Genomic DNA, 72,089 nt, shown 5'->3' on the forward strand with positions numbered 1-72,089 from the left:
GAATTTGGCATCAGAACTCTTTTTGTGCTGGATGAGAAAGGTTGAATGCCTAAGGATGAGCACAAGGAATAGTGAGATGTATAAGCGTAGCAAGAGGAAGTGTCAAAAAGGGAAAAATATGATATTTTATCTATAATGTGAGATTTAGATTGTACTCTGAATAAGCACACTTTTTGCTGCCTCCTTCCTGGTTTAATAAGCATTTGTGTTAATTTTGCTCTGAAAGAATTTGAGGAACAAGTTCACTTTCACTTTAACATCCCAGACCACTGACTGAAGCCATGACCTTCTGGTGAAGAACGTTGCTGACTGTAGGTGTCATATAACTGCACTTTCGCAAGCCATCTGGATTGTTTTGATTGGCACCAGAAAAAAAAAGGACACTTTTGTGGCACCCTTCATCTTCAGTAGATGACAAAAGTGTCTACTTATCATCTTTGTTAACTGCAGGAGCCTAACACAGACATCTTCATTTAAGCAATCAGAAGCTGCGTGAGGTGAAACCCACCCAGCATAAGTCTTTGGCCATAAGGCCCCTACCAGTGAAGTCATCCAGCACTGGTGGGGGAGTCCCTGGTTTATCAGAAGGAACTTTGCTGTCTGACACTTGCAGAAGTGTTGTTTTAATAGTCCTGCTGTATATTTCACTGCTGTTGCATGCTATCAACAACTGTGTTTAATTCCACTCTCCTTTATCACAAATTGGAGACAGACATAATGCTAAATTATACACAGTAAAAAAAATAGTCTTTAAAAAAATCCCAACAGAATAGTCTACTGACTTATTTAATGATGGGTTAATGTTTACTTTCAGGAAGTTCTTAAAGGCACTTTTCCCATATGTGCATTATAAAAAAAAAAAAATAACATGACTGGGAGACTAAATTAAATGTTTGATCTTCTCCACTTCTGTTTCTTAAGAAGTTTGACCCACATGGTTAGTTGGTGTCCCCAGGAACTAGAAATCATCATCTCTTTGGGATTTTTACCAGACTGCAGAGGAGCCAGTGCCTCCCCCACTTCTTTCTCCAGATCCTCTAGCAACAAAAAGTAGTTGCATTTAACATCAGATGTTGCTTGAGGGTTTGATGGAAAAGAGAAAGCTCCCAAAATGCTTTTCTTCTGTATTGTCCTCACTATTAGTCGGCATCTTTGCACTGTCTCTCTCAGGGCCCATCTTTATGTCTTCAGACCAGGTAGATGAGTGTGGGCTGTGATGGAAAGCTCTCTGGTCTGCTGAGCTGTGATTCTGCAAAACTAGCTTGGCTCAGTCTAGGCTTCAATGACAGTTCCCCAGTTGAGGCAATGGAGAACAGTACAGATATCATCTTAATATGACAAGGGGTAACGGATTTAAATGGAAAGAGGGTAGATTTAGATTGGACATAAGAAATAAATTATTTACGATGGGGGTGGTGAGGCAATGGAACAGGTTGCCCAGAGAAGTTGCGGATGTCCCATAACAGGGAAGTGTTCAAGGTCAGGTTGGACAGGGCTTTGAGCAACATGATCTAGTAAAACATGTCCCTGCTTATGGCAGGGGTGTGGACTAGAAGATCTTTAAATGTTCCTTCCAATATTCTATGATTCTCTTTCATTTTAAAATTCCCATCCTCCAGTCAAATGGAGTCATTGAATGCATACGCTCTTTTCACAATGATGGCGCCAGCCTTTCACAAAATATTTGAACTTTTTCCTAAAAAAGTCATAGGAAAGCAATAGGAACTCATAATTCACTTTACTCAATTCTTACCTCAAAATGTTTGCTATTTTATATTTCCACTTATAATTTATTTTTTTCCAGGCTCAACACAAGTGCGGCTCCATGTTCTTCTTGTGGACAAATGTTTCTGCACAGTCTATACCAAATGAGACCTCACCAGAGCCTTTGCAATGATGTCAGTGCATTGCTGTGGATTGGTTTGTAGGCCTGTTGGAAATTCAACTGAATTTACAGATTCCATTTAAGTATAAAGGGCTACCCACAAAAAACATCTTAGTGAACCCATCAGAGTTCAACTGCCTCTCTAAAATGCACAAAATGCTCTATGTTCCAAGTACAGAAAGTATAAGAAACTGATAAATGTTTTCTCTCTCCTTTTTCTGAGATAACAAGCCAAGTCATTATCTGAAGGACTGCAACAGGTGCCCTATCAGCCAGGACTGTCATGTTGTAACCAACATGTCATTTTACTCATCTTTGAGCAACGAGAGCACATGTCTGCTGCAGGTAAGAGAAAACAAAATCTCCCACCTTTCTCCTCCAGCACAGGCTGCTCAGTTTAGAGTTCCATGTCCAACATAGATCGAAACTCAAAGTCAATTGCTTCTCCCCAAAAGCAAATGCATAAGCAGGGTGTACATGGACTAACCCTTTCAAGTCTTTCTTACACATCCAGGGCAAGGGGGGGAATTGTCATGCAACAAGATCCAGGGATTTCTTGGTAATCCTCCTGTACCAGTGTAAGAAGCATAGTTTAACTAAAACCATTATTATAACTATTCACCTCAGTTATTTTTAAAGGAGTGTGTCTGGGGACTAGTATTTTCTATTGAGAACCAAACTCAGTTCAAATGTAAGCAATTTTCTGCCATAAAATCAGGTGAGTGGTTTTGTTCATTTATTTGTTTGCTTGTTTTTAATTGTTAACAGCAGTGTGATTTAGATGTTCTGTTTCTCTTTCAGCGTGAGACTGGCTGCATTTAACCATAACTTTTGCAAGCAGAGAACAGCCAGCAAGTATACTGCTGCTGGAGACCACTGTTAGCAGAAATGCAGACTCAGAGTGTGATTTGTTTTAGGAAACATAAAGGCCTATTATTCTACAGAAGTGGCAAATTCTCTCTCTTACATCAAGTTATTCCTTTTAGGAATAACTTTAGGAGCCTATAGTTCATGAAAATCCTGGAGGAATGTAAAAAGTTAACACAAAAACACAGTACCATCACTATGAAGTGGTAAAAAAGGGTATTAAAAACTGCCTGACAACGTAGCGGTTTAAAGTATATTCACAGAACACATGAAGCAAGAATATTCAGTGCAAAAGCAGAGTCTTTGTTCTCAACAAGTACATCTCTGTGGCTTTTCTGCTGCACACTATCACTTCTGTTAGCTGTGTAGCTATATAAAGGCTATATAAAGTTCCAGCTGCGTATGGAACTTAACATAACAGTTTCAGGAATTCTGAAGTTTAGCAGCATTTTAAGAAAGGAAAGCAGCCTCAGAACAGAGGGTCATAAATTACTTTCTTTCCATAGGTTCAGAATAGTTCTTTAATATTTCCTCTGACTAACTCCTGCAGAGCAAATTGCTTAACCCCTTTTGCAGTGATGGTATTCTGCAATGACAGAATGGAACTAAAGCAAGAAAGTTTGTAGGGAAAAGAAACAGCTGATATAAGACCAATAGACATCACTGGAAAAAAAAAATACACACACGGGTTTGGCCACACAATCTTTCTTCAAGTCTGAAAACAGAAAGAATTTCAGTTCTTCAAACTTTTCTTTCCGAATATATTGTAAAAAGAAATAAAGTAGATTAAAACAGGTGGGAAAAGAGAAAACATAGGTCCCACCTTGAGATTCAGATAAAAGCACTATGTACCAAGTTCTGTTGATTATATGTAAAGTCTGATATGCTACTTACTGTAGTGTAAGTAATATACTTAGGAGCATCTAAGTATACTACCTAGATATGTATGAGCATCTGTACATTAAAATTAGTTACTAGCTTATTAAGTTACTAATTAAAAAGTTATTTTAGCTTATTAAATATTTGTTATTGATTTATTTTTCCTTCTCCAATACAGTGTGGCTAGAAGTCTGTAACATAAGTTACTCTACTGAAACTTTATTTCTCCAGAAGTAAACTGGAAACAAATATTATCCTCAGATTCATACAGACAACCCAAAACTCTTGATTCAACAAAGACCAGAAAGAATTTCAGCATGTTAACAAACTCAATACTACAAGTTTCATTTGAAAACGTTTTTGTAGAAAACATCAAAGGCAAATTAAAGCACTAAACAGGCACAAATGAGAAAAGATAGGAAAACTGCCAAAACAAGAGAAAGGTAATCAAGCCTGTTATTATGGTTGATTTTCAGGGATCAACCTGGTTGACTTTCAAGGATGATCTCCTCCAAGCTCCAAAGTGGTCGTTCCCACTTTCAGGAAGTCAAGCAGATGTGGCAGGAGGTCTGCATGGATGAGCAAGGAGCTCCTGACAATACTCAGACATAACAAGAAAACACAAGAGGTGGACACCCAGGAGGAACATAGAAACACTGTCCAAGTGTGCAGTAATGGGGTCAGGAAAGCTAAAGTCCTGGAGGTGAACCTGGCAAGAGATGTGCAGTGCAACAAGAAGGGCTGCTTCAGATGTATCAGCAGCAAGAGGAAGGCTAGGGAAAATGTGGGCCTGCTGCTGAACGGGAGAAGGGAACTGATGACAAAGGACATGGAAAAGGCTGAGACACTCAGTGCCTTCTCCACATCAGTCTTTACTGGTAAAACCTGCCTTCAGAAATCCCAGGCTCCAGAGACTAGGAGGAAAGTCTGAAGCAAGAAAGACTTAACCTTGGTGGAGGAGGCTGATGTTAGGGAACATTTAAACATACTGGATATATACATGGTCTTTGGGACCTGAGGGAGGCTTCCATGAGTTCTGAGGAAGGTGGCAGACATCACTGAAAGGCCATTGATCATCTTTGAAAGGCCATGGTGGCTGGCAGAGTTTCCAGAGGACTGGAAGAAAGTAAACACCACTGTTCTCTTTGAGAAGGGAAAGAAGGAGAATATGGGGAACTCCAGGCTGGCCAGCCTCACCTCAATCACTGGAAAGGTAATGGAGCAAATCATTCCGAAAGCCATTTCCAAACACATGAAGGACAAGAAGGTGGTTGGGAGAAGTCAGCATGGATTTACAAAGGGAGAATAATGATTGATCAATTTGATAGCTTCTGGGATGAGAAAACAAGCTTGGTGTATATGGGAAAGCACTAGATGTTGTTTACCTTTACTTTAGTAAGGCTTTTGATGCTGTTTCCCATAACATCCTCATAGAAAAGCTAATGAAGTGGAAGTAAGTGGACAGTGAGCTGGGCTGAAATTTGGCTGAACTGCTGAGCTCAGAGGGTTGTGATCAGCTGCACAAAGTCCAGCTGGAGGTCAGTCACTAAAGGAGGATCCCAAAGGTTGATACTAGGTCCAATACAGTTTAACAAATTCGTTAATGACCTGGAATGATGGGACAAAAGGCACCCGCAGCAAGTTTGCAAAAGATACAAAACTGAGAGGAGTGGCTGATACACCAGAGGAGTGTGCTGCCCTTCAGAGGGACCTCGATAGTCTGGAGAAATGGGCCAACAGGAATCTCATCAAGTTCAGCAAAAAGAAATGCCCAGGTCCTGCCCCTGCATGGGGAGGAATAGCCCCATGCACCAGTACATGCTGGCTACTGAGCAGCTGGAGAGCAGCTTTTCAGAAAAGGATTTGGGTCTCCTTCTGGACAAAAATGCCATGCTTCATTGCAGGAAAGGCCGACAGCCTCCCAGGCTGCATTAGGAAGAGCATTGCCAGCAAGTCAAGGGAGGTGATCCCTTTCCTGTAATCATGTCACAGTTTAAAGCTGGGCTGGCTATTAAACCTGCAGCAGATGCCCTCTGTTATCCCCCCCCCTCCCCCCAGAGGGAAAGGGAAAGGGAAAAGGGAGAGAGACTTCCGGGTTGGAAAGTTATAACAGTTTTAATAAACTATAATAAAGGAAAAGAGTATAATAATAATAATAGAAATAATCAAATATATACAAATATACATACAAAACCAAGATTGAGCTCCCCTGAAGTCAGCCACGTCACCACCGGCACTGCAGGGCAGGCTCCGGGAAGGCCCAGCCTGGGCCTAGCGATGGTCGAGAGCTGGATTCAGGAACGCACGGATCGGGATCAGGGGCAGCAGGAAAACAAACGGAGTCCTCCCTGGACACCGGCCATAGCAGAAAGAGAGCGAGACCCTCGTGATCCCCCCGCTTTATACTGAGAATGACGTGTATGGGATGGAATACCCTTGTTGGTCAATTTTGGGTCACCTGCCCTGTCCGCTCCCCCCTGCAGCTGCGACCCCCCTTCGGCTCTTCACTCGTAAGCAGTGAGGAATTCAGCAGTGACCTTGGTTTCTCTCAAGAACAAGTACAGCAAGAGCCTTTCTGCACAACATCCCTACCGGTGCCTCAGTGATAACTACAAACTTCGAGCGTTATCAGTCCTGGAAGCAGACACTGTCTGCGAAAACATGCAGTTAGTTTCAGAAAGTGCAGTTACTTAGAGGAGACTTAGCTGAAAGTAAAAATCACTGAAAGGAAAATCGGCCTGGTTTAGGCCAAACCAGGACAAATCAGCACTGGTGAAGCCACATCTGCAGTGCTGGGTCCAATTCTGGGCTCCACAGAACAAGAGAGAGATGTAGTTACTGGAGGGGGTCCAGTGAAGGGCCACTAAGATCATTAAGGAACTGGAGCATCTGACATACAAAGAGAGGCTGAGAGCTGGCACAGTTCAGCCTGGAGAAAAGAAGGTAAAAGGGGATTTTATCAATGTATATAAATGCCTGAAAGGAGGGAATTAAGAAGATGCAGCCAGACACTACCCAGTGACGCCAGTAAAGGGACAAGAAGCAATGGCACAAATTGAAATACAGGCAATTCAGTTTTAACATAAGGAAAAACAAGTCACTGTGGGAGTGATTGAACACTGGAAGAGGTTGCCCAGACAGGTTGTGGAGTCTCTGTCCATGCAGATATTCAAAAGCCAACCAGAGACAGTCCTGGTCAACCTGCTGTAGCTGACCCTGCTCTGAGCAGCAGGGTTGGACGAGATGATCTCCAGAGGTCTCTGCCAACCTCTGCGATTCTGTGAAATACAAGAATATATAGCTGTGGTCAGTAGTTAAACATTTATACTTTTGGTAGCTCAGAATAAAGCTTTTTAAAGATAAATAATCTTCAGGGAACTTTGACACCCCTTTCATGATAGTAATCATTCCATTTATTCTACTCTCGATAGCAAAATAATAAGTGCACAAAATCAACTTTTCACAGAAACAGTTTAAATATTTTACATTTATAGTTCATGCTTTGTTTGCAGAGAGCCTAAGATATGTTTTAGCTGTGATAATTGTTATTAACTGAAAGGAAAAGAGATTAGAAGAGAGTATAGACATTCCCTGCTTCTTCCTCCCCACTGCTGGGTAAAGGGAACATTGCATTTTAGGTTTGATGTCTTTTTCAACTTTCAGTTAATAGGCCCAGCTATGGGTGAGGATTTTCATTTTCCCTACATATGTCACCTTGTGTCCAGGTTGCAGTCGAAACCCTACAGAAAAAAACATCTAAATGAAGTATGTAGTACTAGTTGTTCATATCATGAAATGCTATGTACTCCTTTTTGAATCAAGACAGTTTAGGCTTTGTATCTGAAACCTGAGGACACATATACTTTTCCAGCTTCTGGAAATATCACTGTCACAGGTCATAATCTAGAAATCCATAAAGCCCTTTGGCTTCTTGTTGAAGAAGTGAATAGTAATCTGATGTTCAGTGGATTTGTTCAAGTGCTCAGGAGAGGCATATGTTTACTTACACACTGAATCAAGTCTTCTGGTGGTGACAGACTGGATGGAATAGCTCTTTGAACCCATCAGCTACAACCCTACAGATGGGAATATTAACTATGCAAAATGTCTCCATCTCCCTTCCCATCTCATCTAGAGTCACACCATACAGTCTACCCACTGCTTCTGTCCCTTCCCTGTTCTTCCTTTGCTTCATGTTGTAATTGTTTGCCTGCTATCGTTCTTTAATACCATTAGAATTATGCAGTATAATGCAGTTGCAGAATATTGATGGTGCTCTGAGTCGACCCAGGAATTACTGTGGAAAGGCCCAGAAAGGCTACAGTACATTATAAAAGCATTAAAGTGTGAGCACTATGTGATAATGATGGAAATATCCTTATTCACTTCCTGCTGCATTCTGAATATCACACACAAATTGAATACTAGATAATCATATTCCTACCTGGTCATTTTCCACCTTTAGTCTCTATATCATGTCAGAGACAATTGTATCCTTTTACTGCAGTAGTTGCATGGGCTTGACTAAAAAAAGCTTGCATAAAGAATTAAACATGTTAATACAGCAGAATACTTTTCCTGTTTTCTTTTTTTCTTCACTTTTTGATGAACTACATTTTTATTCAAGCTCTAGTTTGTGAATTGGAAGAGAATTCAGATTCCCACTCAGCGTGATCATTGTTAGACAAGACTCTTTTTTTCTTTCTTTTTGATCATTTGTAATGAAGTAGTTGAAGTCAACAGAATATGAATTGCCCAGCACATAGCTGTATTCATGGCAGAGTGAAGATAAGAACATAAGAACAGAATAAATGACTGTCTGGGTCAGACTAGGGGTCCATCCAGCTCACTATTCTGTCTCTCTATTGACAACAGGAGATGCTGTTTCAGCAGGGCACACATGCCCCACCATTTTCTGCTGTCTCTTCTCCTTGTACTCCCCACAACCCCAGCTGGTGCATCAGGGATGTTAGAAAGTACATGTCTTTCTTCTCCCTTTTGCATCTGTTTATGGACCTATTGTGCATGAGTTGTCTAATGCTTTTTTGAACCTGCTGATATGATCTGCATCCACAAACTCTTATGGCTGTAAATTGCAGAAGTTCACTACCCACCAGAGAGAAGTACTTTCTTTTATATGTTTTAAAACAAGCTCCTTACTTGTTTAAAAACTGTCTGTGATTCAAAGATTACACAGTCTGGTGAATAACAGTTCTACATTATCTTATCCACTGTTTTCATGGCTTTACAAACCTTAGTCATATCCCATCCAGCTTTCTCCTCTCCAAAGACTGAGACTAAGAATCTCTTCCTGGCCTTTTTAATCTCTTCTTGTAAGTCCTGGCCTTTTTGGTCTCTTCTCATAAAAGAGCTGCTCTATCCTTTAATCTTTTAGTGGCTTCTACTATAATTTTCTTGATTTGAACACTAGAATTATACATACTTTCACTTATTTCTCAAGACATGGCTGTAACAGTTTTTTTCATAGCAGTGAGGTGTTGTCATCTGTTTTGTTCTCAATACTCTTCTTGATGAAGCCTAATATTTTGTTGGCCTTCTGGCTGCTGCTGCACACTGAGCTACTGTTTGGATGCAAGCCTGTGCTCAGACCATGCTTTAGACATTTCAACTGAGACCCATTCCCAGAAGAAAGACTTGGTCCTCTATTACCCTTCAGTGTCGTACCACCTACCTCCAGTGCAGATGAACAGTCAAACAATGTCCTGCATATCCATCACATGGTCCCATCCACACTTGTAGTGCCATCACATGGCTGATGTTGGATTTATGTCATTCATAGGAGCTTTCTTAGATGGGATCCATCACAGACTGCTGCAAAGACATCCCAGATTTGTAAATGTTTTGTGCCCAAGCTGGCCTTGCACGTGATGCATATGTGGATGCAAAGCTATATGTGCTGTCCAGGCCATGGAGACAGCTCAGGGAGTGTATTGAGGTTTAGCTCAAACTTCACTCCCTGATTCAACTTCCTAAGTTAGAGACCAGAAGTAGCCCTTCTTGCAGTGGAGGGTGCTGTCAACTTGAAGTGCAGATAAAGAGCTATTAAGAAGAAAAAATTGACTGAGATCCGTTCCCTTGAAAGCAGTGTATGTGTTGCACTCCCCTCTTAGGTCAAAGCTGAATACAGCCCAGTAGTTTAGGTTGACTGACCTCAAGGACGTAGCACAAATAAGAGAGGTATTGACTGGAGAACTGTAAATCCTGAATTCCTGAAATCAGAAAATATGTTGACCATCTTTTTATTTGTGCAGGTGTCACTGCAAGAACTTTTGAAACCAGAGCAATCCTCTTGCCAATCTCTAGCCTTCAAAAGGAGAACAGTTGGGTGAATATGCGCACGGGGTGTTATTACCTTGTACCACAAGAGCTGAGCATCAATAGTTTCATTTGGTGTGTTTATGAACTGCTAGTATTTACCTCCTTTGCTTGTGTTTGAATAGACTGTCTGAGTATTTTGGCAATGATTTATCTTTTCAGGCAGCTGCTTCTTTTGTGCTGAGGTTTTTAGGGATGTTTTTCTCCCTGGCTATGGTATTGTGGGTTGGATGCAGACCTGCCAACCTTGTACTATTCCCACCAAGAGAAAAATAACTGATGGCTTGAGGGAGAAATTGAGGTAATTTCAACAGACCTCAAGAACATTATTGTTTCTGCATTTTATAGCTGTTACCATTTCCTTTAGTCTACTTGTTATTCCAGCTGATGATGTTTGTTCTGCCTCTTTATTTTTATTCGTAAAACTCTGTCAACTTTCAAGGATAACAGCAACATAGTTCTTTATAATTTTTCACTCCTTAATTATTTGTTAATGAATTTGTTCTCAGGGATTTCTTTATAATGTTCTTTACAGATCTGTAAATAGGATAATATGAGCTGTTCTTTGAACAGCTTACTGGGATATATGTTTCCTGATATGCATTGTTGAAAATGGGTGCATATAGCTATTTTTACATCTCATTCCTCTGGAACAGGTATGATGGGATGGCTGAAGAGGTCATGACATGCTGAACGCTACCAGAATTAGCTGATTTGTAGTTCACATTAGTTTTATAATCTGGGTTGCTGTTGCTTTCCAGTTACTGCTGGTGTGAACCTTGCTAAAGCACAGCAAACTGAGGACTAATGAAAAAAGAGCTGGCCTTGGCATCGCTGTTTATATATGGGTTGGCAAACGCTCTCCTTCTTGTCTGGCAGAAACCTCTTGATTATAATTACTGCCAAGAACTAGCTAGAGAGAGGGATATAGTTTAAAGAGATCAAACAAAGGTTTGCTCCTTAGATTTAGCAGACATTTACAGCTAAAGTATCTGTTCTGGCTTTGCCTCACAGAATCACAGAATCACAGAATCACAGAACGTTAGGGATTGGAAGGGACCTCCTCAATTAGAAAGCGAAGAGCAGATCTAAGTGACAGTTAGATGTAGAAAGTGATCATTTTTGTAGTAAAGGAGAAAGAAAACCAAGATAAATATATGTTAGCCAGAAAGTTCTACTAAGAGAATCCCTTCATATTTAAAGAATAAAAATCACTGTTCAGGTGGCAGTTGGCTCAGTATTGCATATCCAGCATTGGCAGGGTGAGGGACGTGATGATTTTCTGAGATCACTTCCTACGTTATTTTCTATGATTTGCAAACCAAAGTCTTTCACTTGAATGTTTAGAGAATACAATTAAACTGCAATTCTCTAAAATTTTCCTGCCTCAAATCAAATGCTCTCACTTTTCTAGCAGAACCTAGCCTTTCCCTCCCAAGAGCTTAAAGATTCAAACAACATCTAAGCATATGGACGGGATGTGCTCTTTCTCTGGAAGAAGAAATTATTAGAGTTTTTTCACATGGAATTGTAAAAAAAGCCTGAGATTATCTAATTCAGTCTGAATTCTGAAGGTGCAGGAAATGTTTATTTTCTTATCCAGAGATGAGAGTAATGTTCAGGTGATGGTGCAGAGAGTTCTTGTAACACAAATCTAATCATGAGCCTGAAGGGACTGGCTCGTTTGCAAACACAGTGTCCTGGTTTGGCCTAAACCAGGCCAATTTTCCTTTCAGTGATTTTTACTTTCAGCTAAGTCTCTTCTAAGTAACTCCACTTTCTGAAACTAACTGCATGTTTTGCAGACAGTGTCTGCTTCTAGGACTGATAATGCTCAAAGTTTGTAGTTATCACTGAGGCACCTGTAGGGATATTATGCAGAAAGGCTCTTGCTGTACTTAGTCTTAGAGAAACCAAGGTCACTGCTAAATTCCTCACTGCTTACAAGCGAAGAGCCGAAGGGGGGTCGCACCTGCAGGGAGAAGCGGACAGGGCAGGTGACCCAAAATTGACCAGCAAAGGTATTCCATCCCATACTCGTCATTCTCAGTATAAAGTGGGGGGATCACAAGGGTCTCGGCCTGTTTTTTGGGGGCCTCTGCCTGCTTGGGCTGCTTCTGCTGATTCAGGCTGCTTCTGCGGCTTGAGTCTTTGGCCAGTGCCCAAGGAGGACTCTGTCCATTTTCCTGTTGCCCCCGATCCCGATCCGTGCATCCCTGAATCCAGTTCTTGACTGTCGCTGGGCCCAGCCTGGGCCTTCCTGGAGCCTGCCCTGCAGTGCCGGTGGTGACATGGCTGACATCGGGGGAGCTCGGTCTTGGTTTTGTATATATTTGTATATATTTGATTATTCCAATATTATTATTATTATTATTATTATTATTATAACTTTTTTTCATTATTATAGTTTCTTAAACCTGTTTTAACTTTCCAGCCTGTAAGTCTCTCTCTTTTTCCCTTTCCCTTTCCCTTCTGGTGGGGGGGGAGGGTTAACAGAGAGTGTCTGCCACAGGTTTAATAGCTGGCCCAGCTTTAAACCGTGACACACAGAAAACAAACTGTAGCATTCAGCCTTCATACAAAGCCCCCTGGAATTTATGTGATTTCTAAAGCCATTGTTTTGAGGAAGTGAAATAAAAACAGAGTATACAGACTGGATAAAGTCCATGGGAATAGAATTATCTATACAATCTGTAATCTATATGCTGAGATGTGCAACACTTCCATGTGTTCCTGACCCAGTTCTGCAGTTCCACATAACCAGGGTTCAGGGCAATGGTAGTTAGATTAGATGTAGCCCCTGTACTAATAAATCTTACTCTTTAAACTTGCATTTACTCTTGCATCATATAATATCAGGCCCTTTTAAAAAAGAGCCCAGAAGTAATTTGCTCTCTAGAGAGCAGCTATGTGATGGGACCGTAAGGGCAGGTGTTTGTTATAGTTGGGTCAGACCTGGTGTGTCCAGCCATTGAAAGGAACACATGAATTGATGGCCATTACATGGTAATACACATTCTTCCATATTCTGTAAGTGTAACACGGTTTAGGGCTCAAAAGTATGCTTGCAGCCTGGGTTTTTCATAGAGTATAGATGCATCAAGTATCATATCTTCTTTATTAGGCAGTACTAGGTGATGAATGGAAGGACCTATTTTGTGCTATCAAATGTTTAATGGCTTCTAAGTCTATTATCATCAACTGTAGCTGTCAAATCAGTCATGCAAACTCTCATGGTGTCACAAGCATAGTAACTATTAACCAGTTTTTCAAAGCAATTTTAGTATGTTGCACTCTTCAGCAAAAGAACCTTTCTTGTTATAGTCAGTAATGCATGAGCATAATGGGTAGAAATGTTGTGGTACTCGATAAGGATTAATGTGTTTGTTTATTGTGCTGGAAATTGTGTCCTCCTGAGCCCCTTTAACACTCTTGTCCTGAAAAATAACTTTTCAAGGCTCATCTCTAATGATGTAAAAGTTAGATCTCTGAATCTGGGCATGTCACCCTAGATTTCCCTTATACAAAGAAACAGGCATTCAAGAGGGTGATCTTTAAGACATACCCTCTAGGACAGCTTTGCACCGCCTCTGTCACCACGCTAGGGAAAGAACCCCAAACCAGGTGTTGCTGACTATCTGATGTCCACATCGCTGTCACCCTTCCATGAAAACTGCCCACATCCATGTTTGGCCAGATCTTCTCTAGGCCTTTTGTGGTGTCCCATAAAATAATGTTCCGAGGGGTGGGATTCAGCTCCAAGTGACCAAAATAGTTATGGGTCTTGTTTCATCATGTGAAACTTCCTGAATGTGCTGTGTGCAAAGCAGTATGGTGTAGGATGGCTGGGACAAAAAGGGTGCAAGGGCTGCTAAGGTGTTTGTATGGGACTACCTCAGGCGCAGCATGCCATACTACCTGTCTAGGCAGGATGACCCTACCTAAAGCACACAGTGCTCACCTCTGAGGGAGCTGGCTGGCCCTCAAAGGAAGGCATGCGGTCTGGACAGTCTGGATTTCAGGATCTGGGAGTGAAATGGGAGCTGACAGTGTAGATACCAATCCTGGGATGAGTTGTGTCTCCCCCAGAGGTGTCTATTTCTCCACTGATTGTAAAAACAGCCTATGAAAAGTACATAGACTTTGACTTGTGTTTTCCTAAGCTAAAGCAGATGAATTTCTCCATAGACACCAGAGACACTGTTTGGCTTGTGTCCCCTTAGGCTCATTGTGTAATGCTAAATAGGAGGGGGACAGGCGGAGAGGCCTGTGGTGTGTACTGGCTTATGTCCATGCTGCTGAAGACAAGACATTTTACAGCAGATCTCTCATGGAGAGAGCTGGCTGAAGCAGTTAAATCAGAGACAGGAATTAAGCAGGGTGGATGGTCAGTGTTTGAGCTCACACATATGGCCCTCTTTTACACAGCAGTGTAGGCCTTCCTATAACAACTTAATCCAGGCAGAATGCTGGAGCATGCAAGATTGTGACCCTTGCAAGACACAGTGGTGGAAATTGCTTAATTTGGAAATCCTTAGGGAGGAGGAGGTGATGCTTTCCTCCCAGAAGAGCCAGCTGGTTAGAGTGCTCTGACATACAGTGGAGGATACTTCTACATCTGAAAGGGATCCAAATTCATGTCTGCTGGGAGTGTACCCTAGCCATCAGTCTGTAGACTGGTCACAGGTGAAACTTGTACAAAGGACTTTTCAACTTACTCTTGCAGGCTAGATCTTTCCTGAAGCAAAATGGGCAAATTAACTCAGTCTCTCACATACTTTCAAGCTGTTTTATAAAAATGTTCTCTCCAGCTGTTGTTGTCTGTTGTTAGTTGATGTGCAGTGTTGGCATTATAATCTTGGTGGCAGCTTACCAGCTATCTGGAACTCCAGCGCTAATCTTGTCTCATAAAATATAGCTGTAGGTTCAGTTTGGTAGCAAAGTCATAGCCTGGTGTTCTGTCACCAAGGCATAGCCGAGACAAAAATACTTTGTCCAGCAAGGTGTTAGCACATCTATGCCCATGACAAAGCTTAACCATGTCTCCATGTCCAAAACCTAAGTTGCATTGTTTCTGACTCCCCCGATATGTTGATCAGAGCAACATTTCAGACTGCTCGTACCTCCCGGTACGGATGTTCATGTTTCACCTTGATTCACCCTCTGTTCAGTGAATACACTTTTGTTGCAGGACCGTGCATATTGTTCCACCATTCCAACTGACTTAGCACAATCTTGAATAGACAACTTGCCTATCAATCACAGCTGTCTCTGAGGACTGCTTTGAGCGGTGTTTCAGTGAAGCTGTTAGATGAATATGCATACTGATCAGTCCTCCAGCAAGGCCTGTCCATTATCTCCTCTGCCTGAAGAGTGATCTATATTTCATTTTAGAGGAAAGGAAAAGCTGGGATATGTGTTTTCAAGAGAGACTCCTGGGTTGCTAAAACCTGGTGGAATAAACCACGTTCTCAGGGTGCTGAGTGAGATCCACCCTTTTCTCACTGCCCCCCCCCCTCCCGCCATGATCTTAAGCAATTCTACCGGCAGTCCTGGTTAACTGGAGAAGTTCCAGCTGACTGGAAATTAGCAAACGTAACGCCCATCTACAAGAAGGGTCGGAAGGACGATCCAGGGAACTATAAGCCTATCAGCCTGACCTCGGTGCCAGGCAAGGTGATGGAACAGATCATCCTGAGTGCCATTACACGGCACATGCAGGACAATCAGGGCATCTGGGCCAGCCAACATGGATTCATGAAAGGCAGGTCCTGCTCGACCAACCTGGTCTCCTTCTATGACAAAGTGACCCGCTTAGTAGATGTGGGCAGGGCTGTGGATGTAGTCTATCTAGACTTCAGTAAGGCATTCGACACTGTCTCCCACAGCATCCTCCTAGACAAACTGACTGCCCGGGGCTTGGATGGGTGGACTCTTCAATGGGTTAAAAACTGGCTGGATGGCCGAGCCCAGAGAGTGTGGTGAATGGGGCAAAATCCAACTGGCGGCCGGTCACTAGCGGTGTTCCCCAGGGCTCAGTTCTGGGGCCAGTGCTGTTCAATATCTTTATAGATGATCTAGACATAGGGATTGAGTGCACCCTCAGTAAATTTGCAGATGACACCAAGCTGGGTGGCAGTGTCGATCTGCTGGAGGGTAGGAAGGCCCTACAGAGGGATTTGGACAGGTTAGATAGATGGGCCGAGACCAACGGCATGAGGTTCAACAAGAACAAGTGCTGGGTCTTACACTTTGGCCACAACAACCCGTTGTTGGCACTGGTGAGGCCGCATCTTGAGTACTGTGTTCAGTTCTGGGCCCCGCACTTCAAGAAAGATGTTGAGGTGTTGGAGCGAGTCCAGAGGAGGGCGACCAAGCTGGTGAAGGGTCTGGAGGGTCTGACCTACGAGGAACAGCTGAGGGAGCTGGGGTTGTTTAACCTGGAGAAGTGGAGGCTCAGAGGTGACCTTATTGCAGTCTACAACTACCTGAAGGGAGGTTGTAGTGAAGTGGGAGTTGGCCTCTTCTCCCGGGCAACTAGCGATAGGACAAGAGGACATAGCCTCAAGCTTCGCCAGGGGAGGTTCAGGTTGGACATTAGGAAGAATTTCTTTACAGAAAGGGTTATTAGACATTGGAATGGGCTGCCCAGGGAGGTGGTGGGGTCACCATCTCTGGATGTGTTTAAGAAAAGACTGGCCATGGCACTTAGTGCCATGGTCTAGTTGACAGGGTGGTGTCAGGGCAACGGTTGGACTCGATGATCCCTGAGGTCTCTTCCAACCTGGTTGATTCTGTGATTCTGTGATTCTGTGATTCTGTGATTCTGTAATTCAGTGTGACTGATTTTGGGAGTCCCAGTCTGAGTCACTGATTCCTTTCTGTCATTATAAGAGCAATCCATTTACCTAAAGCAGGACTTTAGACTTCGCAGTAGAAACCAGGTGCTTAAAAGTTAAATCTTACAGTGCCCCATACTGCAACACTAAAATCCTTTCCTTTTGCTCAGGGCTTAAGTAGTATTTGTTCCTAGCAATTTCATTCACATTGTGACCACTTTTGAATCCACCAGTGTCAAACAATAGAAACTTTCTGTATAAACCATGTGTGATATGACCATGTATGAAATACCATTGCTGGCTGTTGCCTTCTTACACGATACCTTGGGGTCCTGGCTATCCAGCACCAAAATAATTTGCATAGTTTCTTCCAGCTCATCTGATACCTTCAGAAGTGAGTACACTACTGTGCATCAGTCTCATCTTTCTATGGAGATGTAAGGGAGCTGGGATGTACATGCAGGTTAGGGAACTGGGAAGTACCTCTGGTGGTAGTAGTGTGGCTGAATTGGCATGCAATATTTCCCTCAAATGTTTCAAGTGAACATACAAATACTGTAAATACAACTTCTGAATGCTTTATAGTCTTGAACACATTAGTCCATGCAATGTCTTGAGGAGCAGAGAATTGTTGTTAAATATAATTGGAACAAGAGCTTTTCTAAGCGTTTAGTGATTTTCAAGTTTAGAATTAGAGAAATATAGTATATTCTAACTTAAGAAAATTTAAAAAGCAAGTTAGGTGAAAATAGAAATACCACCAAAGAATAATTTGGGAAATAGTAAATCCAGTCCACAGTGCCTACTCCTTTTTTAGCACAACTGTCAATCATTAAAGCAGACAACTAAGGACCAGAACCTCTCTGTACTGATGGATATGTTCAGACAGCATACCTCAAATTTTTCTTACATATGGCTAACTGTATCAAGCCCCTTTTACAAATGTCATATTATACTGTTTGTATAGATTTGGATTCCATAAGCAAGACTCAGATTTATCCCAGTATTACCTTCTTTTGCTGAGGCAAGCGAATTTTATGGAGCCACACAAAGGCAATTCACCTGAAGGCAGCAAGGTGTGTATGGTTGCCCTGGCCTACTTCACTTGTCCCTTTTGTCAGCTTCAGGAATACTAATGATTTAAACAAAGATGGTTTGGCACAAATGATGAAAGATATCCTTTTCTTCACATACAGATTATTATCAGTGAATAGTGTGAATGTTGTTAAGCCCATCATTTAGCACTTCCCTTTGCCAGGTTACATGAGTCAAGTGACAGCACAGGACCTGGCCAGTCTTTAAATACAGCATCAATGCATCCTGTCCTCAGTTACACAAAGTAAACCAGATCCTAATCTCGGTTACACTGATGCACCTTTGGAATTTCTCCGTTGACAGCATCGCGTTCTGGGTGAACAGCGATGATTCTGTAAGGGCTAAATCTGGTCTCTCACAGATTTTTTTAAAAAAAATAATAGCTCACCTGCTTAACCATATAACTAATTATCTGAAGACACTATATTTGTAATCAAGGATACACTATATTACAGTCCAAGAAAGAGGTAAGTAACAATTCCAAAGGTCAATGATTGGCCAATACATGTTTCCAGAGATAATGCATACCAGGATATACCAAGTGGTGAATGGAATTAAATCCAGTTGGTGTCTGGTCACAAGTGGTTTTCCCCAGGGCTCAGTATTGGGGCTAGTTCTCTTTAATATCTTTATCAATGATCTGGACAAGGGGATCGAGCGCACCCTCAGTAAGTTCCCAGACAACACCGAGTTAGGTGGGAGTGTTGATCTGCTTAAGGGTAGGAAGGCTCTGCAGAGGGATCTCAACAGGCTGGATCAATGGGCTGAGGCCAACTGTATGAGGTTCAACAAGGCTAAGCAGCAGGTCCTACACTTGGGTCACAACAACCCCATGCAATGCCACAGGCTTGTGGAAGAGTGACTGGAAAGCTGCCTGACAGAAAAGGACCTGGGAGTGTTGGACAATAGCCAGCTGAACATGAGCCAGCAGTGTGCCCGGGTGGCCAAGAAGTCCAGTAGCATCCTGGCTTGTATCAGAAAGAGTGTGGCCAGCAGGACTAGGGAAGTCATCCCCCTGTACTCAGCACTGGTGAGGCTGCACCTTGAATACCGTGTTCAGTTTTGGGCCCCTCACTACAAGAAAGACATTGAGGTGCTGGAGAGAGTCCAAAGAAGGGCAATGAAACTGGTGAAGGGTCTAGAGCACAAGTCTTATGAGGAGTGACTGAGGGAACTGGAGTTGTTTAGTCTGGAGTAAAGGAGGCTGCAGGGAGACCTTATCGCTCTCTACAAGTACCTGAAAGGAGGTTGTAGCGAGCCAGGTGTTAGTCTCTTCTCCCAGGTAACAAGCAATAGGACAAGAGGAAATGACCTCAAGTTGTGCCAGGGGAGGTTTAGATTGGGTGTCAGGAAAAATTTCTTCACTGAAAGGGTTATCAAGCATTGGAACAGGCTGCCCAGGGAAGTGGTTTTGTCACCATCCCTGGAGGTATTTAAAAGATGTGTAGATGTGGTGCTTAGGGCCATGGTTTAGTGGTGGACTTGGTAGTGCTAGGTTATTGGTTGGACTTGATCTTAAAGGTCTTTTCCAACCTAAATGATTATATGATTCTAAAGCTTTATTGTCTCCCAGGTGAAGAGAATTAACCTAGTAACCTCTAGATGACTGACTTTTTAAAGCAAGCCTCGCTGGTCTGTCACAAAACTACTTATGTGAAAGACTGGAAAACTTTCTGCACAGAAGGTCCTGAAAAGTTGATTGTTCACTTTCTCTTCACAGAAAATGACTGCTCAGTATCTCTGGGATTTCTAAATAGTTTAACAAATCTGTGAATTTGTAGTTGCAGATATTGGTAAAGTATGAATCTCAGCATTTTCCCTCTATTTACTTCAAAAGGGTGTCTATACTTCAGGAAGGGAATGAAAGGGTTTATTCAATCTAGGCTGGATAGACCAGCTCCTCTAACTCTGGTGAACAGGATGCATCTGCAGAAGAAAAAAATATCTAAACAAATAAAAATCAGGAAAATATAAAAGGAAGGAAAAAAAATTTAAAAAATAAATATCTTCATGGTTTTGTGCACCCTGAATAAAAAAAAATCATGAAGGACCATCTTTAAATTACCATAAATTAAAACAGCTTTTAAGTTTATCTCTAATTTGCTGGAACAATGAGGGCTTTTAAGACTCTGCCAGTACTATGCTGCGTAAAGACACAGAACAATCACAATCATCTCCTGTGCTGGTCAGAGCCAAGCTCTGCTCTAATAAACATAAAGCTCAAATCCTTTACACCTCTTTTCCTGAGGTTACACTCCCAATGAAACTGTATTTGGTACCATTTTTCCCTAGATAAATTAACTCATATTTCTTCCAAGCTCAATGTTATTTTGATATTTTCAGCCTTATTTTCGAATCTTAAGTCTCTGTGTCTTACATCACTATCCTTACTTGTATTAAGATACAATTGATATAATTCCTTTGAACAGGAGATTGGCAGTAAAAAGAAATGCTGGATATCTTTACGGTCTCCTGTGATGTACAGGAATCATATAACATGCAAGAAAAAGGGAAAAACTCAACGAAGATCTTCAGAAGATTATATTTCCTCTTCTCCTACGTAATGTATTTGTTTTTTAACCCATGGAGATCGTGATTCAGGAATAATTTTTAAGGTAGCTTCCTGTCTCAAAAAGTGCTTTATTCTGCTCTCCTATGAAAGCTTTCGGATGGGGAACCAGAAATAGCACCCCCAAATGGGAATCTCTTAGGTGCTGTGATTAAGGGCTGAATGATTGAGGCAATGGGGTCTCTGTTCAGTGTGTGTTTGTATACGGGAGGTCTAAGCACCAGCAAGTGGAGAAGGGCATTTCCCTAGGGAACTTCAGTCCTCTGTGTGTGTATGTGAGTATAAGTACACATAACTCACACATGAACTTGAAGTCAGACCGGCAGCAAGAAGGATAAGAGCTCTGGGGGGACGGCTACCAGGCAAACACGGGCCTGGGGCTTGGATATTGGAGTGCTGAGGGGTCTGAAGGCCGACCACTGAGGAGACATTTGGTCTGGACCAGCCTGCGTGTGGTAGTAAGAGGAGGCCTGAGTACCAGCAAAGGGAGTGAAGCAGTGACCCTTGGTGTTTGGCATGGCCAGAGGCCAGCACCTGAAGGGGAACCCAGGGACCTGAGGTCTATGAGGAGACTTCCCTCCTGATCAGCAGAAGAGAAGGAACAGGATGAGGCTGTTTATGTGTGTGTGTTTCCTGTCTGTGTTGATCAGTGTGGCCAGCCATGTACTTGTGTATGTGTGCGGGTGTGCCTAACGGAACACATGTCCAGCTTCGCTACTGAGTGGACCTGAGGACAATAGTAGCTCACATCTATCAGTGTACTGGATTTGGCAATTCCTAACAAAATGCTGTCACTCTCTTCAGATGAATGTGACCTTGACCATCTCCACTAACACAGTAATCAAACTTTCCATACAAACCAGATACTGGTAACTCCACTATGTTTTTCTTCCGTTCCTGCAGACTTACTAAAACCATAGACTTTGACGACATTAAAACTGGACAGATCTCTGGGCTACTAAAGTATGATTATCCAGGTATTTATGTGGGTGTGGTTCTCCCCCTGCAAAGCACCATTCAGTACCAACACAAACACTACTGTAAATAGCCTTTGGATTTAGAGAGGAACAAAGTTGTTTTAATTTTTCATACAATACTATGGCTGCATTTTCAGTTAAATCCACATTTTAAATCATACTGTTAAGACCCAAAACCAGGCAGGGTGGCAGATGCCAATGCTCTTTCCATCACAGCAAGACATGATATAATATCCTTTCTGGATTTACCCACCCTTTCATTTGTCATTCAACGCTCCTGTTGCCATAGAAGTCAAGGGAACTTTTGCCATCTAATTCATCTGCAACATTTGGAAACTGTCCAACAATGAACTGTCTAGAAACCTTTTTCTTACTGGGAAGGCATCATTTGTTCTTTGTTCCTTGTCTGAGAACTGTTTCTGTTTGTCTCCTCTCAGAATGGATGGGACAGGGTTTCAGGATTTGTGAGGGAGGAAATTATGCCTTTATTTGAATAGCTCGTTCTAAGAGGTGTTTTATTTCTAGAAGGAGGAGGATCACATCTAATCCAAACTGTTTCAGTGTCATCCTACAATTAACAGTTGCAATGCTATTTCCTGTCTTCTTAAGCTTCAGTTCTTTCAGTTTACCCAGTACAGTCACAGCTTTCTCACCATCTCCCAATGAGTCTGTCCTCAAGATGCGCACAAGAAATAGAAGTGCTCCCTGAGTTCTGTGTTGGGATCTGCTGTAACTAGTGAGTAGGAGGTGACCCCGTAACTTATGAACCACAGCCATGTCAATGGTTTGTTCAGAAAGGAAAGATGAAAAGAATACGGCAGATAGTGGCTGGAGTTTTGTCTTAATGCAATTCAGAAGCATGCAGAGAAAACTTTCTCTGTACTGGGAAGTGAAAGAGGGTCAGAAAATGAGCTTGAGTGCTGAAGCCCATCAACATCCACATTGCTTAATTATTACCATGGCCCTCACTCTCTTTTATTTTCCTTTCACCTATACTGGTATAAATTAAAAGTCATTCCACGATTGTAAAAGAACAGCAAATTCAATTACATTTTTTTTTCTTCAGCTATCCAAATTCAGAAGGTCTTGGTTCTCCTGGATCAGGGTTAAGTGAAATGAGACAACTAACTGAGAATTCTTGAGTTTTGGTAACAAGGTCTTGATTTCTCTTGAACTGATCTCATCTTTAACTTAAGAAAGTTCTGCCCACAATCTTTTTTTTTTTTGTTGGCATATGATGAGACAGATAGATATATGCATGCATTGACTTGCCCCATGTTCTATGCAGTATAGATTGTTGTATAGCAGGAGGCTCTCCTGCTTTTTGGTCATAATTGCATGACAGTTAGTCCTTAGAAGAATACATTGTTCTCCATAAAACATTCCCTGATGTTAATAAATTATATTCTTTGTAATCATCTATATTCATCTCCATTTGGAAAGATTAAACACAGAATGTTCTTTTAAAATCCCGATGGGACTTTTATTTGCCAAAATGTCCAACAGGAATACTTTCTACAATTCTGGTGAAAAAATGCCATTGTCTGTTCAAAAGAGATGGCTTTGAAATATTTCTTGTACCTTCTGTGGTATTTTGATGGATTTGTACATCTGAAATGGCCTGATTATGTATTTACTACAAGTTGTCAGATAGTGTTTAGGTTCATTAATATAAATCAGCAGTACAGAATAATAGAGCCTGGCCTCTACAAATATAGCAGCTTTAATAATACTTGTTTCCTGTTATCTTTATCAGCTAGTTTGTATTGATTAGAATTGCCTGTAGTAATGTGGAGTTCTTCATAAGCAGGAGGAGTTAGAAATCCGTGTTCGGTCGGGGGGCTATGATCTAGTGGCAATTACAGAGACTTGGTGGGACGCCTCGCATGACTGGAATGTGGTCATGGATGGCTATGTCCTGTTCAGGAAAGACAGGCCGTTAAGGAGAGGTGGTGGAGTTGCTCTTTATGTGAGTGAGCAGCTAGAATGTATTGAGTTCTGTCCAGGGGCGGATCAGGAGCGAGTTGAGAGTTTGTGGGTGCGAATTAAGGGGCAGGCTGGCAGGGGTGATACTGTTGTGGGTGTCTATTACAGGCCACCGGATCAGGATGAGGAGGGTGATGAGGCCTTCTACAGGCAGCTGAGAGCAGTCTCGCAATTACAGGGCCTGGTTGTCATGGGGGATTTCAACTACCCTGATATTTGCTGGGAGGCCTACTCAGCCAGCCATCCTCAGTCCAGGAGGTTCCTCCAGTGCATTGATGATAACTTTCTGATGCAAATGGTGGATGAGCCAACTAGGAGAGGAGCGCTGCTGGATCTGATCCTCACTAACAAGGAGGGTCTGGTTGAAGAGGTGAAGGTTGAGGGCAGCCTTGGTTGTAGCGACCATGAGATGGTAGAGTTCAGGATCTCATGTGGCAGGAACAGAATAGCTAGCAGAATCACAACCCTGGACTTCAGGAGGGCCAACTTTGGCCTTTTCAAGCAATTGCTAGGGGAAATCCCATGGGACAGGGTACTAGAAGGTAAGGGGGCCCAAGATAGTTGGTTAGCGTTCAAGGACTGCTTCTTCCGAGCTCAAGATCAGAGCATCCCAACAGGTAGGAAGTCAAGGAAGGGTACCAGGAGACCTGCATGGTTAAACAGGGAACTACTGGGCAAACTCAAGTGGAAGAAGAAGGTGTACAGATCGTGGAAGGAGGGGCTGGCCACTTGGGAGGAATATAAGTCTGTTGTCAGAGGATGTAGGGAGGCAACTAGGAAAGCTAAGGCCTCCTTGGAATTAAACCTTGCAAGAGAGGTCAAGGACAACAGAAAGGGCTTCTTCAAATACATTGCAGGTAAAGCCAACACTAGAGGCAATGTAGGCCCACTGATGAATGAGGTGGGGGTCCTGGAGACAGAGGCTAAAAAGAAGGCGGAGTTACTGAATGCCTTCTTTGCCTCTGTCTATACTGTTGGAGGCTGTCCTGAGGAGCCCTGGACCCCTGCGGCCTCAGAAGAAGTCAGGATAGAGGAGGAATCTGTCTTGGTTGATGAGGGCTGGGTCAGGGACCAGTTAAGCAACCTGGATGTCCATAAATCCATGGGCCCTGATGGGATGCACCCGCGGGTGCTGAGGGAGCTGGCGGAAGTCATTGCTAGGCCACTCTCCATCATCTTTGCTAAGTCGTGGGCAACGGAAGAGGTGCCTGAGGACTGGAGGAAAGCGAATGTCACTCCAGTCTTCAAAAAGGGCAGGAAGGAGGACCCGGGTAACTATAGACCGGTCAGCCTCACCTCCATCTCCGGAAAGGTGATGGAGAAACTTGTTCTTGGTGCTGTCTCTAGGCACATCAAGGATAGGGGGATCATTAGGGGCACTCAGCATGGCTTCACCAAGGGGAAGTCTTGCTCAACCGACTTGATAGCCTTTTATGAGGATGTTACCCGGTGGATAGATGATGGTAAAGCTGTGGATGTGGTCTATCTCGATTTCAGTAAAGCGTTTGACACGGTCTCCCACAGCATCCTCGCAGCTAAACTGAGGAAGTGTGGTCTGGATGATCGGGTGGTGAGGTGGATTGTGAAGTGGCTGAAGGAAAGAAGCCAGAGAGTAGTGGTCAGCGGGACAGAGTCCAGTTGAAGGTCTGTGTCTAGCGGAGTTCCGCAAGGGTCGGTTCTGGGACCAGTTCTATTCAATATATTCATTAATGACTTGGATGAGGGATTAGAGTGCGCTGTCAGCAAGTTCGCTGATGACACAAAACTGGGAGGAGTGGCTGACACACCGGAAGGCTGCGCAGCCATTCAGAGAGACCTGGACAGGCTGGAGAGTTGGGCGGGGAGAAATTTAATGAAATATAACAAGGGCAAGTGTAGAGTCCTGCATCTGGGCAAGAACAACGCCATGTACCAGTACAAGTTGGGGGCAGAGCTGTTGGAGACCAGCGTAGGGGAAAGGGACCTGGGGGTCCTAGTGGACAGCAGGATGACCATGAGCCAGCAGTGTGCCCTTGTGGCCAAGAAGGCCAATGGCATCCTGGGGTGTATTAGAAGGGGTGTGGTCAGCAGGTCGAGAGAGGTTCTCCTCCCCCTCTACTCTGCCCTGGTGAGGCCGCATCTGGAGTATTGTGTCCAGTTCTGGGCCCCTCAGTTCAAGAAGGACACGGAACTGCTAGAGAGAGTCCAGCGCAGAGCCACGAAGATGATTAAGGGAGTGGAACATCTCCCTTATGAGGAGAGGCTGAGGGAGCTGGGTCTCTTTAGCTTAGAGAAGAGGAGACTGAGGGGTAACCTCATTAATGTTTATAAATATGTAAAGGGCAAGTGTCAAGAGGATGGAGCCAGGCTCTTCTCAGTGACATCCCTTGACAGGACAAGGAGCAATGGGTGCAAGCTGGAGCACAGGAGGTTCCACTTAAATTTGAGGAAAAACTTCTTTACTGTAAGGGTGACTGAACACTGGAACAGGCTGCCCAGAGAGGCTGTGGAGTCTCCTTCTCTGGAGACATTCAAAACCCGCCTGGCCGCGTTCCTGTGTGATATGGTCTAGGCAATCCTGCCCCGGCAGGGGGATTGGACTAGATGATCTTTCGAGGTCCCTTCCAATCCCTAACATTCTGTGATTCTGTGATTCTGTGTGATTCATGTTCATTTAAGTGCTGAAACCCTGTCTGATATGTAAGGAAGCCTAAGCTGGTGCAGCGTACTGTACTGAGTCTGTAGGAACATATGTGATGGACACATGAATGTAGACTGCCTTCGAGCAAACATGGTGTGGCTTAAGGTAATAAAAGTGAATTGAAGTCTTAGAGAAGAAAGATCTATATTAATGTAAATAAGAAAATGTTCATGCTCTTCCCTACTAAACACGGTTCCTCATATTTAAAATAACCACCAAGCCTAACATTCACATGACTGCCTAAGCTACACAGGCAGCCAATCGGGAGAATGGGAACTTTTATTGCATCATTCATTTGACCTTTTCCAGACATTCACATTGAGTATGAAATGGCTTTTGCCCTATATGTCAAAATGCTTCTCTCCCTGAACACAAAAGAACACACAGGAACAGTGTCAGGCAGAAGAGCCCCAATAACCTAATCAGAGAAAATGAAGCACTGTGACCTGGCTCATGCCAGGGCTGTCACAGGGGAATCATCAGCCCGATGGTCCAGAGATGACACCAGTCAGTGAGCCAACAGGACATGCTTTCCTGATCACCTTACAGTCTGGGGGGGGATTACTGCATACAGGGGTCTGGGATGCATTATGGGGTGCAAGGGAAAAACATCTTGGAATTGTACAAGACTTGGTATGGGATGTTTAGGAGAAGGACAAAAGGTGGAGAAAGGGAGGGATCAAAGTGATTTGGGGAGCTGCCAGAGTGGGAAAACAGAAGGAATAAGGGAAGAAAAGGTGTTGGTCATGTGTAAACAGGTTGCTGACCAGTACACTTGCCCAGCCACATGTACCAATCTTGTCTGATCACCACTGTGTCCTGTTTTCTCATTTAACTCCATTTTTAAATACTTTTCTGAGCAAGGGGCTCTGTGTGCACATGTGTGTGTGGAGGTCTGAAGGAGAGGAAGTCATATGTGGAGGTCCGCGTGCCTGTGGTGTCAGCAATGGGGGAGAATGGGGTGTATGCATGTTGTGTGGGTGTGAGTGTGAGTGTGAGTTTGTGTAGACACTAGTGAACATCAAGATAGTCTTGCTTGAAAGTAGGAGAAGAAGCTTGAAAGCCAGATACTGAGTAAATCACAAGTATATGAGAGAGTCAAAGTGGACTGGAGGAACCAGAGAAGGTCCTGGCTTCTGGAGACACTAGGGTCTGGGCATTGGCTGAGGGAAACAAGATCAGGCCATCGGTGCTGTGTGTGTTGTGTGGGTTCTGTAGTTTCTGTCTCTGCTGATTCATGTGGCTTCCTATGAATGAATGTAAACATACGTGTTGTGTGTATGTGTGCACATATGCCTACTGGGAACACATACTCAGCCTTGTTGCTGGCTGGACCTGGGGACACGGAGCTGCAGCAGCCTTATCTCTGTCAGGCTGCTGCATTCGCCAGCTCCTAACACCGTGGAATTACTGGTTCTGTCCACTGACCAGAGAGGGTCTGACTAACGAGTTCACATTAGGCGATACATGTAGTAAATGTCTACAATTGGTCAGAGAAGTCCCTTTCTGGGAACCTGGATAAGTGAACAGCAAGTGTACAGTGCTGCCCGTGTATCAGAGACAGTGCCCTTTGCTACCTCTCACATAGCCTAAAGGAGCAACTGCCTGAACAGTCTGAAAGCATCCACCAGTGTGCAAGCACACCTCTTCCGAAATCAGCAGCCCACCTGCATTGGCAGAGAGCAGCTGGGAGAGTTCACTGCATCAGTAACCCATAGGCAGGCCACGGAGGTTGTGTAATGTGCTGTTCTCAACTCCGATGAATAGTACTTTTGAATTTAAAGAAAAGTGAAGGCTTACAAAGGCTTCCAGGCTGGAGTGCCATTTCTATGTGCACAAACAATTCTCACCCAGTGAGATGTACGTGTACTTTTGTATGCAAAGTGACGTGAAAAATTAACAAGGGCAGAGTATGTGCAGTCCCTGGGATCCCTTCCAGCATGTGTGCTCTATTATTTCCATAAGCCAGAACACATTATCTTTCTGATCTATGCGTTACTGATTTTGCTCTAGGCTGTTAACTCTCAAGTCCCCTGAATACCAGAAAATTCTGGTCATTATATCACACAAATGGAACCCATTTATTTCTAAAAGCTTGGGACTGGACGCTGAGCTACACCACAGTGAATTTGTAATACTTCTCTGAAGTTAGAGGACTGAGTCTGGTTTAAATTAGTGTAAATGGAATTAGAAACTATTGCATAGGTTCCTGTTTACAGAATGTGTTATCTTCACATTAGTTTTCTATTCATTCCTCTTTTTCCAGGCATATGATGAACAAATAATTAGAGTATAGAATGATCATGTAAAGATTACTGATTGCCAGCTGATCACCTAGAGACAGTTAGCAAGAAAAAATATTCTACTATGTAACCCATAAACATTACCCTTGCTTGCAGGGGAAGGGAAGGTATTTTAAAATGGGAATTCTTTGGGAGTTCTTGCAGAAATGCTCTGTATTGCAAGTGAACAATCTATAACATATATTTTCCTTCTTGAACACTAAGTATCTGTCATATAATGGAAAATCTTGTGGTAAAATTAACTTGTATCCTGACTATTTGCTTTTACTTTTTTCTCTTCATCTTGACCTACTCACAGCCTCAGGATCACTGTATGAATAAAATCCCTTGACATTACAGGCCTGTTCTCTAAATAATGTTTTTGCATGAATAACTCATGGATATATGGGTCTGTCTAGACCTTAGTCTTGCAAACCAAAAAATCAATTAAAAACATACACAGTCAACAAAAAAAAAAAGTCTGTGTCATTTAAAATATTATCTAGTTACAGAATAGTTAAGTGAAAAGAAATAAGGTTTGGCTGATTAGAATTTTGGCAACACTGAGCAGAAGAAGGCAGATGACTAGAAAGGGCATATTATTATAGCACTCTATTGTATGAAACAGTGGATATCCAGCAAGTACGTATATTTAAAAACTGTCTCTGCCTTGGATCTTTGTATTGTTCTGTCTGATCCTCTTCTGCTCTAGCCAAGGCACAACCATCTCTTTGTCTTACTCAGAAAAATACCTCCTCCATATTAGGCATGCAATATTCATCAGGGCATGAGGAAATGTTACATACATGAATCACAGAATCACAGAATGGTGGTTAGAAGGGACCTCTGGAGATCATCTAGTCCAACCCCCTGCCAAAGCAGATTCCCCTAGAGCATGTTGCACAGGGTCACATCCAGGCAGGCTTTGAATATCTCCAGAGAAGGAGACTCCACAGCCTCCCTGGGCAGCCTGTTCCAGTGCTCTGTCACCATCAAAGTAAATAAGTTTTTTCTCATATTGAGATGGAACTTCCCATGTTTCAGTTTGTGCACGTTGCCCTTTGTCATGTCACTGGGCACCACTGAGAAGAGTGTGGCCACATCCTCTCAACACCCACCCTTAAGGTATTTGTAAGTATTGATAAGATCCCCCCTCAGTCTTCTCTTCTCCAGGCTTAACAGACCCAGCTCCCTCAGCCTCTCTTCATAAGAGAGATGCTCCAGTCCTCTAATCATCTTCGTAGCCCTCTGCTGGACTCTCTCTCCAGCAGTTCCTTATCATTCTTGAACTGGGGGGCCCAGAACTGGACACAGTACTCCAGGTGTGGCCTCCCTAGGGCTGTGTAGAGGGGGAGGACAACCTCCCTCGACCTGCTGACCTCACTCTTCCTAATGCACCTAGGATACCATTGGCCTTCTTGGCCATGAGGGCACACGGTGAACTTGTTGTCCACCAGAACTCCCAGGTCTTTCTCTGCAGAGCTGCTTTCCAGCAGGCCAACCCCCAACCTGTACTGGTGCATGGGGTTATTCCTCCCTAGGTGCAGGACCCTACACTTGCCTTTGTTGAACTTCATGAGGTTCCTCTCTAGCCTGTCCAGGCCTCGCTGAATGGCAGCACAGCCTTCTGGTGTATCGACCACTCCTCCCAGTTTTGTGTCGTCAGCAAACCTGCTGAGTGTACACTCAGTCCCTTCGTCCAGATCACTGATGAATAAGTTAAACAGGACTGGACCCAGTACTGACCTCTGGGGAACACCACTATCTACCTGCCTCCAACTAGACCCTGCGCCACTGATCACAACCCTCTGAGCTCTGCCATTGGCTATGAAGAGTAGCCTATGCTCAAATGCTATATACTTTCCTGGAAATTATCAGCTAGCATGCCATACTTGCTTATGTAGAAACTGTACCCTTCCCTCTAGTTTAATTTCTTTGCTCCACCCTGTTCTTTATTTTACTTTCAAACACAAATATTGTGCCAAAAAGATGCTCTTAAATTGTCAATAATTTGGGTTTTGTTGCTGGTAGAGGACATGGCCATTTTTTGCATACATCAATATGTGGTACAAATACCAGATGTGGTGCTCTGTGTTCCCTCTACAGTTTCTTCACGACAGCACAAAATGAAGCCCATTTTCTGGATTTTCTGACATTCTCTGAGTGGTACTGCATGACCGATAATGCAGGGAAGCAAAGAAACAGAAAGCAGTCCTATAATGTGAATATGCAGATAGCTAATTATGATGAAAATCATATATTGTCCAGATATTTTGACACCTCAGAAGCCTACTACCTAACTTATTTTGGATGTAAGCAGGCAATTTCTGAAAGATAATTGGTATACAAATACATGTTGTCCATATGATTTCATTAAGCTTGTCACAAGTAAATTGAGATAGAAAATACTCATTTAGGCAAATACCTTTCAATTTAAACCTTATTTGCTGATGCCTATGGGAATTATGAAATTGAAGGGCAACAAAGACATAATGAAATGCAGGAAGTAATTGATGGCATCAAAGAAAAAGCTTCTGGAATCTTCAAATTGTTTTCAGATGCATGTCCAGCTCTGCAAGTGTTTTGTAACTCGTTCTCAAGAGAGAATGTGAAGCTTTTGGACTCACAGATAAATGACATGACAGAACATAACCTCTGCTTCTGAAATATTTTGCCCCTTCGTTAAAAGGAAACTCCTGAAGGTGGAGTAGAGTACAGGAAGAGAGAGAAATGGGAGGGGGAGGAGGATGTCATATGAAGAAAAAGAAAAATAAAATCTCTTTGTTTGAGTTTGTGATATATCACACTCCATATTTCTGGTTAGTCACTGTTCAAACAGCTTACTGCCATTTTGTACTGATGGAAACATTTTTCTTTTAATAACAAAATTAAAAGCAGAAGAAAGCAAAAGAGTATGTATGATCAGCTGGGCAGATGACCTTATTTTCCTGACTCCTCTCTTTTCTTACTCGTTCATTAAAGTTCAAGGACTACAGGAAAAAGAAGTTGGTCAGTAATTGTGGTTCACTTATTTTCTTTCTTGAGCAAGGTGGGATTGGGGGTTAAATCACAGAGCTTTCTGTTCCCACCTACTCTGCAACTGGAGTCTCATCCAAGAAGAAATAGAAGGGAGACAAATGTTGTGCCAGGAATAGTTCAGATGGATATCAACAGGATGTTTGTAGCCTGTTGTGGTTTCTCCTTATTTAAAACACTGAATTAAATGTCTATCTACAACAGACCTCCCAAGATATGAGTGTTTCCTTTTCTAAATGTGCAACACATCACAACTCTTTTGAGATATCTGCATCTCTGGAAGTGCAGGGAGATGTGTGAATGTGTTTGAACACACTGGACAGTAAGACACAATCAGTAGTCAGTAAAAACAAAAGGAAATTAGGAAGGTTGTTGACAAAGTCTATATTTAGCCGTTAGGGTCTAATCTCTTAAGGCTTCTTCTGTAACCAAGGGAGAGGTTTCTCCTGGGTACAAGTCAGAGTGGGAGCCCAAGTCAAGATGCTCTGAGAAGCCTCCTGGAGCAACCCCAGGCAGTCACTAAGGGGCAAGTCACAAAAGAGTTCCTTTTGGGACTCAGCTCATTCATGTGTGGGCAGGTTCCCATCCCTCTGCTGCATTAAAAGGGACTATCAAAGAGCAAAAGTGCTGCATGTTATAATTTTCTCTGTCAGTAGAACTGTAATCTTCTTCAAATACAACTTAATTTGTTAACTTAAAATACAGCCTTTGAACAATGTTAATTTTACTATACAATCCATGAAGTTTGGATAATTAAATGTATTTTTAAACCTTCCTCTATGCCCTGTTTTGAATTATGACTATGACTTAATTCTAATTCCTTTTCTAGCACTAATCCCCTCATGTTTTGAATTATCAGTACCCAGAAGCCCTGTTTCTACTTGCATGAAACTGAGTTCAAATTAATACAGTTCTCTTTCCTTTTTCATCTGAAACATGCAATTCTCAAATTTCCTTTATTCATTTTCAAACTGGTCAGGTTTTTTTTTTTCCCTGTATTATAATAAATCAGAAAGAAGGCTGTATTCAATTGGAATGTAAGCTGCTGTGATGGCAAAAGTGACTGTTGCAAATTATGAGTTGCATTTTGGCTGTGTGTCTTAACTTGCCAAAGGTACACCTGTTGAACTGTGCTCCTGACAGCTGCCTTGGCCTGGAGAGGTGAGAAACCACCAACTCGGTAACAGGGCACTTCAGATTTGATTAGTTCTGCAGTGTTAGTGCTTGATTATGCCAATTTCTGGCTGGCTGAGCTAAAGAAATCACCATTTCACTTCTCCTGCACTGTCTCAGCTGTTTGTTGGTGGCCCCTGCTGCCAGCTGCTCTTTCCTAAGAGCCGTTCATGAAATCATTCCCATCAAAATGAGGACGCTTAGCAAAGATGAAATATTTGAACTGCCCACCTCATTTGGACAGAAATGAGTCAGAGAGGCCTCGTGCATAATGTACCACCAGATCCGAGTGAGCAGCAGTCTCCAGGGGAAAGGTGGTGATGAGGGCTGCTGGTAATTTCTTCAGCCAGCAAAGAGGAAATGTGATTCTTGTCTGATTCTATGGTTATGTACAAACAAGCTCATGCAGGTACCTGCAAGAGCCCTAGGAGAAGATCACACTTAAGAAGGAAATGGTGTTTCAGTTTCTAGGTTGACTGTGCTCTATGTATCTCCAGAAGATGCCAGGCAAAGGGTAGGAGCTTTGCAGTGTGCCCTCAGGTCTAGATCTAAACAAAACATTTAGACCCAAATGGCTTGAAAAGACAGGATCCATCAGCTGTGTCCACTCACAGAAGCCTGGGCAGTAGTAAGGTATAAGGTGCATGTTTTCTTGTAAGCTGGCTAGAGCATCTAGCGCATCTAATAGTGCTATTATTTGGATTAAGTTTTTTTTTTTTTAAGTTTTCTTATAAAAGGATAGGACAAATAGCTCTCTTGCCCTGTAGAAATGGGGCTATCATTTCTAAGCTTGAAGGAAGATGGACTCATATACCCTCTTCTCGTTACTGGAGTCTCCTTAATTTATGGGGTGTGACTTGCAACATATTTAGGCTTGCAGGTCAACTCATGTCAGACATGGAAGAAGAAGTAGGATATACTATTAAAGAGACTTAATTTTCTGATTAGCCACACTCCCTGATTACAGGAAATCCAAACCAACAACCTCCTCCCACCCCTTACCACCACAAAACCCTGTTTGAGTAATAGTCTGGAATTACAATATATACTTAATTACTTTCACCATTTCAATTTGATGGAATAAACCTGTAGTGTGTTTTCATGGTTATTACTACAAAGGATGAGCAAGAAAATGTACATCGAAAGAAGGACATTTCTAAGCTAAGACAGTGTAAAATTATGCTTAATGCTTAGCTTATCTTTTAGTACAATTTTGCCAAGCAAATTAAAAGACAGAGTAAGTTAAGGACAACTGATATTGAATCAATCAGTGAAAGTTTCACATTTTAAATTGCCATGTTCACAAAAATTATTGCAGTACTGGCAATCAAACAGAAAAATGAGTTGGTAGCAGTGAAAGGTACATTTATTATTAGCCTGATCTTGTGAAAAAAACATGAAGAACCAGCTTCTTTTTATTCTTTCCATAACAAATGTTCTAGGTAGCACAATAAGGCAATGGCCTAAAGACCAGACCTTCTGATAATCTCTACATAGAGATTTAGCACTTGTGGGATGCTGAAATACTGCTGGGCAATGCACAGAGAAGCTGCCTAATTCAGAAGGCTTTCTTCTTTTATTTAAAGGGTTTTTTTGTGTAAGTATTCTCTCAGGAGCTCCTAGGTGTTGTGGAGATAAGCTTTACAATGTTAGGGACCCTTGTGGATACTGCATATACCTGAGGCAAGACTTCGGATAGCTATGTTTGAATTACTGCTCAGCCTTTACCTCGCCTCTGCAGACAGCTGAAGTAATTGATTTGTCCCTGTTGGACCTGCAAGCTCCAGGGTGCCTCCTGCTCTGCTTCTGGCTATGACGATTTGCACTAGGGCATGATTGGGCAGACATGTAACATTGACCAAAGCCCCAGTAGGATCCAGAAACACAGGCAGGTGCTGCCATGAGAAACCAGGTGCTGTGGGTGCTCTGGGCAGGCCAAGAACATGGCAGAAATTGCAGACTCTACTTCTAGGATCATTGCTGGCTTTTATCAGACACAAAATGCAAAAACAGCCCTGGGAGCAAAGAAACTAAACTGGCGTTTACATGTCCTAAGTGAGCGCAAAAACAAGTTGGTTAGAGTCACAGCTGGCCTCTCCTGACCGTTTCTGGTTCATAAACACCGTGGTTTTGGCTGTACAATCAGCCATAACAGGAGGACCAAGAGTGTCTCTACAGAGCTTGCCTTCAGACAGAGATTACAGTAATCTAAGAGAAGCAGGGTCAGATTGTAAACTTGCATCTAATCTTGTACTTTCTAGGAAAGTATACTAACCAGAAGAGCGTGATGCAAAGGGTAAAAGCCATCAGTCCAGGCACATTGTCTTCTCTGGTTGCATTTTGAAATGAAACGAGTGAGACACAAAATAATTGTCATTCCAGGGTGAAGCTACATAAACTTCCACAACCAATTAATAAAATGAACTACTGAATATGCACTGTGGAACTGACACTGCTAAAAATTTGACAGTTCTATTGTTTTTTTTTTTTAGGGGAGGAGGTTTAGGTGGTTTTTATGATTCATGAGAAGATCTATGATTGTGATAAGACAAGAAAAAATGTAATTGGTTTCTGTATCACATAAGTCAGAATGTCCATATCCTTTATTTACTGTACCCACTTTGGAGGTCAAGGTCACACTCCCAACCTTAGACTTTTAAACTTAATTCTCTACAAGGACTAGTGCAGCCACATAATGGGGCAGGGGAGTTTTATAGCTGATGCACAGAAAGAGGCAGTTCAGTCAGACTAAATGATCTAATTACTTCTTTTTACCAGAAGAAGTTATGAAAATAAGCCTCCAGTTGTCACATCTGTGAAAAAACTCACCCATGACTCATTCAAACTAGACATGACTATACCAGCTGTTTGGAAGCAAAAATAACTCTGTGAGATTTGAACTTCCCCATTCTTCTCAACAAGATTTTACTCAGCTGCCTTTTGACCATTTAAATTTTGGTGTGAACAACTATTCCATTCCTCAGGCTAATAAACAAACAATAAAAAACAATAATAAAAACAAAAACAAAAAACACTAACAAACAAAAAAACAATGAAAAGCAGTGCGCAGTAGATACTGGGGAAGAAGATACTATTCCTTACAGACAAGATTGAGAGCAGGAACGATGCTTGTCATAGATGAGAAAGTCAGATTTAAGCACAGTAGATCCAAAGAGTATATACAACCATAACTTAAAAATACCCAACATATACCACCAGCTGTACCCAATCTGAGCTATACTCTTTTCCTCCCACAGGAATTTTACTTCCTTGTTTGTAAGTAGAAACACACACTTGCAAAGAGACATCCTTAAGTTCAAAATCTGAAGAAGTATGCTGGTCTGCAACATCATTGCCTTAGTAATTTCATATCATTCATTTAACCCCTAATGATCCCGTTTTCCTGGATTTGGTGCATGCTCTGCTCTTATACAGGAGAAAGTTCAGGATTGATCCTTGACCCTGCCATGGCCTTCCAGCGCCAGATTGGACAAACCACTTATTTTCTCTGTGATTCAATTCCCTTTATGAATAATTCCCCTTAAGAAAAATGAAGATAATATTATTTCCATAATTTGCAAACCCTGTTGAGGCTAAATGAAAGAACAGTAGCACATAGAGTAATAAAATATGAAGGAAATTGCTTAGTTTAAGGATACTGGGACTAATATCACTTTTTGATTACGGGAGAACTTACAGCAAAAATACATAATGCAATTTTACCTCTAAGAATTTATTAATTTCTTGCTTCAAACAAGACTTAATGGATTTCTGTGAGATAAAGCATCACTAATCCCAATTAAATCTGCGCAGTTGCCACTGATTCTAGGCAAGTACTGTAAAACCTTAGTTGTATAAAATACATTTCTCTCAAAAGCCATTATTTTGTGAGAAACATCTCAAATCTGTGTTTTGTTTCTAGTAGAAAAATACATTACTATAACCTCACTTTGAGGGAACTGCATGCTTAGCATGTTAGAAGAGCAATAATGCCGACATGTGAAGTGCTTTGTGACAAAGAAAGCCTCCTGTACATCACAGTTCTAAACAGTCTGCCAGTTTTGAATCTCTTGTTTAAATTTAGGAGGTTTTATAACAAATACACATTATACAAGCATATATAATGAATGTCTAAATGTACATTTAGCTCAGAGATGTAGTGGTCAGGTTTGTTTTGTTAAGTCATTCTAAATCTTGATTCAAGTGACTATTAGCCAGTCACCATCTATGAGTTAGGTAAGCTCAAGAGACAGACTGTCCAGAACGATCAGGTTAGTGCACTAACAGACACACAGAAATAAAATACTAGATCATATCAGCTTTTCTTCTCGTATTTTGTCTCTAGCAGTGATAAGGGATTTTATATTAAAATTTAACAAACAATTAATACCATAATCTCCTTCCCAAAATGTTTGCCAAATCTCCACTAGTTAACATTAGCTGGATCTCTTGTTCTGTTTTAAATATATAGTGTGCATTTTTATATCTATGTATATAGTGAGAGCTTTGTTTCAACTGTCATTGCTCTTCTAGTTTATATTAGCTTCTAATTTTTGTTTTCATTCTTACTAAATATCAAACATGGTGATATTACGGAAATAAGTTTCCTATGGAAATACATTAACTATACAACATGTAATTTATTTATTTAATTTTATCTTATGGAAACTCGGTTTCTTTTTGCATTAAATTCAGGCAAATCTTACCGCCCTGCTTAGCTTCTTTATCAGGCTTAATTTCTATCAAGTTTTGTCTCATTGCTTTTCCAGGCTAGACAGCCTATTTACTGTGTGGTTCTTGATAGTACTTCGACATCCAGATTCCAGATAACACCTCATAATCTGGCTCTATTTATCAAAGTCATTTATTATGTACTTCTTTAGATAAAATTGTGTCATAGCAGGTATTATTGTCTTAGTCTTCTACAGCTTTTTGTATAAATTAATACCTCATTTGCAATTAAAAAAAAAGTAAATTGTGCTATCAGATCACAGAATTTGCTGGAGATTCAGGCCAATATTCAGATACAATCTGTAGTATTCACTCTGCAGATTGGCAATAGGTTGGCTAAATTTAGAATAACCTGGGGCTCCAGACTGAGACAAATGAGAGCAAACATTCTTCCTGTATCCAGGGCTAAAAGATTAAGTCTAAAGAAGCTTCCTACTACCTGTCTGCTGATAGTTCCTAACTTTCACTCAGCCCAAAACCTAGGGAAGAAAGCTTTGCTGAATGAGTATAGTTGTGTTTTTCTCTTTCTTTGCTTTTTTCTTACAGTAATTTACAGCAACTGAATTCAGTCACACTCCCTCTTGTCTGACTTCTGTTGCAATCCCAGCATGTGAGCACCTGTGTTGGGTATTTTGTTCAAGGAGAGCATTAACTGTTTTGTTTCTGGCTATCATGTGGACTGGGAGGATGGACACCCTGGTGTGTTAACCCAGAGGGCAGCTTGGGGCATGCAGGAGCGAGAGTGCTTCCCCTGCACACAGGTATGCACATCAAAGCATGGCATTGCTGTCAGACACCTCTGTTTAACCCTCTCCTAATTCTGGAAGTACTATAATTTCTCTGGTGCATTTATTTTCATTTTGTAGCTCCTCCAACAACACTGCTGTTGTCTACCTGTGGGGTGAACCAGGTGAAGAGGGTCTGAATCTCCCCTACCTGCACCGACAAGACTGAGTGCCTTTGGCGACCATCCCTACAGACCAGACCTGCATTGCTCAGCACCTCTTACACAGCATTTAAATTTCTATTCAGATTGTTGACACACCAATTTGGATGCTTAAGACATGTCACCTTGCTCTCATTACAGAATCATAGAATCATTTTGATTGGAAAGGACCTTTAAGATCAAGTCCAACCATTAACCTAGCACTGCCAAGTCCACCACTAAACCATGTCCCTAAGCCCCACATGTACAGGTCTTTTAAATACCTACAGGGATGGTGACTTCCCTGAAGTTATAGTTATAGTCCCCGAATTATAGTCAAGAGAAATTTAGAGCTCTATTCAGTTGCCTGATCTTGGATATCTAGTGCCATTTGAGATGTCCCTCCAGCTGCCACTCTGCAAATGTGGGAATGTCCTCTGTTCGCATTTAATTTTTCGAGAGCTAACCAAGAAAGGCTAAGAAATGGGACTCATTCCTGTTTTCCACACCCTGAGCTCCAGACTCCCTTTTCCCACTTCTCTAGGAGCAGCCTGCCCCAGCCACTGGCTGCTGTGCACACTGAGAGTGAGTCCTGCTCCCACCTGGGTTCTGTCCGGGCCTCTGTCAGTGAAGCAGTCAAGAGAAGGTGTCCACATTTGTACCACAGACCTGCTGGCTCTCTCACTCACAAGAACGGCTCCAGCAGTAAATAAACTTCTGCTAAGATGCAAGCAACAAAATTGCTGAAGCAGGGACTGGAACACAGTACTCCCCGTCTTAATGGGACAATGTACCTGCTTAGGTTCAGTGTTCTCTGTCTCGCTCACTTGCCCACTGTCCTCTGCCCCCTGTATGTCATGTCGTGTCCTTTTCTCACACTGCTTCCGTGTCTCTTTGCATTTGTTTTTCACATGCGTACTCCCTCTATATGCTTTTCAACAGTGTAATCATACTTGGCACCCCTCAGACAATTTAGTTCTCTACATGCTCCAACTAGCCTAGTCTGGATTTCTTGTACAATCATCTGAGGAGAACAGGAACAATTTCTTCACATTCACATTATATTTTTGTATTCTAATAGTGCCTATCAGGGCTCCATTATATAAAACATGGCACAAAAATCATCAGAAAGCATATAGGTCTCTATACTAAGTTATTTGTGGATGAACTATATAAGAAAGGGAGTTCTGCTTTCATTTTGCAGATGGAGAGTGAAGAAAAGAATAGAAATATTCAGACACCTACAGATAATCAGCTTGTGGGACTATCAAAAGTGACTCACAAAAAATTTGAGAATATCTGTTTTCTGAATATGACCTTCTTCTCTGCTGGAGGAGTGATCTCATCATACCTCTTGTATATCTCTTGCTCCACTTCCCTTGAGGTCAAGATGTTATTTGCTTTCCCTCTAGCCTCTGCCTGCAGAAAGTGTCTATACTGCTAGCACAACCAGCTGTAAATAGCAATAGAAATATAAATACAACCTCTGGAATGCTAACATTACTCAAATTCAGATGACTTCCATTTTTGTGTGTCAACATGGAACAAGTAGATACCATTTGCAGGGACTGTCAGCACAGGAAAGCAATAGCATGACTGTAATAGTATTACAGCTCCCCCATCCAAAACTCTAAGTTTTGTCAGAAATCCAAATCACAGAGTTCCCATTCTTTTTGCAGATAAACCCAGAGCTGTTACATAATTTTCCTTAACTTGCTCACCAGAAGACCAAACCCAAATATGGCCTCAACCTTTGCAAAGGGTAGCTATGAACCAGCAAGCCTAAACTTACTACCTGGAAAGCTACAGGAGCAAATTTCTAAACCTATTAGATTGTAAGCACTTGAAGGATAATACAGTAATAAAGACAGGTCAGTATGGATTTGTCAAGAGCAGTCATATCACTCTAGTTTCCTCCCTCTTTCAGTGGGGCAACAAGGTCTAGTGGATAGGGTAGAAATAGTAGATATGGTACATCTTGACTTTAGCAAAGCTTGTGGCACAGTCCCTGCAACATTTTCATATGAAGATTTGGAAAATATTGTTGAAATGGTTTTATCAAGAATTTTCTTTCAAAATGGATGACCCTGACGAATTGGGAGGCCCTGCAAAAACACTCTCTCCATTAATATTCAATATAAACCTTGAATATTGAGATGATGAAATAGTGGGGTAGTCCCATAAAATTTGGAGATGACAGGAAGTTGAGAAGTGCAAAATGTGCTTCAATGATCAGAAGCAGAATTAAGAATGGACTCCATAAATTAGAGGACTAGTCTGAAATCAATAAAATGAAAATTAATAAGGCCAAGTGAAAAGTTCTTCAGGAAGGAAACAAAAATTAAATTCATAAATGCAAAATGAGAAAAAAACAGAGTAACTTGTTACCTGGCCACACTGCAAGCAAAGCTCAGGGGGGTTCACGTGAAATGAGTCAGTGTTTGAGATGCTGTCACAAAAGAGACAAGTGTCATTCTGAAATCTCATTACATACAAGACTTATTGCTAGTTAAATATTAACACGCAAGTAAATATTAATATGCCACATAGTTATTACACTCCCTGGAACAAATGGTAGAGTCTCAATGACAACATTATGTCCCATTTTGAAAACCATCACAGAATCACATAATCAATCAGGTTGGAAGAGACCTCGGGGATCATCGAGTCCAACCATTGCCCTGACACCACCCTGTCAACTAGACCATGGCACTAAGTGCCATGGCCAGTCTTTTCTTAAACACATCCAGAGATGGTGACCCCACCACCTCCCTGGGCAGCCCATTCCAATGTCTAATAACCCTTTCTGAGAAGAAATTCTTCCTAATGTCCAACCTGAACCTCCCCTGGCAAAGCTTGAGGCTATGTCCTCTTGTCCTATCGCTAGTTGCCCGGGAGAAGAGGCCAACTCCCACTCCACTACAACCTCCCTTCAGGTAGTTGTAGACTGCAATAAGGTCACCTCTGAGCCTCCTCTTCTCCAGGCTAAACAACCCCAGCTCCCTCAGCTGTTCCTCATAGGTCAGACCCTCCAGACCCTTCACCAGCTTGGTCGCCTTCCTCTGGACTCGCTCCAACACCTCAACAGCTTTCTTGAAGTGTGAACACTGAACTGAACACAGTACTCAAGGTGCGGCCTCACCAGAGTGGAGTACAGAGGGACTATCACTTCCCTAGACCGGCTGGCTACACTATTCCTAATAGAGGCCAGGATGCCATTGGCCTTCTTGGCCACCTGGGCACACTGCTGGCTCATGTTTAGCTGGCTGTCGATCAGCACCCCCAGGTCTCTTTCTGCCGGGCTGCTTTCTAACCACTCTTCCCCCAGCCTGTAGCGCTGTATGGGGTTGTTGTGGCCAAAGTGTAAGACCCGGCACTTGTTCTTATTGAACTTCATGCCATTGGTCTCAGCCCATCTATCTAACCTGTCCAGATCCCTCTGTAGGGCCTTCCTACCCTCCAGCAGATCGACACTCCCACCCAACTTGGTGTTGTCTGCAAATTTACTGAGGGTACACTCAATCCCTACGTCTAGATCATCTATAAAGATATTGAACAGCACCAGCCCCAGAACTGAGCCCTGGGGAACACTGCTAGTGACTGTCCGCAAGTTGGACTTTGCCCCATTCACCACCACTCTCTGGGCTCGGCCATCCAGCCAGTTTTTAACCCATTGAAGAGTCGACCCATCTAAGCCCCGGGCAGCCAGTTTGTCTAGGAGGATGCTGTGGGAGACAGTGTCGAATGCCTTACTGAAGTCTAGATAGACTACGTCCACAGTTACATCTATCGTTATAAAAGATCATGGATAAACCAGAGGGAAACCCCAAGAGATGAACAGAAGTGATAAGCAATCTAAAAAATTTAGTAGAATATCTGAATAAAATGTTCCGTCCAGAAAAGAGAAGACCGAGACAGGACAGTATAATCATGTTAAGAGATTTGAGACTGTTAGAACACTAATCAACTGTTCTCAGTGGCAGTGATCAACAAGACGAGGAAATTGACCTAATTTATAACAAGAGAGATTTAAATTAGATAGTACAAATACTTCTTAGCTGTCAAGATATTTGAGCACTGGATTTAGTTATCTCTGAAGGTTATGGAATTCCTGGCACTGGAGATTTTGAAGAGCAGATCCAGTTAGAGAAGAATCTGTCAGGTGTAGACCAGAAACTGTGTCTGACCTTGTTTTGGAGCCAGGGAATGAAGTCAATGACCTTCTGAGATCTCCTTCAACCTTTTTTTTGCAATTGAGCCCGTCATTTCTTTCAGGGCTTAAATAAACCTGCAAGTATGACCTGATATGTAGCTGTCATTTCATCAGTCAATCAAAAATTTAAAAAAGATCAGATACAGCCAGGAGAAACATGCATTTGCCAGTATCTATGATCTGTGTCACTAAAGTGACTGGTTTTTATTTTGGATCAGTTTACAGCATTTTCCTGATTCCAAGTCCTTGATGCACAGTCATCTGCATCTTTTAAGGGCCACTGGTTCATTGATTTAAGCCTGCTCCCATCTGTTCATGTTTGACTGGTCACTGCCTTGAATTGCTTGTACAGTCACAGTAGTACAATTTATTCAGATATAATTTAAAATGGATGTAGGAGCCATGACATACGTATATTTTTAAATCCAATACCCTAGTCTAAACATTTATCACTCATTCTCTCTCTAGTGAAATGTGAACTTAATAACTTTTGAACTCATGTTGAACTTCTGCACTCTCCATTTTCAGGTGAGCTTGTACTTAGCTGACTACTGAGGACTGAACAATACTTTCTCATTCACCCCTAACATTTTTTTGTGTAGGTCAGACCCATGTTTCTGGATATTTTGAATAATAATGATGGTGAGAATATTTCCTGAAGCTACTCATTTAAGTAGCGGTCCAGCTATAGCAGAAATGAAAACAGGTATTCAAAGTCTCTCATTTGGAAAAAATAAAAGGAAAATCTTGAAGAGGAAACAATAGCAGACAATCAGTGATGGGAGAACATTGCTCTCCTTCATAGAAGAAGCACTTGTTAAGTTGACACAGAGGGAGCACTGAAGATATGTCCTTTGAGAATGGAGCATTAAAGAGAGCTCAATCTTGAATAGCTAGAAAAATCAGGGTACAGTCTGTTGATATGAATAAATGCCTTGCTGATTATGGAAATTTTAACAAATATACGGTATCATAAATACAAGGTAATAACAATTTATTTTTGACAGATCATTCCAGAGGGTAAGGATTCATAGGCTGTTGAAATATTCCTTCACAATTCCTTAAAAATACATTATTTTAGAGAAATCTACTGTGCCCCTAAACTGTTATTATAACCCCTTAGATGATCACTGAGATCAATGAATGTATGAAATGTTACTGATATATCAGGAAGGTTATCCCCTAACTAGTGTTACTGAACATTTTTTATCCCATACTTCACCTCAGTCAATAAGTAACATTTCCAATGAACTGCAGGGCACTGCACGTCATCCCAGGATGAAGCTCCCACAAAATGTAGTTCTGCTCCTCTCATTTGCTTTATAACTACAGGGAAGACCATAATCACTGTCATAAAAATGTAAAACAATGTCTTCTAAGTTTTATCAGTAACTAAGGGCTAAGATCTTTTGAACTTCTTTCTAAACTTCTCAGTGAGATAGCTATAAGTCAACATTTGGCTGCTTTACAAACACTGGAAAAGCAGTCAAACCTTCCAAACTGCTTCCCCAATGTCACCAAGAGAAAAAATATTTAAATAAAATAATGAAGAAAATAACAAGAAGTCAGGTATGTCAGGCTTTTCTGGATGAATAGTAGGACTGTTTATTCAAGGTGGGGGAGCAAACTGAGATAAACAATGTTGAAGACAGCAGAAATGTTGAGAGTGAACTAGAAGTCTTGTTCTGCTTAAATATCAGTGTCTGTTAAATTACACTGACAATAAGATACTCATTATTCTAGTTGTGTTTGCTGGATAATGACTGGAAAGAAATTACATCAGGGATAATAGTAATTGATAACCTCCAGATTCCAACTGTGACCGCAATTTAACAAAAATGCTTCAATCTTGTATATCTGAAGAGAAAACCACGTCTTTTGCTGTTGGTTATTATATCTTTAGCCTTCTTGCTGCACCCTCTTCCTTTGGGGTATCAAGACACCAGGTTTTAGTAAAAACAGAACAAAAAAACACAAAAACCCTTTATAAATCTAGAAAAATAAAAGTTGGAGGTAATTCTGAGAGCTACAAACCATCACCCTGTTTGCACATTACATGTCTTTCCATCTATCCATATCTGTCTGTGATATCTACTCAGATACATGCTCTCCCTAGCAAAGGCTGCTCATCGCCTGGCGTGCTCACTGCTGTTTGTGCAGTGTCTTGACAACAAGTTACCATCTGATATCATCTGGAGGTACCAAGTGTAGAAAGGATACCCACTGCAGCTAAAATAACCATTTCAGTCAAGATTTGGGGGAGTTTATCTTGAGGTTTGAAGTTACCCTTTCATAGATTTATAGCTATAGATCTTACCAGGCTTCTTTCAGGGCAAAGACCCTAAAAGGGAAAGAGATAAAGGAGCATGGTTTTCTGAGGTCCTAACAACTGTTATTATCTCTTTACTTTCCTGACATTCTTTTATGTGCAGAGAAGACATGAAACTACAAGCTGCTCTGAAGATGAGAGTAGCTACACGAAATTACCTACAGGCTAAAAACAAAACCCTCAGCTACTGCTCCAGGCAAAGCTGTGGTGGCAGTGGCCGTGGTGAAAGACATCCTTGTCCCTGACACAACCCCCAAGGTTACTCCAGTGACTGCAACACTGCATGAAAGGGACCCCACCATCATGTCCACCTTCACCTTTTCCCAAAGAAATGGACTCCAGGAGTAGTTTCTAGGGAGCACAATCATGTCGGGGCATGCTTGCTGTGATCCGAGAGCTCCAGTCACTCTGGCTCTGCAGGATGTGAGATGAGACAAGCTAAGCTGGTTTCTGGATCCTGGTTGGGGGCTGTTATCTCTACTGGGAGGAAGCTGTGGCCATGTGTATCAGGCATCCAGCAAGTGAGCTGTGGAACCTTGCACTGCACAGGCAGGGAGTCCTGGTTCTTCATCATGGATTTCAGTGCATCAAATGGAAAGCTATAGCATTTTGGCATCAAGGGCAATATTCTTCTGGCACCTGGCTGTCAAGCTTCTGCATTCAGATGATACCCTTAAATATTCTCTAATCCAGGTTAGTTGGCCTTTTTTTCATAGTATTAAACAACAAAACACAAAACTGTCATTCTTGGTTTGGCAACTGAAAACAAAAAAAAACCCTCACTCGCATACAACAGATGAAGAACAAAGGCCTGACTTCAAAAAGCATTAATAACATCAAATGTCCAATGTAACTGACACATAAATTGCACAGAGATCAGGCACAGAGAACTTCCATCGGTATTCAGTAGGCATTTGATAAAATAAATCACAGCATACCAGATTTGCTTATTCTGTTTAACTGAAGTCATCACCTCAACTAACTGGATTTTCTCTACTTTCCAAGCCTGATTGTAAAAAAAAAGTGTGAAAATTGATTAGGTTAGAAAAACTTGCATGAAATAAATAATTGGCAGAAATAAACTGAGTAAGAAAATAACAGCTTAGACACTTTCTCTGTTGGGTAGAAAAATGAGAAATCTTGGGTATCATTTCATAAAAGGAATCATTTTTACAAACAAATAAAATTATTATTTTCTTAAGGGTGAATGACACAATGGACACATTGCAAACTGGTACAAGAAACTGTGAAATCCGTAACTAAAGCAGATGCTGTTTCAGGAAGATCAGAGATTTTTTTAAAATGTAATTAATAGTTGGCACTAAGTACTTTCTCCTTTGTAATTTTAAATAATTTATTAAGATACATTTAATAATTTATTAATGATAATTAGTAATGATGTTTATTTCTACCTAAACATAATCTATTTTTTTCTTTCTGAAGTGGAAAGACTAGTTCAGTCTTTCAGGATTTTATCATCTAAGTTAAAATATTATCTCATTAAAATAAAAGAATCTGATAGACTAAATGGGGATTAGAGCAGATATGTAGGAGCAGAGGCCCAGATATATAAAGCTGTTGAGGAATCAAGCTGCTATTGAAATCAGATTAAGTGAAAGCTGCATATAAAATTGGAACCGTATAGGTCACTTTGGAGAAGTTAACAAAAAGTCTAAGTTATGCTAACAACCCAGCTGAAGTGCTAAAAAAAATCAAGTAATCAAATTTTAAAAAGACATACAACCAGACAATAACTCATTCAAGTACTGTCAGCTCCAACTCATTTAATTGGAAAACCTCCCAGACACTAACAGAAATTTTATCCATTCCTAACATAGGTGCTACAGCAAAATGACATTTGGGAGCTGCCAAACAAGAAAATTGCCTTTCCTGCCATTGAAAAATGCATGAGACTTTGTGTATGCAAAGGCTCTTGTTAATCAGTGGGAAACCAGTGCCACTGCTTAACTAATCAATTGCTATTAGCAATCTTGCTTTGCAAAGAAAATAATTATGAAGAAATATAATCTTCAATATAAATTGTGTTAGAAAGCAAGCTGGCTGTTTGACCAGTAAGTGTATAAAAAGACCGGTGTCTTCTAACATAATTCTAACTCAAAGTCTGCAGTTCTTTATCTGTTAGACGGTAAGAATACACGGCATGTCTTTACTTGTTTTCCTAAACATTTCCAGATAAATTTCCTCTTTTGTTACTATTGTGGAATGGATGCATCTCTTTCAAAATTTTTATTTAGGAAAGTAAAATATTCATTTCTTCATTCTTTTACAGAAGCACCTTAACAGGGTATTCAGATCACCAGTTGTAATACTGCAGGTGTAATATTTACCTATTTTCATAGGAATCCAAGATCTAACAGCCATGCAGAGCAGGCAGTTTCAACCAGAGTGACTGTAACTGTTCCTAGGGCAAACAGATGTAGCAGGTTGCCTGTTGAAAACCCCAGTGTCTCTCTTGTGGGAAAAGCAAGAAGAGGTGGATTAACATCTGCTAAAGGCAATGGGAATTTTGTCTTCACCTTCATGAGAGGCCAGAGTGTTCTCTGTAAGATGACTTCTGCTTTGAAACCAATAAAAATTCCCATTAAGGACTTGCTCTAGTGAATTCATAATTACTGGCAAGAATTTGTTAATACCATGATGATAAGCCATGTCATATGGACAGTATAATTTACTAATGAAATATCACTGCTTTGCAACTTTATTACCCTCTCTTAATAATTAATCATTGGAATAGGTTACAAAGTGGCAGACTTTAATATAAATGTAATATTTAGATGCTTGTCATCCACACTTAAACACTGTGATAAGGTTATAGCACAACTCCCTAATATTAATTTCTGCAAAATATGGGTTATCTTCTCATTGCAGTTTAGCCATGATTTGCTTTATGCCTTTGATTATGTGGTATTTATAGTCGTATCACGCCAAATTTATCAAGCTGGGGAAATTATCTGACCCATCACATGTAAAAAACATCTGACTTCTTCACAGTCTGATGTGCAAATGCTAGCTTATATTTTTTAAACTAAAAAAAAAACCCACAAACATAATGAGGACTTAATTTGGCTAATGAAAAGAGCACAGCTGTGATAGCTCTGATGGACTTTGTTGGAAAGATCGGTAAAGTTTAGGAGGGAACAGGCACATTGCAACAACTCTTGTAGAGATTTTCTGAGGACCGTCTCAGTGAGAACAGTTCAGGGTGGATTTTTCCACTTGCTCCCAGTTCCCTAAGTCCCACAGGCTCCTTCACTGCAGACCCTTGGTTGGATTCAGATGAACCACTTGTCAAATTCCTCCTCCTTCACATCCCCAACTAATCCATGCCATGCACAGCCTGGGTGCATAAACATGGGAGTCTAGTGGTGTTTGTAGACCCCTTAAGTCTCTCAACCCTAAATGATTTGGACTGCTATAGGCACAGTTTTCCCTCTGCTGTGTGTGATATGTGCCATTTCTCTAGGTGTCTTGAGTACTCCAGAGCATCTCAAGCAGAACTAGATATGTATGTGTAGGCAACTGAATCATGCTCATGACCAAGCAAGCAGCCTTTCAGTGGATGCTGTCTCACTCTGGTCATCATGCAACAAACCCCGCTGGAAGGAGGATGGGACAGGACATGGGACCATACACAGTTTAGGTATCTACATACCAAAGATGACAGAGCAGATGGAGAACCTGCTCTCCAAGGGGAAAATCCAAAAAGAAATCAGTCATCCTTTCAGTTTTGAGGGCTTGTAGACCTTGGCAAGTGGATGTCTCCAGCACCAGCTTGGGGTGTCAAGCGTGGGGCTTTTCTGATGCCAAATTTGGAGGCAGCCTAGGACAGTAATGGGAAAGTTTTCTCAGAATTTGTGTAGGAAATGCTCATCTCACACCCCCCCAGATGCTGAGCAAAGCTGGTGATAGGCAGGGTGGATACAGGACTGTCTGATAATCAAATACTTCTTGTGGCCTTGTCACTGGGCCCTCACCAGAAACAGTAACTCTTTTTCCAGCAAAGCAGCCCAAGAAGTGATGAATACACCGCTTTCAAGGCCGATCAGGGTTACCTGCAAATCACAGTGTCAATACTTAGCTAGCAGGATCAGAAGAGGAGGTTACTACAGGTGAAAGCCAAATCACTGGGGGAAGTGCTGCAACCATACATCCACCAATACAGCCCTGTGCGGCCACATACCACCGCTCTGGGCTGATGCGTGTCCTTAGAGTTGGAGAAATGTTGAAGTGTGCCACAACTCCCAACTGGCCTGTGTCAGTGGAAATCTGTGCATGCACAGAGCAGCCAATGCATCACCACACCCAAACCTTGGAAAGGGCAAGAGAAAGTCTGCAGGATCTACCTCCCCACAGAAACTGGAATCCCTTCCAGAAACCCCATCACAGACACAACCTGCTTGTACAGAGATGTGAGAGATGGGTCAGAGTGCTGGTGCTGTCTGCGTGCATAATGTTTCTCTAAAAAGCAGAAAGTCCTGCAGCACAGCTGCGTGGATGTGGTTCAGACATTCCTGCTGATGCAGGCTTACACCCAGCATTGGATCACGAACATTGAAGGAAGGGTTTCTTGGAAGATGCTCCCAGGGTTGGATGCTACCCGAGTTTTCTTATTGTATCAACTGCTGCACTCCCATGGCTCCTAATTCCCTCAGGAATACTCTTGAGGGGAGTCACAAGACAATCCTGAGCAAATTAGGCCTTCTGGGTGTTGCACCAGGCACTTTATAATGTGATTGCGACTTCTTTGTCCTGCTCACTGTTGTATTCACTTATAAAAATTGATAGAAATTTTGAAGATGTATAACTAGGCTTTGCACCACCAAACTGAGAGATTTGTGAGACTCTCTTAGGGTCACAGGAAAACCTGAGGTAAAAGGCAGAACTATTATGGCCACTCAGATGGTTTAGCCCATGTGTTTGATGCAAAACAGGAGACTTACCAACTCATGTGAAAGTCCAGTACAAGCTCTGTGACCACACAGAAAAAGTACCAGGTACATTGGGCAAGGTACATAGAGAAAATAGTCTTGTTTGATAGCATGGTGGCTGAAGCGTTTCTACAAGACGGAAAAAAAGGATCCCTGAGTCTCAAGAAGTCTTTCTGTATTTCATTTTCATGACTTTTAATGTCAAATGCAGATACATTCCTGGTAGCAAAGACAAGAATCAAGCCCAACGGTCTGGGCTCTAACCGGTAGGTTAGACAGCCCAGGTTTTGTGTTACGTTTCTATCCAGTGAAATCGTATTTTGAATTGCATTGCTGAAGTGATAAAACATGCATATCTGGGTGCTTCAGTCTGAAAATGGAGTGGAGTTTACTTCCTAGATGAGAGGTCTACAAACCAGGCTGTTATATAAAATTTGAGGAAAGAGGAAAGGCAATGCCTCTTTCTCATGCCTGCTTTTAAAAGAAAATGGTATGGAAGCTGGTAGGGGAGTTTGATCTTCATGGAGTAGTAGACAGGCTTTGAAAACCTGTCACAAGCTGTAGGAGAAATGTAGGAGTGATGTCAGAAATTGGTGCAGTAGTCAGAGTAGAGAGATGAGGACAAGGAATCTGTGGGGAACAGATGACTAGAAGGCAAAGTGGGGAAAAGAGGCTGACAAAAATAAAGATAGGGAAGGGTCATGGGTTACGGATAAGTAAACTGAAGGAAAGAAACTAGATGACTGAAAATAGCCATGCAGGAAATCTACTTTTAGGGTGTGAAGTCCAGGCAAATAGACTTAGATTAGATTAATACAGAGACTGAGACTGGGGCAGGGTATGCAGGAGGCAAGACTGAGATGTATCTGAACAGAAATGATCACATAGGTGTGAGAAACGCAGATATGGTTATACATACTCCTCTCCAGAGCTGGGAGTGGAGCCCAAGACTCCTGGCATTGGACACTTCTCCAGTGCTCACTGGACACTCAGTGGGAAACTATGCCATCCTACATTCTGCTTATCCCCATAAAAATGATTCTCTGCTACTGCTATCAGCTGTTCCCTGAGCTTGAGTGGTGGAGCTCTCTCCAATGATTCCTAAAGCTTTTCCCTGCAGGATGCTTGTTCTCTGAAAAACATGATTCTGAGCTTCAGAACTAAAACACAAGCAGCACTCATGCTGGTGTTGTTTGTGTGTTGAATATTCAACCATGGAATTTTAATTTTCTTTTTTTCTTTTGGCATGCAATAAATATTATATGGATGTAATTACTGTCTATGGAGTTAATAATTGCCTTGCATATCCAAGCAAGTCAATTTGCTCAAGAAAAGGTCAGGAAATTGGCTGTACAGTTACTTCTTCTGCCTTCTGACTTTGAACAAAAAGTCCTGTAAGATTTCTGTACATCTCATTAAGCTTCCAAATTCAAAACTACATATTTAAAAAGGTGGATTTTCACAGGCAAGGCTATGAACTTTCTAATTAACCTGCACATGCATACACACAGTGAAGAAGATGGCGATGTTTATCAAAATAAATGTGATTACAGTCCAATTTGTATTTCTGTTATAAAACTGTTTCCCTAATCCAGCTGCAAGTAAACCTCTGCTGACCAATTTTGTCATCTAAATTCCACATGAGTAAACCCACTTTTTTTTTCTAACAATAAATAAGAACAGTTTTAAGAGGGTTCCAACATGTCAAGTGGCAAGTGAAGACAATCCTTATTTACTTGTACTGGGTGCTTTCATTCTGGCAATAAGTAATAACAATGGGGGGAAAAAGATAAAGTCATATTTTAATAACTTTACATGGTGAAAGCTGTGTGGAGAGAGTTCTCTGGGACTTAAGAATACTCAGTATTGTATTTCATAGGACTACGAGACTTAACAAGTAAGACCACTCTTATTTTGACATGGGAAAACTGCTTTTTTTCTACATGGGGATACTGCTTTGCTCACTTTGCTTAACAAGTAAAATAGATCATTCTTATTCTGACATGGAGATACTACTTTATTTCTATCTCCTGCCCAACTCCTCCGTTGCTATGGTTTGCACTTCCCAAGCTCTCAGTGCTCAGAGCCACGAGCCGAGCTGTCAGGCTCCCCATCCACTTTTAAATGCTGCAGGGAACTGCCTGGCTAGGAGCAAGATGTCAAGGAGAGGGGAAGAGAAAGGGGCAGCCTAGGTGAGGAAAAGGGTGGAGCCAGTTGATTGATAGGGGTCCTCTGCTCGCAGTCCTTAACCAAAACCACTTAACTGCAGTCACACATAAAATCATCTGCTTAGACTTCTCAAGCCCTGGCAGTCAAACCACATGTGGCAATTCTCTGATGGTCACTGTGATGATACTGCTCTGCTCCTCCTCTGCCAATTAGGATGTCAACTCCATCTCCATACAAAAGCTCAGCTAAGCTTGGAGGGTGCCAACAGGATTTGGTAGGTTGGCAAAACAAGCAAGAACAAGCGGACAGAGCCAGAGCATGAAGTTGTGGGATGACAACATGGCCCTCTTCCTCAAACCCCAGGGATGTCATTAGAGAGGAGTGGGACTTAACCATCCCAGTGGCAGCAGGCTGGCCCCAGCCTGTGGGACTGCTGTCAGCACAGACTTGGCCTCGTTAATATGCACAGTTTAACATATACAGCTCTGTCCCTCCTGCCACATTCCCCATGGAAAATATCACCTTCCCTGTAGGCTATAGCAACAGGGAGGCCTTCACCGTCCTCACCTGCCCCAGGGCAGGTACCACCCATGTTCCTAGCATATTCCATGGGAAAAGGGACTAAAAAGGGACAAGAGAGGAAGTCTACAAAACCCTAGATATTTTCCTCTCTGTAGCAAGTTTACATTTTCTTGGTAACTTTGCTTCTGGGAATCTTCTGGGCCTCAGCTTGACCTTGGTCTCTGAGCAATTAGCAGTGAAACAGCTTTGCCGCTCTAGTCAGCTTTATAGACACCAAAGGGAGGAAACTTAGTCACCTTCGGGAAGAGCAGAAATTCAGCTGCAGATTTGGAAATGCCAGCATTAGCCTTAGGCATCTAAATAGCTATGGGGATCTGATCTTCAATTGCAGTTCTTTCCTCATAATAATAAATACCTCTGTAGCTTCACCTTGCGGTCACATGGAATGGCTGTCACTGCAATGAACACACTCACAAGCTCCAAGGGAGTTGTGGATTACCAGTGACTTTAAAGAGGCATTTCTAACAACCACATCCTAGTTTTCTAGATCCAAAGTCAGAGGGAAGAAAACATCCATTTCATGGTAGCATATGGCTGTTCATAAAGATATAGCTCTTCTGTTTGCTTTGAGATCTTTGTCATGGAAGTCATAACATGCACTTTTCTTGCAGTAATGGCATACCATGAAATTCAGTCTAATTCCTTATGGAGGATCACATCAAAGACCTACTATCTATGGGATTTAAGTTATATTATTATGACGATGTTAAATTTGGTAACAAAATAGACAAAAAATTAAATGGCAGGGTTTGCAATAGAAAACATATCAGGCTTAATTACATTGCAATTCTTTAGTGTCAGAACAGCAAAGTAACAATGCATTTACATTTTAGCCGAGGGAATTCACATTTCATGTTAAAACAGCAACTTTATCTCCTGTTATGTCTTGGTTCTTCAGAGTTCAAATCACTCTCCTAGTGAACTTGAATCTAGCTTTGGAACTTCAATACATATTTTAAGTAAATAAGCTACGTGTCAGTGAAGAAATGACAGTGCAATGTTGTACAGTACAATCAAAACGCTGTATTTCTTCCTGGAAATGTAACATGGCACGGAAACGGTAACACACTTCAAAACAGATTTCAAGTATCTTAGAAAATCATACCATGTGGGTTCATTTTTGCACATCAACTGAATATTGCTGAATTTAAATGTCCACTCTGACTCCTCTTTGATTGTTCCAGCACTATATACTCTTCATCAAGACCTAGTTGTAAAATCAACTGTGTATTTATAATTTATCAGAGTACTGAGCGAACTAGATTTCCCCATCCCAGGAAATGCAGAGTGCCTCCACTCCATCGTCTCAGTGGGAGTTGTGGAAGTTCAGTACATTGCTGTTTTTAATGCAACCTATTTGAGTTTTTGTTGTTGCTGTTGTTTGCTTTACAAGAATAAGATAAGGTTCTAAATTCTTGTTCAAACACAGGAGAATGATAATTTTTACTAATAACCTCACTAATAGGGGTGCTGAAATAGCAGAAGCTAATGTTAAGTCAGACAGTCACACTTTCATAAATCATTCATGTGGTAAGCAGCTGGTGGTGCAAAAGTAATAGCACCCTCACTGCTACCCAGCTCATAAAACCCTTTTCTCTTCAATGTTGAATTTCACTCAGCTCTTCATATAGTCAGATAAGATTTTACTACCCATAGTGAAAGAGGCAAAGAGAAATAGAACAACCCTGAAATATACAGTAAAAAGTCAATAATTAATTTATTCTTATACCCTTCTGTCTCTCATTGCAGTACAAAGCCTGAGTTGCTGCATTAGGTCAAAACACACAACAGGAGATGAGGTGGGGGTGGAATGAGCCATGAGAATTTCTTACAATCCATGTTGTTCATGCAAGCACGATGGCTCTCAGGTGGCAGGTGATTATTGACTTCTCTGCAGCCCTGGAGAATCTGCACCAGCTGGGCTTTATGAGTGTCACATGGCCGATGCATATACACTTTCAGGATGAACGTATGACCCAGTGGACTCTAGAATCAGCAGCAAGAATTTAAGCATAAATTTCCATGCCCCATGCTGCTGTGGAGCATGAAGGACGTGTTCAGCATCTGTGAAGGAAGGTGGAGTAAGGAGGGGATGGTCCTCACCTTTCCTTTCCTTGCTTTCTTCCTGACTGTAGAGCCTTGGCAAAGCTGTATGTTTGCAAAGACATGGGAGAGGGAATGGGCCAGGGGATACAACAGCCATAAAAAAAAGCAATAGGTAAGTGTACATTAGTACCAGAAATGCAGAAACATTTGTTAAATTATTTGTTAAATGGGACAAGATAGCAGTAAATCTTTGGTCTTCTACTTTGTTGCACATCTCCAAAAAGCACTAACAAGACACCGTGACAATTCTTTCTTCTTTGTTTGTTTGAAATGGCCCTTAATTTCAATTAAACATACATGTTTTTCTGGAAAAACATGCTACTCTCAGGATGTGAGAGCCCCAGATACAAGGATTGGCCAACAGGAACTGTGTAAGGAAACTTCTGGGGGTTATTGACACAAATATTGCTAGTTCAGATGCCTTGGAGACCTGGCCCTTTTATGAAAATTAAAAGGTTCTTGTCTGTGTGGAAAACACTGACATGCAGAAAGGGAGTGAAAGATGACCTGGAGCTGTTGTTACCATCCCTCCTAATCATGGCAGTGTATCAAATGAAAGGAAAATGCACACAAACTGATAGTGCTGTGGTCAAGGAAAAAACACTGTAAACCAGCAGGCAACAATAACAAGCAACCCTTTCCCCCTTCTCAGGCTGTTTGTTCTTTCTTCCTTCAATTTCACTTTCAGAAACTGTTGATTAAGCAAGCCGCCAAAAAATCATGACCCAAATGAAGAGGGGGAGGACAGGGAAGAAAAAGAACAGATTATATTTATGATTATAAATCTCAATCACTCTAGCATAAAAGATGAACTTAAGATCATTGGCAATAGAAATAGTTGACTTAACAGATGGCAGGCAGCTCCTGTCACGGGAAACCATTTTGAGCATGAGCTTAATTGAATGGTTCAGATCTGTATAAATTAACATGTTTTAAAACTGTGCATATTCTCAGGTGGATTTTCAGAATAATTTTTTTAGAGGTTTTCAGGTCCTTTCACTGAAGTACTTGTTGTCAGAGGTCGATTCCCAATGTTCATATGATTATATGCAAGAAAAATAAATGTGCTGTCATCTGTCTTCAGGAAGCAAATGCTTGCTGATGCAAGCTGTACTGTGCTTCTTGTGCTCATGATCTTAAGTGTGCTTCTTACAGGAATTCTCTTGTTTGAGCAGTTCTTTGGGTCAAACATCTGCCTATATGAGATTTTATTAGGTAAATAATTCGAGTATTCAGTAATTGCTCCGCTTGAAGTAAAAATAAAAATAACATGAAATTAAGCAATGAAGTTCCTCTACACTAACCCTTTTCTTGGAATTTTCAGTCTATCATGGATTGCTGTGTGTATGTGACAGGACATCAGTTCAGCCAAAGAAACTGTTATGAACACTCAAATAATTCTCAACACCAGGCTGAGGCCGTGCCTCAGCATAGTCGTTCATGAGAGCTGTAAACAGATGCTGCACATTACACTGACATTTGCAACAGAACTGTGAGCAGTGAGTTTCCATATATTATGGTGCAAATGGAGTGCTATTCCTGTGAGATAAGGTGAAGGGAATCCAGTACAGGTGGAAGAGTATGAATGGGATTTATTTCTTAGAAAATCTAAGGTAGAGAATGGTGAGAATCTACTTAAGTCATCAAGTTTATAAGAACTCAAGAGGGTAGTAGGGTGGTACAATGGTACTATTCTCCACTGCTTTACACTGTGCACAAATGATCCCCAGGCTGAAAAATTTCACTGAAATGAATATATAACGCAAAAGCAGAGTCAAAATATGTGTCAAAATCCCCCAACTTCAAAGAGTTTTCTCATTTCAGCACATCAGTATCTTATTTTAGATCAATTAAATCTGCAAAATACATCCTTATTAAGTTTGCACCCTGATCCGTCCCTCTACGTATCTGTGAACCTTTTCATGAACTACATTTCCAGCTGCTCTGATACTTATTTCTGCCACTGCTACATCCCAAATACTCAGTTTTCTGTTATTTTTGCCAAGGTCAAAATGACTTGAGCTAGGTTATGACAGAGCAGGAAAACTGGCCTTCTGCCTGCAATTTGACATCAAGCAAAGAACCTTTTTCATTATGAAAATACTATCTTATTTCAAGGTAATTCATATTAATTGCAGGTGATGGGCCGAATTCCCTACTGGCCTAAGGCATTCGAGTTCCATCAGCTTCAAGGCACTTGTGTGCACATCTATCAGTCATACATTTCTGAAGAAGCTATTGTGAGTTAAGTGAGAGGTGTGCACATCTATCAGTCATACATTTCTGAAGAAGCTATTGTGAGTTAAGTGAGAGTATTGATTTACAGCAAATGCTTTACTCTGTGGTAGCTGCCTCTGTAGCTGCCTTATTTCAATAGCACTTTGTTTACTTTCAAACTCCAGGCCCAATATCCCCAGCAAAGGACTAAATATTTATTTCATGTGGGTCTTCACTAAAATTGAATCACATACTGTACCCAGTTGTAGCAGGGATCCACACGTTAGTGTGAATAGCATAAGAGGAAAGTAGACGGTTGTGACATGACTCCATGTGAGCCAGAGATGAAATTACCTTGCTTTTCTTTAGAGCACGCACACCGACAGACATCTAAAAATTGCAGTGGTTCAAAAGCAAGATTTATCAGAGTGCAAAAACAATAAATGAAAACAAAATATCTCTTTTAATGGCATACACTCAGCATTGCTGGGGAAAAAAGATTAAATTAAAACATTGGAATATAAATCTCCTTCCCCACCCTGCCCTTCCAGGAGGCATCTTCCAATTTTACTTTCTAGTCCAATAATTTTCAGCATCTTTCTGGGCTACTGTAACTGTCACACAGTTTCCTCTGGCTCCCCAGGAAAGCCAGAGGCATTGCTTTTGGTCTGCATCCTGCTCTACAAACCAGTCCTCTGCTCCTCTTGGAAGCCCACAGGTTTTCCCACCGCAGCCATCCCTTGCTGGCAGTGTCCCCAGCTCCTCTATTACCCCACAATGTCCTCTGGGAGCTGCTCCCAGCCAAACCTGCCCAGCTGCTCATGGGGAAGGCTGGACCAATCTTCTCCTCCTTGTGGGACCAGCTACCGGTCTCTCTGTGCTGTACTCAAGACAGTGTAAGCAGTCATCTTACCTCCCTGCTGCCTAGTTACACCTCCTAGCAAAATGTAATATACAGAATATTTACAGTAAACTGTGCCCAGAAACAGTTCTGCCATCTGTCACAGTTGTGAATAATGACTTCTTTGTACTTCCACAGAGTTATACATTCAAAGATCTCCCCATAGTTGCAGATAATAATAAATGTGGACACCTGGCGTTCCACTGATGGCTGTATTAGTCCCAGTTAACAGATGGAGAAAACAGGGTATGAAGATATTAAAGGTAGATTTCACCTCACCTAATGATATCTATCTAAATATAAGGAACCTTGTCTACTCTACTTAAATAGGTTCGTCTTTAGCCTATAGAAAGAGACATAGGCACCACTACTTATCACACATTTTCTGGACTCCAACATTTGGGATGAACTGTCCTATGGATATGCCTGTCTGTATTCATTGACTGCACAAGGAGACTTGGTACCAGCCCTTCAACCAAACAGCTCCCTTTTAAATGTCTAAATTTAGGTGAGATTATTTCATACATGAGTTACCATTGGGGAGTCAATTAGTGAGCTGAACAGAGGACCCCACTCCACAACTCTGAGCTCAAACGGCAAGAGGGATGACCACAGCACCTCAGCTGGAGAGCACATGGGAACGGGACAGGTCCCAGCCACCAACACCCTGAGCAACATGCAGGGATGAAGCAATGTGTATTGTGAGGAGTTTGCACTTTTAGCATATCTGCTGATGGCTGATCATGAAATGTAGTGTTTGGAAACCAGTATCTTCTTGGTGGGGGGTGAGAAAGAAGCTAAAAGGAGCAAATTAAAGAAATTGAGTTAAAAGGAAGCAGAGAGGACTAATAGAAGCACAGCAAAGTTTTCTGAGAGCATCAAATGGACAATCATTGAAAGTCACTGAAAGCTTTCCTATCTCCATGTCAGACTGGTTTTGTAGAGAGGACAGGTGGTGAGTAGAGCTGTTCAGGTCAGTCCTTACACCTGCCTACTTGGAGAGAGACACAATCCAGCTGAGCTGGTGCCGGGCTAAACCTTGGAAGATTTGGTTTCCAGCTCTGTCAGTGACCTGAAACACCATTGCCATAGCCAGATCCTTTCCCCTTTTTATGCTTCACTTTCCCGATTTATTGAGTGAGTGTAGTTATTCTGTAAGATTCCCTTATCAAATATTTCCAATTGACTAAAAGAAAAATCTCACCTCCTGAGCTAAAGGTTATTAATTAAATCTCTAATGCTGTCTGTTGTACTCACTTGAAAAAAAAATGTTTTTTTTTAATTTGGAATTTTATATTTTTAGAAATAGTAGAAACCTATAAATGTAGAGAAGATGAATGACTAAATACATACATCTATGTAAATACGTATGTACAGATAGATCTTACTACCACAGGGAAATATCATTACACGCAAAAGCAGAGTTCAGGCACTGTCCAGGTGAATTGAACAGCAAATTCCCACCAGTCTATCTAGTGCCAGAATTGAGCCAATTGTGGTCTGTGTGGTTTGCTTTTAGGGGTGACCACTGCCAAGGATAGCAATATTTTGCATTGTGATTTTTAATAGAATTAGAGGAATTTGATGGCTAGGTAGCAAGAAAATTAACTGCATTTGGCCCTGACTTCTCCCACGTTCTCCCTCCAACAATGTGCAAACATCCCTTGACTGTTCTGTGCACAGATTTATCAAGCAGAGATTGAACGATGGGAGTGAACCACTGAGGCGGTTTCGTTCATGTAGTGGGTGTGTTTAGGCAGCTGCTACAGCTCTTAGTTTGTTTACCAAGTACATATTTCTCATCCTTCCAAGGAGTCTGTTTCAATAGGAACTTACCAGCAACAGCTTCACTTAGGCACTACAGTATCTGTCTAAGAACATGTGACTCCTTGGAACAAAATCCTTTCTCCCCCCTGAGATCAGTGGGCCATTTGCTGTCAAGGGAAAAGTCTTTACCCTTTGTCTTCAATCCTGTTTTCATCTAGTTGTATATCTGCTCACAGCATTTTCAGACCTCTTTGCAAACCTGAGGACAAGGGAAACACCTATTTTTTGCAGAGTCCTTTGACAAGTCTTGAAATTGTACTATGATATGATTTATCAGTTGCCATAAGGCAGAGCAAAATACATATGAATGACTGATTTGCATCTTCCAGTTTTCAGGTTGTTTTCCAGAAGACTGTATGGCTGGTTTTGCCTTTTTCTGTCTACAATGCCCTGGATTAACAAGGAAATAAATAGGAGGTCTATATAGTCAGTTAGATACAAAATTATAAACACTGTACAAAGCATCAGAAAGTTAAAAGTGTATTTTCATATAGTAAGGGCTACAAAGAATGGGAAGCCACATGTTCCAGCAAAAGTCTGGTAAGAAACCACCAGACCTTCCTTAATGAGAGGTATCACTATTTTTGTTATAACCCGTTATACTGTCAGGAGGTAAGGCATATATGAGACTGAAAAACAGCTATCAACATATTTTAATTGAGAATAAACAGTAGAAACGTACAACTTGTCACATACTGAATCAAAAGACATTCTTGGCAACACCTTTTCTCAGCTCACAGATGTGCGTCCACATCCACGTGTTTCCTCCCTATGTATGCTCCAAAGCTGTGAGATAAGTAGCCATTTGTATGCACAAGAGTTACAAGATTAAGGCAGATAGAACTCGTGTTTTTAAGCATGCATGGCAATTTTCTTCATTTCATCTCTGTCAATACTAATCATTTTAGTGAGGATAATCTGTAAAATTACAGTTACATTTAAAAGAAATGATTTGAGGTAAGAGTCAGTGGAATCTGAAAAGCTATTCAGCTGACCAAATGAAGGTGTCTAATACAGTGAGATCAATAGTTCTCTAGGCTATGACAGGAGCTTATACACATAGCTCATAGTATCTTTTGCAATATGAAACAGCCTAGTGCATCCGAGATTCACGCAGGGATGGAGGCTATGAGAGAACTTGGAGAAGACATGTGCCCTCTGGAACTGCAGATGGAGGCCAGCTGCTACATCTCAGAGCATCCCAAATGGCTAGAGAAGTCTGTGAATGGTTATTGAACCAGATCCTAAGGTCAAGAGTCTGGAGGTGAATCCTGTTCTTAGTGGGTAGCATTTTTATCAGACAATATCACAGAATCACAACCTGACCACCACAAAATTATCAGAGCCAAGACTTCTCCTTGGAGTGTCAGGAAGAATGCCAATACCTCCCTTATAAACTGAAACAAAAATACAAATTGCACAGACATCCATTGGAGTTATAAACATTTCTGAAAATCTTCCAAGAACCCACCAGGAGATGGAGAAACTTGGACCAAATTTCTGTTAGAAACATATTTACTTCTAACTTTATCTAAAAATGGTAAAATTGCCCTCATGCTTCAAAAACCGTTTAAGTCAAGTCTTTTATGGCAGCATGTATTGTGTGTATCCATCGTTGTGATGGGGTGGGTAGTCATCGTGTTTGCTTGAGTAAAGCAAAAGGCTGACATTACTGGTACTAAGCAGTGTATAACTTTGTTTAGTAAGGATTCTTTCCAGCTTTTTAACTTTAGGCAAATGAGAGTATCAGTACAGAATATAAGATAAAGCTTCGGTTACTGTTAATGTATTTGGAATCTTTAAATAACAGTGAAATTGCCTTTGGAGTCATGGCATTCAGAGGTTGAAAGCCTGGCTGTGGTAAGGAATTTAGTATCCTCTAAGATATTTAATATTAAATTGAAACTAAAACTTGGTCTGAAATAGTATTCATTTGATCAGAGTTGCTGTCAGGACAATTATCATCTGTTGACTCCCATGCAGAAGTCCCAGGAAAGCATGGTGAGATCCACTTCAGCATTGACCTCCCTCAGTCCCTCTGCACCTGACAGACAGTGCTCTGGGAGATGGTGGGGAAATGAATGTAAGGAAAAAAATGTGCAAGATGGTTTACCTTGACTGTTTGATTTTTTAGTGGACATATCCAAAACTTGAGGTTTTAGCCACTTCCCCCTGCTTTCCAAAGGGCAGCCCACACAACCCACTTTAGATGTCTAGGTCATCTAGAGGTTTGTAGAGAGAGCTACTGCCCCTGAAAACTGACACTGAACAGGATGCCACATAGGGATAGCCAGAAAATCTGCAGAGATCAGAAACCTTCCCACTCTCTCTGGAACTTCAATTTCTGATACAGGCTGAAAATGTTGTGCCTTTCCGCACAGCCGCCCAGGTGGGCTGAACTCCTGCCTTTTGAAGCTTCCAGTTGGCTGTAGTCACGCCATTTTTTTATGATAGACCAATTGTATTAGAGCACTGGTCCAAGAAGAGGGTGATCTGGGGTTGAAGGAGGGTGATCCTCCTTCAGATGGAGAGGGCTCGGACCTGCATTCCTGGAGGCTGCCCTGTAGAACACATTACAGACCCTTCCTGTAGGGTGTGGTGGAAGGGAAGGAAGACAGAGAGTATTTGCCTGGCCATGCCTCAGCTTGGCATGCAAGATCCACATGGTTAAAAGAAATACAAGTGCAAAAGAGTATAAGTGCAAGATTTCTGTTCAAACAACACATCCTGTGCTTCTGGTCCCTCACCTCCGGAGGATTGCTTCAAGTGCAAGACTGCTGTGCATGAGTGATGCACTGACACCAGCTTCTCTGAGGTTTCAGGTTAGTATGTATAGTCCCTAACTGTAAGCCTGAAGCTTTTAGGTTAGCCACAAGGTGCCTATTGATTTTGGGCAGACAAGCATTATGCAATGCTGCACTGCTGTCAAGGCAGAGATGCTTAAATTTCATTTAAATGCAATTGTAGCCAGGATTTTAAAGGTTTGGATCTAATTCTTTGTAATCAAACTTTGTGTCAGAGAAGTATTTTAACACCATTGTTTGCTTAAAAAAAATAAGCTATTGCAAAACAGGCCTTGCTAGCTCTAGTGCAGGTAAACCAACAGAAACAAAAGGCTGTACAGCTCATTGCCTGGCAGAAAGAGAGCACACTGCAAACACAGCTTGCAAATATTGAATGAAGTACAAAGGAGCATATTAATGAAGTCAAAGCAACATCACTGAACACTATATTAATTAATCACTCCCAGTATTAATTACTCCTATTGAAAAAAGATCAAACTTTTAAAGAGATCTGTAAGGAAATAACCATCATGACAAACACCACGCTGCCATGGGGACATTATATACATTAGATAAAGTGATGCAGATATTATTAGTCTCACACAAGTGCCTCAGTCACACTGATCTACTGATGAATACAGCATGAAGAAAAGCTGACTAAGTGGGGTCCAAGTTCAGACAGTGTCTTTCACTTGAGCCAGTTATCATAATACAAATCTTCCACGAATTCTGTTTAAAATGCATGGTAAGGATGTGGCCAGTCTGTTAGAAATTCGGCAACAGAAGACTTCAGTTTTTGAACAAAGCATCAGCAAACCCCACGATGTTCAGAAAGCACGTATGTCATCCTTCAGGAAAAAAAAAGTACTGTTCTGCAGTATATAGCAGTTGCCTTGCTCCAATGTGGGTAAGTGTTACTACGTTCATCTTTGGCTCCATGTCTTTCCCTGTTGTTGGCAGCAACTACATCTGTCTTAGCAACTCAGGATATTATTAGGTAAACTATGAACACCCTCAGAAGCTGTAGGCTCTTTGGGCATCAATATATCTGTCACATTTCAAAGTCATCAATTACATGTACAGAACTGACTCTTCTCAGCATCGCAGCGGGGATCCTGACAGCAGCTGCTCAGTGCTGGCAGGACAGTCCCCACTGCACAAGTCGCCCCAGGTCACCTTCCCAGCATGGCAAGGCAGATCACTCGCCTTTCCCAGCCACCAGCGCTTCTCCTGCAAGAGCTCTCCCTATCTCTGGCTCTCCTGTAACCCCAGTGAGAGGGAGATGCTGCCCAGGGTCTCATATTTTCTCCAAGGGGCAAAATATAATGGAGCATCTGGTGCCATGCAGGTGCAGGCAGGCAGGGCTGTGGACAGGACCAGGGCCCACTGTGCCTCAGAAGCTGTGGCTGTGGGGACAGGTACCCTCAGTGCTGAGCTCCTTACCACTCACTCACAAGCAGCAGCCTCACAACAGCCTCATACCTCAGACCTGTTGTAAATGCCTAAGGACATTTGCCATAGTGCCTTCAGCACCAAAAGAAATTAAAGCGGCAGTTTTCAGCCCATCCCTGGAAACCTGCACAGGGCAGTGTCCTACATGCAGCGAGGGTCCTCCTCATCCTGCCCTGTGTCTCTGTCGTGGATGCCACGGGCTCCCCACAGCTCCCTGCAGCTTCTCAGCCTGCCAGCTCCATCCCCAGGTCTCAGCTCGATCTCCTAGGGAAGGCAACGCTCAGCCTCCTGGGCCTTGGGACAGAGGACCCAAGAGCTCTTGGCAAGCTGAAACTCACACTCGTGGTGATGACAGTGTGCTGAACAAACCACCGCGATCGTCCAGCTGCGATGGTGGGGCTCCCTTTCCTGAGAGTCTGCCATTGCAGAAATTGTTTTGTGAGATGTACATTGTTTGCAAAGGCTGGCTCCTCTGCTTGTTGTTGGAGGACTGTTGGGGTCCCACTGAAGGCAGACACACAATGACAGTGGCAAACAGCACACATATTCCCCCTTTAGTCTGTTTGCTTGCCAGTGAAGATCATTATAGCATTTACCACTCTTAATAAGCTCAGCAAATGACATAAATTTAAAAGTTTTAATTTTCAATGGAGTACTGGGAGCCTAAATGATTTATGTAATCATCTATCACACAATTGGTGAAGGAAAGGTGTGTAATGTTTTCCAAACCTGGAGGAGGCTCTGAGTACCCATACACTTTATAAGAAAACCTTTGCCTTCTTTGTCAAACTGATTCCATAATGGTTACTGAATAAGACAGTGAGAACATCACAGGACCGTAAGATACAAATCTAATGACTCGATTTGTTTGTGTATATATACGTAATAACATTCTCTCAAAACATATTCCAACTTCTCACATACGACTAGTCGGAGCAATGTTGCTGAAGATGTTATGTCCTTTATTGTGGAATATGATGATATTAAATAAGCAATAAGGAGAAAAAATGCACGTAGCAAGGCAAATGAAGCTCTGGCATTACCCCATTGATTCCTTCATATTCATAGTAAAACATGAATTTGCACTCATATGCAAACACTCGTAATGAGGTGAAAGCTTCAATGGTTCTCCATTGTATTGTAAAGAGGCTATCACGGACAAGAAGAGATTCTCTAAATGGCTGGACTGTCTATTATGATGGTTGCAGAACTGGAATTTAGTTCTATTTTTTTTTTCTTTTGTCACTGGACTTCATTCTGTTCTCAGGCACTCTGGTATAAACCAGCATTATTGAAGTTACTTCTGCATAAAACTAGCATAAGTAAAAAAAATAGGCTTATTCCTTGCAAAAAGTACATATTCTCAATATGTACTGCAGTTAAGGAGAACAATACATGTAAAAAGATAAATTTAAGAGTTAGTTACCCTGTCGAAAATTATAGACTACATTCAGAATAAAATGTTGAAAATATTGTTCTGTTTCCTGAACTACACTGAGATCATAAGATATTTCAGCTTTCTATACTAATCAGGACACAGAGCCCACTTAGAAAAATTACCTTACTATCTGACACCTTTTGCGTAGCAAGACATATATATTGTTGAAATACACACAGCAGGCACATATTAATTAGTCTGTTTATAGTTATTAATACTGATAGACTGGTTGCTGAGCTAGATTAGGACACATTCTTATCAGCAGGAACTACTCTAAAAAAATCACATTAATATAAACTATATTATAGCGATTTTTTAATATTTATATTTATTAATATATTTCTATTTGTATTTATAACATTTATATGAATATATTTATATTTATAAAATAATATCAAATATAAACTGTAAACTAACATCTGATTTAATCCTCCGTGGGATGTTTGAAATTAGATATATGACTGAAATCTCTGTTTATCAGGGTGAACTTTGTTCAACGTCCTTCAAATTCTTTCCTTGCGCTAATCTATTGTCCTGGAATCAAACCATATGTATTCTAGTAAAATATTGTGGGTTTAATTAATAAATTAGACAATTTTAAAATGAGAACTTAGTGGAGTTAATATTTTTAAATTCAAGGAATCCCATAGAAAATGGATTGAATTTTATAGTCTCCTCATTTACCTTCCTTTGTTAAGCATATTCTTCCCTAGTTTTCTCCCTTAAATTAGTTCATGGGCTTTGCAGAATCATCTTGCCACAGTTGCATGGCTACAGATGAAGTAAAACTTTTGTTAGACCAGGGTTGTTATGAACTTGTGATCTGTGTCAGCAAAATATTCTCCTCGGATGGACATGTCTTAACTGCGTTCCATTATGACATTGTGGGGTTTATAATTTCATTTAGGTAGCAATAAGAAGTGCAGAAATTTCACAGGAATAATAGCATATTCTGTCTTGGCTCCTAGAGCCAGAGATATAGAATGTGCTGAAGGCGAGAAACCAGGCTTCATTAAATTATTTCATATAGGCATGTTTTCAAATTCAGAAGCTGATGGAAACTGACTGCTCAAAATCTCCTCGAATTTGCCCTTTTGGACTTACATGGTTAAGTATGCCCCAGACTGAAATGTTGTATGATTGATCATACTGCAGATTACATCCACCAGAAAATAAATATATGTAACATGGTCCTGAAATTGCCTGACCTGGATAGAACCGTGTTCATAACTTTTGGAGGCCAACATTTGTATAAAATTTACCAAGTGAATGGTGGTATGTAAATACAACCTTTCTCAGTTTCTTGGATTAAATTCAACTGTAAATGTTGCAATGTCTTTCGAAAAAGGAATGTAATAACCACATTTACGTTCCTTATTAACTTCCCTGAGATGATACCTCACCAGGGAGTGTGCTGTCATTCAAAATCTCCCCATTTTCAGTGTCTGCTCGCAAACACCACGAAAGAGTGCTGGTATGAGAGTTCATTCAGGAGGGTGCATGGTTGAGATACATAGAGATAAAAAGCTCTTCCTCACCTCAGCAGATTTTACAAATGTCCAAAGATATCACTGTGTTGAAGTGTTTTATGTTTGACAATAAGATCAATTTTGCTAGATGGTTTGCTTGATTTGGTTAATGATGATTTGAAGTGTACTCTGCTCTGCTGCAACGTGTCGTACATTACTCTTTTGCATTTACAGTAATGACTTCCTTGCAGGCCTCAGCTCTTGTTTACACGCTACCTAGACTCACTGACAATATCTACACAGCTAAATAAAAGACGGCTGGGAGCTGAATGAGCTCTCACCCTGTGAGCATGTGGGACTAACTGTCTTGCGTTGGTGATGCTTAGTATAAGACTCCCCTACAGTAACTATGTCTTGGACAGGGAAAGTTGGTGTGAGCAAAAACTGAGCTGGGGAGTGAGTTAACAAATAAACAGAGTTGTCAGGGTAGCCCTCTTTCATTTGTCCGTCTAGACTTACAAACCGATGACATTCATACTCCTGCATAGGGTATGATGCTACTTTGTTATTGATCTCAGTAGACTATGGTGTGCAATCTACCTACCAATCTTGTAATGGTGCCTAATCTGTGTGCTATATACATCTTAATTTTCAGGATCTCTTATGCTGGGGACGGGTGAATTTTAGAGTGACTCGTGCAGACATACTGAAACATGGCAGGTCTATATCAAAACACAGCCAGGCAGTGTTACAGAGAATGAGGGAGACATCAGTATTATTTTTCTATGGCTGTTTTACCTCTCTCCGTTTATGTGCTTGATGATACTTTTTCATTTGAGTGCGTGAATGTAAATCTGGAGCATCTGTTAGGAGCATTCGCTTTAGTCAAATGGAAGTTATTGAACTCACTACAAGGATAAATGGGTGAAATTAAAGGGGCTCTGATACATATAAGATCAGAATAGCTCTTCTAATGGTCCCTTCTGGGCTTACACTTTATGAATCTATGTTTCATTTCCTGCTTGCTCAGTGATAGAGATAAGATATTTCCAGGGGAGATACCAAGAGTCCTTCAGAGAACAACAGGTAGGCTATTAATCTGAAAGTGCCTACCTGCCTGGTTCAGGCTAAGGTTAACAAGCTTCTTGTCCCACTTCTGTGGCTTGAGATCAAAGGACATCTATCTGTCTAAAAATCTTCCTAGAGAGAAGAAGTGGAGAGTAAAGAAAGCTGGGGGAAGGCAATGTGAGGAGACAGTGAGGCAGAAACTACAGGAGATCCTGTCCATCTCAGTCAAAAACTCATAGGTGCCTAAACTAAACAAAAGGTAATAAAACCTAGAAAATAAGATGAGGTGTGGGTAAACTTAAACTTGCGGAAAAAAGTACTAAACTGTGCTTTAGAAAGTTGTTTTGGATCAATCTTAGCAGCTGCTGCTGGCAGCTTTGAAACGATAATCGCCTCCAGAGACCAAGCCCGCTTGGATCAGCCAGAAACCAGAAGTCAGCGCTGGTAAAAACAGAGTTGGAAACACAGTCAGTACAAGAGTGGTTGAACTACAGGGTTTCACTGAGGACCTATGAGCCAGTGTGACCCAAGTATTCTTAACCTGTATTTGGGTTCCCCAAAAGCTGCAAAGAGTATACAGATACATGTTTAGCAACGCGTTCCCAAGTCACAGTGAATGCTGACCAATCTATTCAGAGCCTTCCTAACCTGTTCCCTGTCATTGTAACTCACAATACTTTGCAACCCACTTGGTCCTACTGCTTAGCAGCATATCTTTTTCTTGTTCTAATAGTTGAGTCCATTTGAAATTGCTAAGATATTTGCTACCACAGCTAAGACATAAACCTGGAAATCAGGAGGTAATGTTCAGTCTACATCTTTGCTGGAAGAGGGCCCCTGGCATGGTATGACGTTAGCTACCAGATCCTGACTCCTCATAAATAGAAAAATATTTGTAATACTCAAGATATGTATTCAAGATACATAGGTTATCCAAGATATGTAGGCTAAGTACCTTACTAGTATACATACTGACAATACTTAACTGCAATAACACAGCATTCAGCACAGATTATAAATCTTGCCCTGGTCTCTGCATTGTTGGAATTACTGATCAAGTCCACTGTTCTCAGGACATAGGTTAGTTAATTTGCAGCTAACTCAGGTATGCCTAGATTAGCTACCATGAACTTTTCATTATAGCACCAACATACTCTAACAGAAACCACCCCTTACCCCTCCTTTGATTTCACATGTGGACCTCATAGCCACCTGGGTAGTCTTTCCAGGCAATATCATCTCCTCCTGATTTGTCTTTGCTTCTTATGTTTTTGTGCCTCTCTTCGAGGAAGAACTGCCCAGGTCCCATGCTATCTTCTTTAATATCATCAGTGACCAGTCCTGCCCTTAGTTTGGTTAAGCATCTAACCATTTCTCTATTCATTTATTTTACCTGAAGCCATTCCATACCCCCCCACCTCTTCTCTTGTTCCTTTGGAAAGAGCAATGAGATGTAGCCTCAAAAGTACAGCTTCAGCAGCCTCCACATGCTCAGAGCAGTTCCTTTCCTCATGGTATAAATGAGCCCTGCTCCCTTAAAAGAGTGCAAGGTAGGGAATAGCTGCACTTTTTAAACAGTAAAACTTTTTATAGTATTTTCAGGGATGCCTGCCGAGCTGAGTTATACTGATATATCAGCAGCTCTGTTATGATAGGAGGCTGTGGATATTTCAGTTCAAAGGTCACAATATCCTGCCAAAAAATGAAAGATAAACTTACATTATGTGTGGAGTGTATTTGAACAATCTATCTGTAAAAGAGAACAGAGGCAGAGAGGATAGTAGGTAAGTACTACCAAATTATATGAACTTCGATTTAACCCTTGGCAGCACAGTGCAAGAGGCAGGGACTGCCTGGAGGAGGTAATGAGGCTGACTTGGGCAACTCCTTGCTTCTGTCCAGCTTTGTGCCATTGCTTCACAGTCCCATCCTTGGGGTTCCAGTTATGTGCCTACATAAGGCTGATGCTAATCAACCGCATAAATGACAACACTAAAAAAAGCATAGCAGACATTTATCTTGTGTCATACCCTAGATTAAGTGCTCCTCTGCTGTTGCCTAGGACATACTGATGGCCTCAAGTGTGGCAGTGGGAAGTTTAGAAATGCCATCATCGGGTCCAATATTGGATCTGTTGAACCTTCCAGACCCAAAGAAGAAGTATCAAGTTTTGATAATTTTTACGGGTGTGCCGAGCATTTCCACAGATGATTCATTAGTATGAGTAGTGTGAGACAAAATTAAGTTCAAATTCTGCACTTATACCAATAAAGAGCGTAGGTGGTTGTGGATTTTTTAGGATCCTGCCTAAGTGATATGTAGTTTGAAAAGGATGAATTTATAAGTGTTTCAAGTAGCTCTTATCTCTCTTAGCTACAACCTATCCCTAAAAACCACTCTCCTCTGGGGTGTTCAGCCCTGCACTGGCTTCTTCAAGTCCAAACATCAACAGCTACACTCAGCCAGAGAGAAAAGACAGAACTATGTTACTTGTATAATCAGTTGTCACTTAAAAGATGTTGAATACTGGGTTATACACCTCTCAATAAACCCATAATCCCACACGTGTGCACTGATAAAATAGGATTTGTTTTGGATAATTACAGTATGGAAGGAAATTTTCATGAGATTGCAAATAAATAATTAGGAAAAGGTTGATTTAAGCCGTTAAAATATTGGCTTCCAATTGTCAGCTCAGTTCTAAACGTGGGTATCTTCCAACCCACCAAGTGACTAAGAAAACAGTGCTGCTGGTTCAGGATTAGTCACTGTGTTGGAATGTGTTTCTGCACATGCTTTATGGATAGATTTCTGTGGGTTGAGATAAACTGCACGTTGCTGACACACTCTTCAGCATGACTATGTGTGAAGTGAGTGAATATATTTGGGTCTTCTTGTGTCTTTACCCAAAGGGCTCAGGACTAATCTCTGAAACTGGTTTTGTCATGGTGTAATGCCATTATCTACACTGGAATGGCTTAATTTACTTATGCCTGTTTTGGCCTATAGCCAATGGCTTTCAAATAACAGGACACCTGAATGTGAAAGGCTGTCTCTGTTGATGTAGCTCTGGAGTTCACAGTGTCAGCCATGTCTTTGCCTTTACCTGGAGGACCTGATCTACTTGCATTACCTGATGACTCCCAAGAATTAATGCAAAAACTGCCTTTCTGCATGAAAGGAGCATGACACAAGATTGGCCAGGTTATCCTGTTTCACAGTAAAATCTGTCACGGTTATTTTGTCAGCTTTCCTGTGACACATAATTCAGGGCAAAGAGTGTCCCTATTTGTAATGGCGAAGGGGATCCACTCTGCCTCCAAGCTCTCCAGCACCTATACCCCAGCAAGAGCTCCCTACCTTGACTCATGTATGGGAATTGTGTAGTGTGGCAATCTTCCAGACAAGATGCTTTCACTGACAAATATGCCCACTCTCCTCTCGAACGCAGCACCGTTCCTACATCATGGCCTTTGTGCAATGCTCCAAATATACATCTTTCCAACAGGAGCTAGAGCTCAGCAACAGTATCACTTGAATAGGGGTAACTTTGAATGTCTGTTGCACTTTTCTTCTTTGGACACCAAAGCATTTAATAGTCCCTTCAGAGCTCAGCTCACCCACAGCTGCAATGCAGGCTTACTCTGAACTCTAAGCCCATAACAATAGTTCCCTATTTTCTCAATGATTCCCAAAACAAATGTGACAGATGAGAGCATCAGCTTTGTTTTCCCCAAATGCCACCCTTGCAAATTCAGACTGGGGTCCTGCAGTGAATTTGATTCTTTCCATTTTGTGCAGCAGAAAGAGTAGCACACATCCTTTAGGACAGTGCTAGGACCTGCCTGATTTACTGGCTTCACCTAGAATGTCAGGGACTCCTGTTTTTGCAGCACTAATGGGTCCCTAGAAATGCAGCATGTGACCTGCACTGGCACTTCATAAGCAAGAATGGGCTCCAGCTTACATTCATTTATCTGTGTTGTCTCAGAGGATCTAACACTAGAAACACATTTTTCCCTCTATCACAACCAGATGTAATTATGAATACATATAAGAAACTGATATGTTAAGACTGGGCTGGAATTATATTTCAGGGTTGAGTAACCCATTAAGTGATTTACTTAAAGTCACAATTAACCTGTGAAAGAGAATCCCCAATTGCCAGAATCTCAGTATGGTATTTTTATCATGTGATACCTCCACTAGATTAATGAGAGATTATGGCTGCTGTTGTTGTGTTGTTATTGGTTATCAACAAAGCTGTCTTGACATGTCAGTTACATTTGAAATGCCAGAGAAATACTGAGATGAAAAAAATCTATT

The sequence above is a fragment of the Nyctibius grandis genome, chromosome 2, assembly GCF_013368605.1.
Source record: "Nyctibius grandis isolate bNycGra1 chromosome 2, bNycGra1.pri, whole genome shotgun sequence".
NCBI classification, from domain to species: domain Eukaryota; kingdom Metazoa; phylum Chordata; class Aves; order Nyctibiiformes; family Nyctibiidae; genus Nyctibius; species Nyctibius grandis.